At 42.6% G+C, this 72089-nt stretch overlaps 1 protein-coding gene and 2 pseudogenes across 11 annotated transcripts; 2 read left to right on the plus strand and 1 right to left on the minus strand.

Moving 5' to 3' along the window:
* Positions 1-8313: 8313 nt before the first annotated feature.
* LOC136127007 (cytochrome c oxidase subunit 7C, mitochondrial pseudogene) lies at positions 8314-8880 on the plus strand (annotated as a pseudogene).
* A 7824-nt stretch (positions 8881-16704) lies between these two features.
* On the minus strand, positions 16705-41607 carry CELF1 (CUGBP Elav-like family member 1). 11 transcript variants are annotated; one of them, XM_065881533.1, is made up of 14 exons: positions 41599-41607; positions 40191-40342; positions 31369-31556; positions 29588-29670; positions 29170-29218; positions 27198-27329; positions 26582-26661; positions 26097-26258; positions 23582-23657; positions 22019-22147; positions 21182-21292; positions 20262-20447; positions 17303-17446; positions 16705-16832 (listed from the first exon to the last, which is right to left on the minus strand). In XM_065881533.1, exons 2-14 carry the CDS (start codon positions 40259-40261, stop codon positions 16705-16707), a joined length of 1539 nt encoding a protein of 512 aa, XP_065737605.1. In that variant the 5' UTR covers positions 40262-40342; positions 41599-41607. The 11 variants fall into 11 exon arrangements, with proteins under 11 accessions (XP_065737605.1, XP_065737596.1, XP_065737598.1 ...); XM_065881524.1 differs by lacking the exon at positions 41599-41607 and having other exon boundaries at positions 21182-21295; positions 40191-40261; XM_065881526.1 differs by lacking the exon at positions 41599-41607 and having other exon boundaries at positions 23582-23645; positions 27198-27332; positions 40191-40261.
* On the plus strand, positions 19441-19553 carry LOC136127732 (U6 spliceosomal RNA; annotated as a pseudogene).
* Positions 41608-72089: the final 30482 nt, after the last annotated feature.

The raw sequence follows: 72089 nt of genomic DNA on the forward strand, positions 1-72089 counted from the left end.
GCCTCAGTTTCCTCATCTGTAAATTGAGGTTGCAATAGGCTAACGAGCCCTAACCCACAGGCTTGCTATGAGCCCCACGGTGGTGTGGGTAACAGCGTGGACCCTGGAGCCAGGCTGCCAGGATTTGAATTCTGACTCCGCCGTTTATTATCTGCATGGGCACCGTGACTTTGGGCAGGAGAATGATGGTTCCTACTTTACTGGATTTTTTTTTTTTTTTAAGATTTCTTTCTTCTTGACGTGGACCATTCTTTAAAGTCTTTATTGAATTTGTTACAATATTGCTTCTGTTTTATGTTTTGGCTTTTTGCCCATGAGCCATGTGGGACCTTAGCTCCCTGACCAGGGATCGAACCCATACCCCCTGCATTGGAAGGCGAAGTCTTAACCACTGGACTGCAGGGAAGTCCCTTTACTGGACTGCTGGAACTAAATGACTTAGTAATTGACAAGGACTTAGAACAGTGCCTGCCTGACACACAGGAAACAACACTATGTGACAATAAGCGAGAGGTTATCTAGAGCTGCGTCCGTATGCTCCATGGCAAACTGCCCATGAGGAACAGAAGTTGCCCTTTGAAGGTTTAAAAGATAACCAATTCCAATCCCAGTCCCAGTTTGAAAGGGTCCCTTACAATGAGTTTTAATGCCAGACACAGTGGAGAAGGGCAAAGTCTTGTACAGGGAGCAGACCAGTGAAGTACTGGGGCTCATGGGGTTGAGAGAGGCTCCTGCCATCTCCACCAGCTCGACTCACCCCATCTTTCTCTTCCCTCTCTGCAAACCAGACTCCTTCTTGCCCCAGGGCAAATTTGTCCTTTCAGAGTGGACACTGGCTTTTAGTATACAAGCGTATCTCGTTTTATTGCACTTTGCTGATATTCCGTTTTTCACAAATTGAGGATTTGTGGCAAACCAGCGTCGAGCAAGTCTATCGGCACCGTTTTTCCAACAACATATGCTCGCTTCTTGTCTCTGTGTCACATTTTGGCGATTCTCTTTTGGCAATTCTCATAATGTGTCAAGCTCTTTCATTATTATTATGTTTCTTATGGTGAGGTGCAATCAGTGATCTTTGATGTTACTACAATGACTCACTGAAGGCTCAGAGGATGGGTAGCATTTTTAGCAATAAAAGAGTTTTTAGTTTAGGTCTGAACATTGTGTTTTTAGACATCATGCTATTGCACACTTAATAGACTACAATATAGCACAGACATAACTTTTATATGCGCTGGGAAACCAAAAACTTCATGTGACTTGCTTTATTGTGATGTTCGCTTTACTGTGGTGGTCCCGGACCAAACCTGCAGTACTTTCGAGGTGTGCCTGTATTCACAAATTTGTGCATTGATCAGCACAAATTTCTAGTATCAGAACATTTTCATCACCCTGAAAAGAAGTCCTGTGCGCATTAGCAGTCACCCCCCCATTCCTTCGTGTTATGGGGTGCTGAATTGTGCCCCCGTTCATATGTTGGTGTTGATATGTAGACCGCACCCCCCAACCTCGTAATGGGCCTTATTGGAGACACCATCTTTTTTTTTGGCTGTGCCACCTGGCTTGTGGGATTTTAGTTCCCTGACCAGGGATCGAACCCGGGCCCTCTACAGTGAGAGCATGGAGTCCTAACCACTGGACGGCCAGGGAATCTCCTGGAGACACCATCTCTAAAAAGGTAAAATGAGGTCATTAGAGGGGGCCCTGATCCAATATGACTAGTGTCATAAGAAGAGATCAGGACATAGACACACAGAGGAGGAAAAAGAGTGTCATCAACAAGCCAAGGAGAGAGGCCTCAGAATGAAACCCACCCTTTTAACACCTTGATCTCTGACTTCCGGCCTCCAGAACTGTGAGAAAGTAAGTTTCTATTGTTTAAGCCCTCCAGTCTGCTGCAGCGTTACGGTAGCCTGAGCAAACGAATACAACCTCTGCAACCACAATCTACTTTCTATGGACTTGTCTATTCTGGACATTTCATGTAAATGGAATCACACAACATATGGCCTTTTGTGACTGGCTTCTTTCACTCAGCATAATGTTTTTAAGGTTCATCTATACTGTAGCATGAATCAGAACTTCATTCCTTTTTACGGCTGAATAGTATTCATTGCACTATTCATTGAAGAGTATCCGATACACCATTTTGTTTATCCATTCATTAGTCAATGGACATTTGGGTTGCTTCCCTTTTTGGTTATTATGAATAAGGATGCTATAAACATTCACGTACAAGTTTTCACGTGGACACGTTTTCATATGTCTTGGGTATATACCTAGGAGTGGAACTGCTGGGTCATAGGTAACTCTGTGTTCAACTTGTGAGGAACTGCCAACCTGTTTGCCCCAGGGCCTTTGCCCCTCGTGGTCCCTACCCTGACATGCTGCCCAGTTAAGTCCTAGTTGAGGTGGATCAGCTTATTATTACACTCATAGAGAATTACATTCCATTCTGATACAAGATTTACCATATTCATTAATGAGGTTATTGGCTTAGTGTCTGTTTCCCCCACTCAGATGTGTGGGCAGGGACTTCATCTCATTCATCACTGACTATGTCTCCAGAGCAAGACCTGGCACACAGTGGCCACTCAATAAATATGTTAAATTAATGGGGAAAAAAGGGGGAGAAGTGAAAGTTTAATTTTGAAATTTAAAGCAACCGCTCCAGGCTTACAGCCGATCTGCCATGTCTGCCTCGTCCTGGGGAAACTGAGTAGAGGCAGAGATGACTTCCTGTTTACTGTGAGCAAAATGGGTCCAGAGTGGGGCAATCTGGGAGTGGGGCGGGGGTGCATGCTCAGCATAGGTCGAGGGGATGGAGGAGGGGCCCTTGGGACTCGACAAGGATACCGGGACGCCCCAGGGGACGTGCTCTTGAACCGGGACCACAGGAAGCTGGGAAAGCGGGGGAGAGTCGGGGAGCCACTGACACAGGAGAGTTGGCTGGGATCTTCCTCTCAGCTGGGAAGGTGGGTCCTGGGTTGAAGTTAACCTCCAGAGGGGAAGGAAGCTGGGCACACGGGGCAAGTGCTGAAGAGCCAGCAGATTCTCTCCCATTTGTAGACCAGATATAGTCCAGCCACGAGTTCGAGTCGAGTCTTTGACAGGAGGGAAGGGAGGTGGGCAGTTTGCCTCAGCATCCCAAAGGAATCTGGAACCACAGCCTTACGGGTACCTGGGAACGTGAATGATTGCAAAACTCAAAAACTTGACAGTTTCCTCTGCCCCAGAGTCAGCAATTTGCTGACCACTGCACACAGTTAGGTCAAGGTCATGCTCCTTTAGGGCAAGGGTGTGGTCTTTGTACCACCAGCACCTGCACAGTCCCTGGCAAAGTGTGAGGAAACCAACAGAAGTGTAACAACTAACATTTCCTAAGCTGAGCATTTCTTCCAGTTTACAGATAACTGGGAGGCACGCAGAGGTAAAGCGACCTGCCCAAGAACACACTGCGACCTAGAGACAGAGCAGGGACTGAACCCAAGCAGTGTGACTCTAGTGGTCCTACTCTTAACCATGATACTGTCCCGGAAAAGAGGAGAGGGAGAAAACTGAAGGGGAACTGGACAGCCGTCTTCAGGAATCATAGATTTTCATCGGACACACCCAAGCCCACTGGGAATGCTGTCCAAGGCTCTGGCCTGGGTGAGCAGAAGAAATGTATACAAAGAAGGCTAAGGAAAAGGTGAACGGAATCAGGCCTTGCTCACCGAAGCCCAGCAATGAAGGCTGACAAAAGGCCCCCAGAACTGGGAGGGCGAGTCACAAAATGAGTCTCTTCTGGGCCACTTAACCTCACAGGGCGACGGGACAGCAGGAGCCTGGGGGCTTGTTCCAAGTGCCCGCTGTGTCAGGTACCAGCTACGCGGCCTGGTACACTTTAGATTCCCGTTTTATAATCGAAAGTAGAAAATGAAGTTTGGGCCTGAAGCAGGGCTCACAATCTGGCATTCAAGGGCTGATGATTTCCACGTTGGTTGGCTACACTTGTTATCTGGGAGATTTCATACAAGAATCAGCATTTCCTGCTTCTGTTGAAGACTGGAAGCTCAGGCAATCCCCAGGCCCATGAGTCTGCATGTCAACCAGTCAAGTGGTTGGTGTCTGGTCTCAAGAGACCAAGAATGTCTCTCGTTCGCCCAGTCCCCACCTCTTGCTATTCTTGCCTTGACACTGAGCCAACTGTCACTTGTCATCTTACATCGGCCTCCTTTCGCAGGCTTGCCTCACCTGCCTGGCCCCTGCAGGCCCCTGCATTTATAGCCCCTGCACAACAAATGTAACTGGAGGGGACAGTCCCAGGCCCCTTCTGCCAAGATTAGCGGGATCCTTGGGACATCTGTCCCTCTCGACAAATTCATTTTCCTAGTTGTAAATGGAGCTTTACCTTTGTCAAAATTTCTGTGAAAACCAAATGAGACGATAAAATAAGAACTTGCTTTGAAAACAAGATGTTGCACTAATGCCCCTCTAATGGACCTCCTGAACCTTCCTTGAATTGGCTCTTACAGTTTATAATAGTGAAAAATCTAGAAATAACCTGTGTCCAATAGGACAGTCATTGAGAAACCATGAAATGCTATGTAGTCTCTAAAAGTGAAAATGGTAGATTTCCAGTGTACATGTCCAGATGGAAGGGTGCCCGTGACAAAGTAACTGAAAAAAAATGCAAACATTCTGTACATTAAGGCATGATCTCATTTTTATTAGCAAGCATCATTATATGTGTACATATTTTTGTATATAGAGAGAAATTCTGGAAGCGTACTCCCCCTGTTTGACAGTTATCAATGGGCTATGGGATGGGGAAATGCTCACTGTTAACTCTGATGTACTTAGGGTCGTTAGCGACTTGAATGAGCATGTCTGCCAAGGGTGGCAGTGTGCTAAGCGTTGAAGGCACTCTCTCATCTTCCCAGCCCTGCTGGGTGGGTGTTTTCATTTCCATTTGGCAGGTGAGGAATCTGAGGCTGAATCAAGTCACCTGCCCAAGGTCACACAGCTGGTATTATAATCAGATTAAGACTCCTAAACACAAGCTTTTCCCACCACGTGCTAAGTCCTCGTCTATAACATTATGTTTTGGGAAAAAAAAAACCCTCAAACCTTAAAATAACTTAAAAAAATAAAAGCCATTGTGTCATGTAAGCCCCAGGCTCTGGGCACTCTCCACTTCAGGAATGACCAGGCTGGTGGCACTCTCAGGGCTGGAGGACCACACGTAGGTTCCCCTCCACCAATTTCCTCATGGGGCAGAAAGCTGTATTAGCAGAATTCTTGTAAAGTGGCTCTAACGGACTTGGCCATCATTTGTTTCACAGCCACTGAGGGCCTACAGAGAATCTGGGTACTGGCTGGTAGCTAGTAATCTATAAACAGGTGTGAAAATAAGTTATTGCCTTTCTTTCTGGAGTGGATGGAAATTTCTAAATAAAACTTGAATGTAATGTAGTTGGGGAAAAAAGCATGTCCAGAAGCTCTTGGACAAAAGCAACTGTCATCTTTTGATATTTAGTTGTTCATTTACTCACTCATTAAACGTCTCCTTGATGCTTATTATCTACCAGCCCCTAAGGCTCCTGTGAAGAACAATACTTACACGGTTCCCACCTTCACGAAGCTCCACTCTAAAGGTGGAATTTAAACCAGGGCCCCCAAGGTCCACCATTCACTCCCAGAGGAATATGCTCTGCAGGAGTCAGGGTGACCTGGGTTAAAATCCAACTCTCTGGGCTTCCTGGTGGCGCAGTGGTTGAGAGTCCGCCTGTCGATGCAAGGAACACGGGTTCGTGCCCCGGTCCGGGAGGATCCCACATGCCGTGGAGCGGCTGGGCCCGTAAGCCATGGCCGCTGAGCCTGCGCATCCGGAGCCTGTGCTCCGCAACAGGAGAGGCCACAGCAGTGAGAGGCCCGCGTACCGCAAAAACCCCCCACAAAAAACCAAAAAAACCCACACCAGACCTGGATGCTTTAAGTGGGCAAATTGTATAGTGTGTGAATTATACCTCAATCAGACAGTACAGAAACACCCAAAACTTCAGGAGGCCTCAGGTCACTGGGACCCTGCCTGGGGGGATGGGGGTGTGGGGAGGGAAGCAGGGCCAAGGTCCTATAGACTTGGCTGCAGGAGTGTCGGGACGGCCGTTCCCGGCTGAAATGTGTTCATTTCCCCATCCCAAGATTTGACTTTGATTGAAAAGAACAACAGTCCTCTCAACAGCTGGAGCCTTTACCAGTAAAGAGAAAGCCAATGTATGCAGAAGAAATTAAACACCAGATGGTGGCGGGGGCCGGGGGGGGTGGTTAGAAAGGACTCCCCAGAGAGAAGGAAAGAGCTTGAAAAAGGCAGAAGGTGCAAAAAAAGCCATCTATGATCCCTCCTGGAAGGACAATGTTATCAGACATTAGTTTGACATTCCCAGAGGTGAAGGAACAAACTTGCTCTTTCATTTCCTTCCTGATGGCTTTTCTTCATCAGGGACTGAGATGCTCAGGTGAGCACAGCATGTAAAGTACCTGGGAGAGTTAGGGAGGCCATGTACTGACGGAGAAAGCCAGTAAGCCGGGAACCAGGAGTGTGGCAATTAGGTGCCTAAGGAATCTATTCAAAGATAAAAGGTGACTGCATGTGGGTTTTTAGAAGAAATAGTTTAAGACACAGATATATGATTATAAAGATGCACAAGTCTAAATTCTGAGGTTAAAAATAGTACCTTTGGCATAGTCCCTTTTTTGGGTAAATTTTAAAGAGAAACAACAGCCTTTAAGTATGATGTTAAACTGGAAGATATTCAAATTGTACTTAACATCCTTTTTTTTTTTTTTTTCTGGCCGCACCACACAGCATGTGGGATCTTAGCTCCCTGACCAGGGATCGAGCCTGCGTCCCTGGCACTGGAAGCGCACAGTCTTAACCGCTGGACCCCCAGGGAAGTCCTCATTCTATTTTTATATCAAGTTCTATCTCAGGAATACAGGAGTCCTAAGACGAAGATCTACCACCTCAATCGTGAGTTACAGAACATCTGTGCTAAGTGGGAGACAATCTCTGGTTCAACCACCCTCTACTCACAGAGGAAACAGGTACGGGAAGGGAGTCCATGGGGAAGCCCCTGACTCTCCACCCTGACCCAATTCCCCAAAGTGTGAAACAGATCTCTTTGAGAAGCCACCCCATGGACATTTTATACATACTGGTTATGCAGCTTAATGTGTATTTTGTTTTATTTTGGCTGCACCGGTAGGCATGCGGGATCTTAGTTCCCCAACCAGGGATCGAACCCATGCCCCCTGCAGTGGAAGTGTGGAGTCTTAACCACTGGACTGTCAGGGAAGTCCCTTAATGTGTATTTTATTTTACATTTTTAAAATGTTTATTTATTTATCTTTGGCTGTTGGGTCTTCGTTGCTGTGCACGGGATTTCTCTAGCTGCAGTGAGCGGGGTCTACTCTTCGTTGTGGTACGTGGGCTTCTCATTGCAGTGGCTTCTCTTGTTGCAGAGCACGGGCTCTAGGCGTGTGGGCTTCACTAGTTGTGGCACGCGGGCTCAGCAGTTGTGGCACACGGGCCCAGTTGCTCCGCGGGCATGTGGGATCTTCCCAGACCAGGGCTCGAACCTGTGTCCCCTGCATTGGCAGGCGGATTCTTAACCACTGTGCCACCAGGGAAGCCCCAATGTGTATTTTTAAATAATGTGTATTTTACAATTAGGACACCAAACTTGTAACTTCACAAATACTAATGGTCAGAATGAGGTGAAATTATAAAAGGTGGATTTCAAGTTGATTTAAAACATTAGGTGGTGATGGTTGTATAACACTGAATGTACTAAATGTCACTGAATTGTTTACTTAAAAATGGTTAAAATAGAAAATTGCTATATGTATTTTTACCACAATGCAAAAAAAAAAATTCAAATAAACACGAGGTAAAGAACAGCTTCGGTGGCAACAGATCTAGGAAAGAACTGTGTGGCAGGAGTGACATTTAAGAAGCACTCCAGGGCTTCCCTGGTGGCACAGTGGTTGAGAGGCCGCTTGCCATTGCAGGGGACACGGGTTCGTGCCCCGGTCTGGGAGGATCCCACATGCCGCAGAGCGGCTGGGCCCGTGAGCCATGGCCGCTGAGCCTGCGCCTCTGGAGCCTGTGCTCCTTAACAGGAGAGGCCCGCGTACCAAAAAAAAAAAAAAAAAGAAGCACTCCAGTCCTCACGGGAAGTGGCACCTTGCAGGAGCACTATGACAACTTGGAGCACTGAGTTACCCCTTTAGCACCGAGACAGTCACTCTGAGGACAAAGCTGAAACGATGCACCACGGAGGGAGCCACAGAGTTGTAGGCTCCCTTCCCTAGAGCCTAGAGGACAGCATGCAAACCGTGTGTGATGAGACTGTGTAGGTTAACTAAAGCACACCGATTTGCTTTTACAGAGTTACTTCTCCTTGGGAGTAGTTAAGAGAAAGGGCTTGGAAGTCAGGCAGACCTGGTTTGACTCTCAGTGCACACCACTTTCCAGGAGCGACCCAATTTCTTCTTTTTAGTTTGATCCCAGTCTTATTTTTAAAATGTGTGTAGGAAAAAGACTTAATGAAATCTAATAGTAACTTTGGACACAGGGGAGCAAGGTCGTGAGGGAAGGAGGTCTTGGTGTGCTGCCGCCATTTCTTCTGCCTTCAGTCTCTGTGCCTGGGATAGAGCATCTGGAGGGTCACCACCTCTGTGGTCCGTAGGAGCCACTAAGAGGAGAGTCCAGGGAAGAATCTGCCATTTTCAGTGGAAGACAAGTGGCGGTTACTGGCTATGATGATTTTGTACTTTGGATCTCGATTTACTGCACCTTTCTTGATAGTAAGACACCAACTGCTTAAAAAATAATCCATGAGGGAATTCCCTGGCAGTCCAGTGGTTAGGACTCCGTGCTTTCACTGCCGAGGACCTGGGGTTCAATCCCTGGTGCGGGGACTAAGATCCCACAAGCCCTTGGGTGGGGGGGTGGGGATGGGGGGCGGGGAATCCATGAGACAGATATGAAGAGGAGCATTTTAAGAGGTGCACTCTCTGAAAAAAGGATCAAACTGTTGAACTCAACGTACTAGATACGTTTGTAAATAAACTTATGGCATAAAAAAATAGTAACTTTAGTTATTTTTTTGGGGGGGGGATTAATGTTTTTTAAACAACCCGATTTTTTTTTTCAAATAAAGTATTTTTATTATTTTTATTTATTTGGCCATGCCATGCAGCATGCAGGTTATTATCTGAGTTCCCCGACCAGAGGGATCAAACCGTGCCCCCTGCAGTGGAAGCACGGAGTCTTAACCACTGGACCACCACGGGATTCCACAACCCAGTTTCTTTTAACCTCAGTTTGCTCATCTGCTAAATGGGGATGAAAACCGGAGCTCCCTCCCAGGGGTGTTATAAAGACTAGAGCATATAATGTGTATCGAGTGTTTCCCACAGCACTAGGATGGTGGTGAACAGTCAATGAACATTAGCTAGGACAATTACTGCATAAACATTTCATGGGCTAGTACCCAGTACAACCCCCACTGGGAAATGCTACTCCAGACACACCCCACACAGAGCGACTCTGATGAGAAGGTTGAGGCCTGGCCCACCCACAGGCCATTGCTGGTTGCATGCCCCTAGACAGCCACCAGCTTCACAAAGACTGGCTTCCTGGAGGATGAGGATGGCAGTGGCAGGTAAGGAGCAGACAAACTTATAATTCAGCCAGAGGGCCTGGGACTCCTGGCCCAGGGGCTGACTAAATCTGCAGTTCACAGAGGTTTGAGGAGGCCCAAGTATGGGCCTCACTCAGAGAGTGACCTAGAATTACTGAGTTGTAAACCCAAGAAATCTTAGAAATGCCCTTCTGTGACCCTGTTCTGAGGTCCAAATGAGGGGAAAGGAGCTGCAGCACTTTGGTCTGGAGCGCTGAAGACCTAGAGAGGAAGAGCCCCACGCTCTGGGCCTCAGTGCTCGCTGGCTGCCTCCCCAGGTGCAGGAACTCCACAGCAGGAAGGGACGCGCACTCACAGGTCTGGGCTAGCTCTGCAAGGTGGCAGCCACTACTGGCAACAGAAGCACAAAAATGAAGGCTCCCAAAAAACTTTACAGCGCCTCCCTATTAGCGGGGATGCTGAGAAGAATGCAGGATGATAGAGAAGGCAGTTTTCTGGAAGAAATTCTCTTTCGGGAGCCTGGGGTGGCCCCACTGCACGTTAACAGGTAATTCCGGGGCGCCCACCCCTTCTTCAGGAGTGCCGCCAACCCCTCCAGCCCCCGGCTGCCACCTACCCCAACAATCAGTAACTCTGAAGACAACGTCAGTTCTTCTCAAACAGTTTAATAGCAAATAAACAAAGGAAGGTACCACACTTGGCAGATACAAAATGACTTTTTGTCCGTGTGTCTGTGCAATTAAAACAGATTTAGGTTCCCCATTGGGACAAAAGGAAAAACACACAGAAAAGGAAGGAGATTCCTTTTAGACACATACTCCCTTGCTCGAAACTGGTAACAATTTTTTTTCTTTTTTAATCCACTACACAAACTCTGTGATCAGGTCAGAAAAGCGACATGGGCTCTTCTTGCCTTTTTTTTTTTTTAAACCATTAAAGTAAAATTCATAATTTTCTACATAGTACAACACAAGTTCACACAAAAAAGACATTTTCTTTTGCAAATCAAAACAGGAAAGAAAGGAAAAGCTCAAACAAGGTAAAGAAAAAGCATTTCTACGGCTGAATCACGACTTTGAGTTGATTGAATCCCATTGTTGCTGCAGAACAGACTGTGCGTTTGGTCATAGTGGCAATTTTTTTCTCTTCACATTGTGAAATCACTTTACATTGTTTTCTAGTAGAAAAGGCAAAAAACTGTACAAAACCCCTAGTGTTAAATACAACGTTTGTACCAATAAAAAACTCACACAGGTTTGTCTCCAAAATGTAAAGTTTCTTTTTTTTTTTTCTTTTTAAATTATTCACAAAAAGCAGCTGGAAATCAGAAAGGCAGCTGCCGCTCCAGGGTCTCAAATCCATTAAAACCACCACAGAACAATTAAAACAATCAGAGAGAGAAAAGGAAAAGGAAACAACGTCCAACGTTTGGCATTTGGTTTTATCCACAGGTTTTCCCAGAGCTCCTCTTGGAATTAAAAGCAAAATATATTGGCAAACATGGGTTCTGAATACACAGGAAGGGGAGCCTCAGCGCCTTCTGCCAAGAGAGGCAGCTCTGTGCAGTCAGACTGTGGGGTGCACGGCAGTCTCGCTCAGGCTGGGGTTCCTGGCCTCTTTCCATCCAATCACCCCTTCGAAGAAATTAAGCAGCCTACCATACACTGGGTCTCCACCTGGCCGCCCTTTCCTTCTAGTAAGAGTGGCTTCAAGCATAATTAATACTAGGCAACCTGCCAGGTCCCAGAGCAGAAACTCTGCCGAGATCCCTTCCTTTATCAACTCCAGCATGGATGATGCTAACAGTGCTTCTACCTTCCCACCCCCCTCCCCCCAGTCCCTTGGCTACCCCTCTCGATCCTTCCCTGGAAATCCTACTTCGCAGCTCTCTCACCCACCAGCAGCTTAGGCCTGGGTGGGATCTATCCCAAACTCCTCCCTCTGCAACCTCTTACCTCCACAGATCCATCATGTGACCTCTCATCTCCTCCGACCTCTCCCTCTGCCCTTCACATTCTTACTCAAGTCCCTAAGACCCTGAGGCTGGATGGTGCCACAAGAGAGGAGGGCAAGTTCCCCTCGGGGAACCAAGGAACTGGCTTGCCTGGCACCCAGGGACAGTAGCTATTTGGCTCTTCACCCAATTAAAAAAAAACAAAACAAAACAAAAACAAAAACAAAACCAAACCCGCCCTAACCCCCACCCCACTAGCTGAGCAAGAGCCGAGCTGCAGTGAGGAGCCAGTGTGGGGTGGCTGGTGCCCAGGGCTGTAAACAGTGTGAAGACTGTAGTATTGTGCTTGTCACCTAGGAGGAGCGCTGCAGATGTACTGCCACTTCAGGCGCAGACGGCCTCCTGCGAGTGGCTAAGAGCGCACTCCTTCTTCGGCGCTGAGGGTGCTCACTAGCCTCTCGCCCACCCACAGCCGCCTTCTGAGTTCTACCTCTGCCCCTGTGCCTCTCTGGACCCCCTTCCCACCCGCCTCTGAGCAGAGCAACCGGCCTCCTGAAGGCCCCGCCGAGACCCGGAGGCCATATGAGGTGACAGTCTAAGTGCACAGGCAAACGCTCTAAGGGCAATAGAGGAGAAAGTTGCCACTTCAAAATAAAAATAATACAATCTTGGAAAAAAAAAATTAACCCCACATCAATTTAAAACAGCTTCTTTGAAACCCTTTTAAATCGGTCAGTTTCTGCACAAACTATAGAAAACAGAGAGGTGAAGGTGATATATACGAAGGTGTGAAGAAACAGCAGGAAACATGCAAAACTTGTTTTTTTCTGGGCATAATCTTAGTAGGAAAGGAAAAAATTCAACACAAAAACAATACAAAAACAAAAAAATCAAAGCATCACATTTTGCTGTGGAGACTGTGGGAAGAAGCATGGAGGTGGGCACAGCAGGGCTGAGGGGAAGGGGCCAGAGGGCTCTGCAGACTCCCGGCAGGGTTGCTCCAGGGAAGAACCACACAAGAAAAAGGGCTGGCTGCGACCCAAACTGCAGCCAGTGGTCAAAAACGAAAAAGGGTTCAGGTGTTTTCTGCAGTTGAGAACTCAGAAAAACAAAAATAGGAACACATGCAGTCTCCTCAAGCCCCACAAACTATATCAGCAAAATGTGCTCAGGAGCCTCAAAGGTTTTAGTGACATCTTTTATTTCATTGTTTACTTCAAAGTTGTCTTTAAAACTAAGCACACAGAGAAACAAAGCCTAGAAACAGACTGGCTGTGTGTTCACAGAAATACAAACACCACGCGGTATGTGCTAGTAGGGCTGCTCTGAAGACAATTACAAAGAATTGGAATCACAAAATCAAGTGGTTATCTTATGAAGTTCTAGAAAAATAGATTTTTTTATATTCAAATGCAAGTTTAAATATTTCCCCTTCAGCAGTCGTTCTAGCAAAACCAATTTGGCAGCACAAAAGAAAAAAAAAAAAAGGAAAGAAAAAAGAAAAAACAAAGAAAGAAACAAACATAATAAAAATACACGTCAGCATCAAAGGTCAACACAAGGTCAAAGGTGAGAGTTCAAGCATCAGAGAAGCTGAAGAGACAGGGATTTGGACGATGTACTTGACGCCACATCGACATGCTTTAGGCACAACGATGAACAAACGGCAGGAATCTAGAAAAAAAAACAAACCAGAAAGAGGGAGACCCACTGAGTTACACAGAGCAATACATCCAAACGAAGAGAGAGAGAACAGGAACATTCACTGTTGTACAGCCCTGAAATGAGGAGGCGGGCGGGGCAGGGGCTGGGCAATGACAGGGAACTTTTGCACATGCTAACAATGGACACAGGGAAAAGTCAAAAAAGGACATGGAGGACACCAAGAAAACATCCAACTGCCAGAGACAGAGGGAACCTAAGGCTTGGATTTCCCCAGAAGTGCCCAAACACATCCGAAAAGGTCTCTCTGGTGGAGCAGAGCCTCAGCCTCTCCCTCAACTCCTGGTCAAGACTCAGGGAGAAAGTCAAAGCCGCAGGCTGGGGTGGGGAGAATTCTTTAGGGAAGAGGGCCAGGATTTCTCCTCAATCCTATGTGGATGGCCCTTTGTTCCCGGAAATCCAAGCTCTTAGCTTCCACGCAGGCCCTGGCCACTCATGTTGGACCCAGGAGACAGTGTCTGGCTGCATTCAAGGCAAATCACTTTCATGATGAAACCCAAGTAAGAAACAGAACTACAGCAGAAAACACACTTATACACATGAGACCCCCACACAACAGAAAAGGGCTGCTTAAGACTTGACTGCGAGTCTCCACTCTCCAAGCTGACGCTTTCACACCATGAGACTTGTAGGGAAGCAGCTTCTTCACAAAACCATCTTTGGCCTAGGGAGAGAACTGTGCTCAAGGGCAGCACTGCTGTGGGAATTCGCTGGGCAGGGGACAAGAGAACAGAGGGAAGTGCCTGGGCTCACCAGCTGGCCACTGTGGCAGCCCAGGGCCCTGCTGAGGTGCACGCTTCTTTTAGAAACAAGAACCCACGAGCAGGTATGAAACCTCAGAGTGTGGTATCAAAGTGGGCTGCTTACACCTTTACCTTTCATGTCAATAGGGGAGGGGTTTCATAAGGTCCCGGAGCCCAGGGCAAATCCGTGTACAAATAATAGTGAACTGGGGGAGGAGGGAGAGAAAGGGAAGAAAGTGGGAAGAAGAGTGGGTTCTGGGCTTTGGAAAACCCCACAGTGGCCAAGGAGGAAGACAGAACAGGCTAGCGATCACAGCACCGGCAGCACCCTGGGGAGCACAGCTCTCTCCTCCGCCAATTCACAGCATTAACTCCTTCCCCCTCTGGCAGATTAGCTGGGCTGCAAACGGCCACAGAAAGTCAGTAGTTTCAATCATACACAGCACCCTGTGTGTACAACAATCACATTCTGGATTCTACAAAATCCTGGCCTTTTCCAGAGATATAATTTAGGTAATAAATATTCTCCACCCCGGAGCTGTATAAAACTTCTATAAAAATAGAAACGACATTCTTGGTTCCAGCTGGTTGGGATTCAGAACAGCGCCTCCCCAACCTAGCATTTTTTTCTTTTTTTGTTGTCTTTTTTCTTTTTTATTTTTATTTTTTGCATTTATTTAAAAAATCCCATCATGACCCTGGAAGCCTTTGGAACAGTTTTATCCTTGAAACACAGGACACATTTCTCCCAGTGCGTGGAATTCAAGTTTACGTGGTTCAGCTTAAGAAGTACGTTTCATGTTTCTTAGAGGACAACAGACCCAAGTTATCACTATGAGAAGGGAACAGCTGTCCCAGCTTCAATGGGATAATCCAACACCACCAACTACCTGCACAACAGCAAGACAGTCAATCCTTGTCTGTGGCCCAAATGGACAGCATGACAAGGAGAGAGCCCCCATCTGACTTAATAGCAAACCAACCCCTTTAATCTCACCTCTGCTGCTAGGGGTCAGGACTGATGTTTGTGAGGTTTAAGATCCCAGGGACCCAGCCCCTGGCCTTGGCTAAAGATCGTATATTAACCGGGCCACCTCTGCCCAGGTACACATTCCCAACAGCGTGTCCTTTCTGGTTCTCCACCCCTGCAGCATTTCTGGGAGCAGAGGCAGAGCCCAGAGGCTGTGTGGGTCACAGGCAAGGGCTGCAGTGAGACCTGTGGGAGGCAGCAGGGAGCTAACTGTAAGCACGAGGACAAAAACGAACACGGTGATGCTGAGGTAAATGAACACTAAATCCATATGGAGGTTGTAAACGTCCTGTTGTCTCCTCTGTCGCCAAGAGCAGAAGATGGGGCTGGAGCGGGCAGAAGAGGGGCCTGCCTCCGTTTTGACACTACATCTGGGACATCTCAACCAAGGAGGCAAACATGGATTTCTTAATCCTTTTAAGTACTGAGTGCTGGCCACTGGCAAACGCAGCACTGGCTTAAAGGGACCTTATGATTCAGGTACACCAAGAAGCAGGCTCCTCCTCCCCCAGCTTGATGGCTTTTGATCACTCTGCTCAGGAGAGGTGCTCCCTTCAACTAGATGCTGTAAGCCCTTCTTGGATCTACCCTCGTGAGAAACCTGTGGCTGGGGATGGAAGAGACATTCCTCGCTGTGGTCAACTATAAAGAAGAGACCAGACAGTGTCTTCCCCAGAGGCCTTCTTTAAATGGACCTGGTAGAAATGGCCACGGTCTAATAGTTTGGTGTTGAAATAAACTAAAAACGATCTCTTTGACCGGCTGCCGCTTGCTAACAGCCACCAGCCAGGAGGGCAGGGCCAATCCAACACCAATGGCTGGCTGGGAAAGCTGGTAATGGGTGATATATCCCTGCTTTTTGCATATGTCAGGCTAATTTAACAGGTGCTTTATTTCCAGAGAATTGTTAGCCCCTTCTGAGGAAAGAGGGGCAGAAATCCCAGACAAGAATCTAAAAAATAGGTGGCAAGAACTCAGTATTTCCACAGAAGGCAGCTATGGAGGAGTTTTAGCCTCCAGCTCCCGGGGCTGCTGGGTGTCAAGTCACTCTCACTCTCCAAAGCCAACCCCACCTCCTCCACCCCCCAAAAGCTCTTGGATGTCAGTTCTCATTTCACCCACTCTCGTGCTCAGGAAGATTCTGGGGGTCAATTTTTTGTTTCACTCAGTCCTCTCTCTTTGGGTAGTTTGGGGCAAATTCTGATCTTCTTTTTTAATGTTTCTCCATTCCCCCTCCTCCCCCAGGGCAGTTTGATGTTGGTCCTTCTCAACACACTGGTTACAAACACAGCAAACTTTTAAATAAAGAAAAAAAACTCAGGATATGGCACCTAAACTCCAAAGTAAAACACTGGAAACCAAAGCACAAACTTGTCCTCTGTACGAAGCGAAATTCCCACAGAAGGCAGTAGCCGAGTCTTCAGGGCAAGCTGTGCCTGCGAGAGTGGCAGGGATCAGGGTCCAGGGCTGTCAACACACAGCCTTAGGGCTTCGAATCATTAAGGGTGCTCCTCCCCCACTTACCAGAAGACCCTCTCACTCCAGTCTCAGAGGGGAGCACGCTCAGTAGGGCTTGCTGTCATTCTTCGAACGTTTGAGCTGCACTTTAAGCCGCTTCATGCCAATCTGAAAGCCGTTCATGGACTGGATGGCAGCTTGAGCCGAAACAGGATTGTCGTAACTTACAAAACCTGTGTGTCCAAGCAGAAACCTAGGTGAGGGGCATAACGAGGCAGGAAGATTCTCAATCTTCCTTATGCAAGAGATACCTTATGAGCTTAGTCTCAAATCCCAATTTTTCTCAGCAGGAACAAGAATTCTTGAAATTATATCACATGAAATAAATCAGGTTCCTAACAGCAGCAGTTGACATCTACACAGTACCTTAAAGTTTTTTTGGCCAAGCCATTTTCCATACATTATTTTTACCTCTGGAGTGACAGTGTGGGTACAAATCATCATTCCCACTACAGAAATGAAAACACTGAGGCTCAAAACGAGGCAATGTAACCTGCCAGAGGCTAAGTTAAACTACAAACTCAAACGCAGCTCTCCTGCTCTCAGCCCCTCCTCCCCCTTTCTCTGCTCTCAGCCCCTCCTCCCCCTTTCTAACTGGTGAACGTGCTTAGCTCTCCCGACACCAGAAGAAACACCAACGTACCAAAGCACTTGCTCAGGTTTGTCTGCTTGTCTATGAAAACCTTGGCAGACACGACATTCCCAAAGGGCATGAACATCTGCAGCAGGTCCTGGTCTCCAAACTCCTGGGGCAGGTGGTAGATGAACAGATTGGCTCCTTCTGGACCTTCAAAATCCCCATTGATTGAACAGGTCAGTGGCAAGCACACTCATCCCCTGCACCGACTCTCATTTCCACCTGTGTCAGAACTCACAGCATCCCAACCAACAGAAATTCACCCGGAGAACTAAACAGACTCTCTAAATGCAAGGCAGGGGGCTGAAGGGTGATCGCTGAAACAGGTTCCTGCCCTCTTTCCCGTTCACCATTCTCAATCTCTGTCTCATTGACAAAGGTCAGAATTCGACCTTGTGGGAGGATGGTGTGCTGGGACAGTAAGTAGGCAGATTTGCGTGTGGTGCAATAAAACCAGAGACTACAGGGTTGTAGAGGAACAACAGAAAAGGAGGTAGAGATTATAAATAAAACAGGTTTCAAAATTGTGCCTAGAAACAATAGGGACAGCAAAGAGATTGGTAACTGCCAGAGGCAGGTGGGGCAGGGACCTACTATAAAGAGACATGAGGGAATTTCTAGGGGTGACAGAAATGTTCTACATCTGTGGCAGCAGTTACGTGACTACGTGTGTTCGTCAGAGCTCACAGAGCTATATTCCCAAAAGGGTGAATTTTACCATATGTAACTTGTGCCTCAGTAAAAACATATTTTTAAAATGTGCCTATGATAAACAACTAAGCTCAAAACTAGAATATGCTTTCCTCTTCAACCATTTACACTCAGTGATTTCCTGGCCAAAGAAGAGGTGTTTTTTTAAAACAATTTTATTGGAGTATAGTTGATTTACAATGTTGTGTTAGTTTCTGCTGTACAGCAAAGTGAATCAGTTATATATATACACACACATATATCTGCTCTTTTTTAGATTCTTTTCCCATTAGGTCATTACAGAGTACTGAGTAGAGTTCCCTGTGCTGTACAGTAGGTCCTTATTAGTTATCCATTTTATATATAGTATGTATATGTCAATCACAATCTCCCAAATTATCCCTCCCCACCCCCTTTCCCCCTGGTAACCATAAAGTTTGTTTTCTACATCTATGACTCTGTTTTGTAAATAAGTTCATTTGTGCCATTTTTTTAGATTCCACATATAAGTGATATCATATGATACTTGTCTTTCTCTGCCTCACTTACTTCACTTAGCATGATAATCTCTAGGTCCATCCATGTTGCTACAAATGGCATTATTTCATTTTTTATGGCTGAGTAATATCCCATTGTATATATGTAGCACATCTTCAAAACAGAGTTTTATTACAATCGCAGTCCAGCCAGTCTCCAGCCAACCTGGCCTCCCTGCTGTTGTCAAACACATACAGAACACTGCTGCCTCAGGGTCTCTGCACTTGCTGTTCCTCTGCCCCATTACTCTTCTTCCTCTAGATATATGCATGGCTTCCTTCCTTCCTTCAGGTCTTTACTTAAACATCAACTTAGAGAGACCTCCTTCTCTCTATAAAATGCTATCTTTCTGGCACTCTCTATTCCTCCTTCCTGCTCATCATTCTTCAGAGCACCATGTGGAACACCTCATGCTTCTGCTTACTGTCTATCTCCAGAGTTCCATCAGTTCCCCCACTACCACATCCTAGGGCACATAAATGTCCAATTCAGAGCCGGTAAGGATGCACTGCACCAAGGCTCCTTGCTGCTAAAGCAAGAGAGGATACTTGTCTATTTCCTACATTAGTGCTTAAATCTTGCCAGCTCCTGGTTAAGAAAACCCAGTCATATATGAGCACAGAGATGTTGGCAGCACCTTCTATTCATACAAACCACTTTCAGGCCTCTTTCTGCTTAAAAAGCCTCTCCTGAATTAATACCATTTATGTCAAAGCACATACTTCCCACTCCATCAACCCCTGGACCATAACTCTTCCTGTCTCATCATCCTTCAGTTTGTCCTCATTAGGAAAAGCATAGATCAGAAAGTGAGGAAAATGCCAAACGACAGAGCTATAAGGGACACCTAGACAGAAGATAACCTCTGACAGATTTATAATCCACAGAGAAGACTTCCTAACAAAAACAGACTGCCCGTGCTGCTTCGGCAATACATATACTAAAACTGGAATGATAAAGAGAAGATTAGCATGCCCCCTGGGCAAGGATGGGATGCAAATTCCAAATTCGTGAAGTGTTCCATATTTTTGTGAAGTAAGCCGGAAAGAGAAAAACAAATATCGTGTATCAACACATATATGTGGAATCTAGAAAAATGGTACAGATGAACCGATTTGCAAAGCAGAAATAGAGACAAAATGTAGAGAACAAATGTGAGGACACGGTGGGGAGGGGCGGGGCGGGGGTGTGGCATGAAATGGGAGATTCGGATTGACATATGTACGCCGCTTGGTATGAAACAAGGTAACCAGTGAGGACCTGCTGTACAGCACAGGGAACTCTACTTGGTGCTCTGTGGTGACCTGGATGGGAGGGAAATCCACGAGGGAGGGGATATGTGTTTACATACGGCTGGTTCACTTTGCTGTGCAGCAGGAGCTAGCACAACATTGTAAAGCAACTATATCCCAGTAAAAAACAAAAAACAAACAAAAAAACAGACTGCAGACTGCCAAATGGTGTCAGACACAATAAAGCCAATATGTTTCTTCATCTAAAAACTGCAGCCCCATCTCAGGAGAGAATACAGAGGTTCTGACCTGAGCCACATCCAGAAAGCAGATCACAGTTTCTCAGTCTACCCTTGACACTGCCAAAGAGAAGTGTTTAAAAAAAAAAAGAGAGAAGTGTTGGCCTGACCACCTACATGGCTCTCCGGGGCTTTGCCTTGCTTTTCAGTGCTGGTCAGATGGAGCACCCACCCCTGTCCCTGACTCCAGTTTCCCTGGGCACTCACCTTCCTTCTGGCTTCCAGCAGCACCGATACTCTGCTGTGTCAACAAGTTCTGGTTGTACAGAGTGGGGAGCGCCGCTGCAGCATATTGCTGGATCCCCGAGTAGGCCTGCGTGAGGGCCTCCATGGTGCTCCCAGTGCCATTAGAAAGGCCACTGCTGCCCAGCCCACCATTTAAAGCAGCCATCCCTTGGTTGGGGGTGAGGGTGGGGGGAAGAGCAGGATTAACAGATTGGAAAGGCTCAAGCGATGCCAAAGACAAACTCCAAAGTACGTCCTTTCATCTCCTTAGCTTCTCCCTGAGGAGGAATATTCCTCTGACTGGTCAGATTTTAGGACACTCACCAGGCCTTGTGTCTAATGGGGACATTTAAAAATGCCACACCCAGGCGCGGCTCTCCCCATTATCTTCTTCCAACCTGTGCGAGAAGTGATACCACTTATACGACTTGCCCCATATTTTTCTTTGGCTTTGCTGCCATTTTCTCACAAAGAGCTGGAATGTGGCAAAATAAGAGTCCCAGGACTGGGGACTAAAAGGGATACATATAGTCTATGACAAGATGTGGGCAAATCCTATCATCAAAATAGCTGCTAACATTTATTGAGCATGTACTAGTTGCCACAGTACTAAGTAATGTGCTCAGCACTTTACCTATGTTCTCATTTAACTTAATAACCCTCAAAGTATTCTACTCCCACTTCATAGATGAGAAAATGATCTTAGAGAGGTGGTCTTAAGTTACAGGTAGTTAAGGGGCAGAGATGGGATTTAACTCAGGTCTGACTCAAACTCCCATGATCATTTCTAACTTCACTGGGCCACCCCAATCATTCATTCTAACAGCACCCCTACCAGAGTTGTTTAAAATGTGCTATCTGCACAAAGAATGGCTCGATGACATTCAGGGACTGGCCCTCACCTGCCAAAGAGCTGACGTTGAGGCCTGCTGTTGCTCCAGCTAGTGTCTGTAGGGCTCCAAGGGAGGCGATGGGATTGACAGAGCTGCTGCTGCTGGAGCTGGGTGAGGACCCTGCTGTCAGACATCCATGAGTTAAACTCAGACCAACACTTACCTTCTCAGGTCAACAGGAACCAAAGCACAAGTTATGTTACTCAAGTATTCTCTTTATAAAGAGGTTTTTCAGTTACTGATTTTCCCCCCCAGCTATTGATTTTGATAACTGTCCCTGCAGGACATAGAAGCAAGTGATGATTACAACCAACTAAAAACTATGAGATTTCTCTTAAGTCAGAAGATGACATTTGAGGGCTTCCCTAGTGGTGCAGCGGTTAAGAATCCACCTGTCAATTCAGGGCACATGGGTTTGAGCCCTGGTCTGGGAAGATCCCACATGCTGCGGAGCAACTAAGCCCGTGAGCCACAACTACTGAGCCTGTGCTCTAAAGCCCACGAGCCACAACTACTGAGCCCGTGTGCCACAACTACTGAAGCCTGCGCACCTGGAGCCCGTGCTCCACAACAAGAGAAGTCACCTTAATGAGAGGCCTGTGCACCGCAATGAAGAGTAGCCCCCGCTCACCGCAACTAGAGAAAGCTGGAGTGCAGCAACAAAGACCCAACACAGCCAAAAATAAATTAATTAATTTAAAAAAAGAATGACATTTGAAAATTTACTGTTCATGATCTGACCCCTTTGGAAATGGGTGTTAACTACTCTCCAGAATGACATACTCCTCTCTCGGGATTCTGCCCAAGGCACACAAGGGCACAGTGGCCCCTATTATACATGCTTACCTGAACTGGTGAGCACGCTGAGGGGACTGCTGGATGTAGTGAGAGCATTGGTACCACTTGGTGTGTTCTGAGCTGCACTAGCTGCAGCAGCCAGGGCAGCCAAATTCTGTAACTGCATTGCATTTAACCCTGCAACATCCAAAGCAAGAGATCAGCCAACAGGTACGGGTGCCTCATATCCACTCCAGCAATGACCGTGCACACTGGCAGAAGGCTGGTCCCAAAGAGGAACTGTTCCAGATACAGGCAATACTACAGAGCTCCAAAAAGATTCAGGTCTCGCTCAACTCATTCAGAAACTGAACATTTCCTCAGATAATAGATGTCTAATCCAATAGCATGCCAGCCCAAATGGATGGGCAATTAGGAAACCAGAAAAGAGGGGTGGATTCTGTGTTCTACCATGGAGCCCGGTATCTAAGAGAGCAATGCCAAACCCTGTGGAAGAGGACGAGTCTGCATCTGAACCCCTCACTCACACTTTACAGGGGATCTGTTCTCTGCAATGGAGGTGAAAACACAGAAAATGTAGTAGAGATCCAGAAGGCAATGGAGGAGATGACAGGGGGATACACGTGAAAACAGCAATAGTAGAGAGAACAAAGAAAAAACCACCACCTGAATAGTAGATTAATTATCAGAAAAAGAAGAGAGAAAAAACACTGAGGAAAAGACTTCCAGGTAGAACCTAGGCAACACAGGTATAAGCAGAGCAAGAAATGTGAACTGCACTGACAATGTGTGGCAAACTTTTTACTAGCTAATGGAAAGGCAGATGGGTGAGGGTGGAGAATTAATGAGAATAAAAAGGCTACAACACAGATTTACAATCTAGCAACTTTTTGAAAACACAGCAAACTTTAAGTCCCTGGGACAAAAATGAACCACTGCAGTTTTCCTAAGATCATCCCTTCCTCAGATGCACCTGCCTAGCCCTATCTCGCTGCAGCAGGGCAGAGGCAGGCAGCTCTGGAATGGTCCCCTCCCTGCTTCCTTAACTTTCCTGACAGCCCCTGCCTCAGGGTTTGTCTGTGGAGCCTCCTTTTGTTATAAACTCAGGTATTTGGTAATTAAGTTTTCTATGCATGTTAACACCAAAAAAGGTAATTCACTTAAGAAATAACATGTGTAAGACAGTAACTGCCTGGGTTCTAGCAGCTTCACGGAAAGCCACGCACATAGAAGCCATCTTAGACTTTTCCTCAGAGTCACTGAAAAAGTCACTTTATTGTGGAAATAAAGAATTCCTGCAATTTTCTCCTTATCAAAGTAGCTGCAGATAGTCTGCAGATGCTAACAGCTCTTTTCCATCTTCCTCCTTAACAGAGACTTAAGGGGGTAGGGAGCAGCAGACAACTGCAGAGCAGTATGGTATCAACAGCTAAAAGAGCCACCTTCTACAGACAAGGTAGCTGAATCCTAGGAGGTTCATCTTAGGTCAGGTTTATGTAATGAGTGGGAAAACAATCTTTTTCTGCACAAACGGTAGAAAACCCTCAGACTGTTGTCAGCGGGTCTGCTGGCTTGGCTGCTGCTGCTCCTCCGTAGCAGTGGAACACTTACCTCCCATTGGGTGGAGGCTGCTCAGGGTGTTGAGGTTCCCAGAGGAGGCAGTCTGCTGAAGGAGCTGCAAATAAAGCTAGACATTACACCAAAAACAGAACAAGAGTGAGAGTGAGGGCTGGTTCTGCATCTGGGGTAACTCTACAGCACAGCAAAGCGAGAGTGCAGAGGCCCCCAGAGAAGAAAGTTGAAGACAAGAACCCAAGCCAACACAACAAAAACATAAGGCTTATGACAGCACAGGACAACACAACACAGCTAAAGCCCTGGCCCAGAAGACAGTTGTGTTTGTTGAGTACAAAGCCAAGCTCGAGTCCCTGGCAACAGAACGCAGCACAGCAGAGGAGAGAGGTAGAGGAGAGAACTAAACTCAACTCAAGCAGCCATGTAGTCCACTTAGAGGAGTGTCTGCATATTAGTGACTGCCATTTCTAGTTCCTCTCCCAAATTCTCCTTTGTTAGGTCCACACATCTTATTTTGTAACTTGTTCCCACCTGGAGACCTAATTTCTGCTTCACGCAACTATTTAAAATACCAAACCTGACCATTTCAGAGTATTTCTTGGAGTCATCCTTTACCGGCCACAATGAACCTGTGACTAGATCAATCTTGTCATAACTAGAATGCTACACATTCTTCTAGCCCCATTCATCTCACTGTTGCAGATGACCAAGTGATTGCTGGATCAGTCCATATCCGTTCAGCGTACATTCTCTTTCAATGGTTGTTCCATAACAAATAAAACAAGAGGACCTGTCCACGAGCTTATGACCTCCATGACCTTACTGTGTACCTTAGCAAACTACAACCCTCATCTAACCAACCTGCTGAAACCTTTTGTTCCATTCAAACCCAATCACTGTTCCTTATCAACAGATGGTATTCTGGTTTCTGGACTCTTTATTCAATCTGTTATTCATTCCCATAAACATCTGACCTGGTTCCTCTGTCATCAGGAATCTCTCTATTCCACAAGTGTTTCAGCAAGTCCACAAACCTCCAGAGGCAGAATGAAAAAGTGTCCATACATAGAATATTTACCAGCTTCTGAAAGGGGTCTGCTACCTCAAAGATTAAGAACTACTTGCTCTAGTTCTAAGTCCACATATTCCAGTACCTCATAATTAATGATGATGTACTATCACTTTCACAGTCCATTAGCACTCACATGTCTTCATTTCTGTCTTCTTAAATACTCTGGGCAACGAGTTCAGTCCCAACTGGTGGACTGTGCATATTGTACTTGGCACTTCACTTCCTCCCTAAATGAGAAGAGCTCTTAGGGCGGGGATCACATCTAACTGAAATGAAGAGACCACAGCTCTCAACATACACCATCATGTGCTTGCTAGATGTGGCAATGACAACAAAATGGGGAGTCTTCCCTAAAAGATGGCTCCAAAACTCTCCAAAAGCAAATGCACATCATGGAGATAATTTTCAAGGCATTATCATTTTGGCAGAAGACCTAGAATCTCTCTGAATTTTCTCAACTTACAAGCAATGTTCTAGCGCCGAGAAACAATTTAATTTGTAGGAATATAACAACCATCTATACTTTTTGACTTCACAGAATTACTAGTGAGGGTAAACTGGGATTTCTTCTAACATTTTAAAAACATGGAAACCAGAGGGCATCAAATTAGCCAAAACCTAGTACTGGGGGACAGAAAACATTGCCTTTCTTCTGTTTCCATATAAAATAATATTTTAAAGGATGAGGAGTGAATGACTATATTTCTATGTATATATTTCTAACTATCCATACTAATCTAGTAGTTTCACCATTTATTTTCCTTCCTTGGTAACTTCACAGACGACTTGTTCTTTCTGATTCAAAGATGAGACAGTTTTAAGTGTCTTGTGCTATCTGCAATTCTTTTAAGGGTTAAAGCAGTGATAATCCCCCGTAATATACATTGCAGATCTAATAAATCTAACCAATTGGAGCCTGCCCGTCTTCTGGATTCGATGACTCAAACACAACAAGAGAGAAATCAAAGGAAACCTATTTACTATTTAGTGAACTCAAATATACACCTGTAATACTCATTTAATAATGTCCATGTTAATCTCTTGATCTCTCAGTCAGTGGAAACATTTACTATCATACTCTACAGGGAAGACTTAGTAAGGATTTTAAGGATGCCCTCTACAATCTACTAGAAAGAGATACGGAGAAAGAATATTTGGTAGCTAAGATTTCCTCAGGAATTTTTTTTCTTGGGGGCAGGGACATATGAGATGTTCCTAAATTTTTTTATTAGAAAATTAGGATTTCACTGTAATTTGAGCAGAAGTTCAAGATATAACCAAAGATGCGCGATGAGAGAGAGAGAGTGTGCGTGCACACAAGACTAATGTGACAAAGAACATTTCATTGCCTGAATTTTTATGTAAAATTTTGATATGCTAAAAGTTGTGACTGCCATTATGTATGTTAGCTAGGGACAGCAGCAGAAGAAACAGCTGGGAGCTTGCACAGCCTGCAGAAAGCAAACCACAAAGACTCACTGCTAAATACTGGGGTCCAAGAGTATTTAGACCAGCAAGGTTTCCCCACACAGATGCTGCGCTGATCTGCTGCATCTGCTGCTGGAGCTGCTGGGCCATTCTCTTCTGCTCTTTGTCCTTCTGTGTATCAGCAAATTTTACCACCATGGGGGAAGAGCAGCCCTATGAAAACACCAAAATCAAAGGGTCAAAATCCTCATTCTGGGTGAAGGGAAAAATCCTCCTTTCTAGTGATGCACAGGCTGCATTCTAATTTCATTCACTGTCAAATGATTCTCTTCCTGATAGACACAAGTGGCAAGACATAATTCAGTTTAGTTCCAATATGCTAATTTTAAAGAAAGCACCAGTTTTTAATTTAAAGATGTCTGGCCTTCTTAACTTTTAGGGCAATCAAATGCTATACATGCTACTGGGCTTCGACTGTCAATTGTCCTACCGCTCTCAGTCCAAGGAACTTCCCCCTTTCATTCATCTGCCCCTACCTCCATGGTCTGTGCTTGGTGCATTGCCTTGATAGCTGTCTGTGCCATGGCTCTTGTTGTGAAGGTCACAAATGCACAACCTGGTAAGAGAAGAATCAATAACTCATCCATTCATTTGTTTAATTATTTATCTGACTTACACTTACTGAGCACCTACTGTGTGCCCAAGTACCACGCTAGCAATACAGACGTGGTTCCTGCCTTCAGGGGTTCATAATCCAGTGGAGAATACAGATATGTTATGACAGAGTAATACGTGCTTTAATGAGAAACCAGGGATGCACACAGGGGAAAAAGTGCTTGAGGGATAAAGGAGGAATCATATTCTCTAGCTTCTCTTGTGAAAGAAGTGTTTCCGTTTTGGCATGGAGAACCTCTCCAAGGACTGAAGCAGAGAATTTTAATACATGACACTTAAGTGCAGAATGCAGACTCCTTGAGGGAATTGGGATCAACTGATAGTTGTTGTGGCGGGACCTAAATATACAACACCAAACCCAACCCTCTCCATCATGACAGTGCCATGTTGGCTAGAGATCACTGGTTTCCACTGATCCAATTAAAAAGAGACTCCAAATTTAAGATAAGTACTTTTAAAGGCTAAAAATGTACCCACCTCGGCTCAGGCCATCAGGTCCCCTCAATATCCGGCATTCTTCAATCTGTCCGAATGAAGAGAACATGACTCGGATGTCATTTTCAGTGCACTTCTTGGATATCATACCAATAAACAGCTTCCTGTCTTCCACTGCTAAGACAGTAAAAAACAAAAGGCTTGAACATTACTACTACAAGAGGCAGTGCAGCACAGAGCTCCGTGCCTTTATACCAGATTTCACCGATTTTAAGATACACATTTCTTCCCCCATAATTTAGCACCTACTCTTACAATCGATGGTATCTTAAAATTATAATTGGAACCATTTAGACGAAATATAGTAGCTTCATGATCTTGTGAAAGTTACTTAACCATTCTGTACCTGCTTCCTCATGTGATTAATAGAGATAACTGAGTTTACCTCAAAGGTAGCTGTAAGTATTAAATGCCAAGTACTCAGCATCTTGCCTAGCACTTAGCAAAGTTTGCTCTCATTAGCAATACTATTGTACCAAAGAAGGACGAAGTTTCATACTTAATTGATATGACAAGAGAAACAGAACACACATCTCAGTGAATGTAACTGTCCACTTTCATTTTCTGGTTATTCTCTTGAGGACTAAGTTTTCCTTCCTAATTTGTTCAGTTCCCCATTTCACTCCAGTTCAAAAGAAATTACGTTGATCAAAGGCATTCCAGTTCACTCTAAAATGTTCTTGTAATAGTTCCCTGTCAACTCTATCTGACTTATTTGCCATTTTAAAGAAAAGGACAGACAATTTAGATGACAGATTATTTACAGCACTGATTCACTACCTTGCACCATAAACAAAAATTAACTCAAAATGCATTAATTCTGAGTAAGTAATGGATTAACTGAATGCAAGACCTGAAACCATAAGGCTTGGTAAGCTCCTTCGCATGGGTCTTGGCGATGATTTTTTTGGATTTGACACCAAAAGCAAAGGCAACAAAAGCAAAAAATAAACAAGTAGGGCTATATCAAACTAAAAACCTTCTGTACAGCAAAAAAACCCCAAAAAATCGTCAACAACAAAAAAAAGGCAACCTACTCAATAGGAGAAAGTATTTGCAAATCATGTGTCTGATAAGGAGTTAATATCTAAAATGTATAAAGAACTTGAAGAACTCAACAGTGAAAGAAAAGCAACTTGATTAAAAAATGGGCAGTGGGGGCTTCCCTGGTGGCGCAGTGGTTGAGAGTCCGCCTGCTGATGCAGGGGACACGGGTTCGTGCCCCGGTCCGGGAAGATCCCACATGCCGCGGAGCCGCTGAGCCTGCGCGTCAGGAGCCTGCGCTCCGCAACGGGAGAGGCCACAGCGCTGAGAGGCCCGCGTACCGCAAAAAAAATAAAATAAACTTATTTATTTATTCATTTATTTTTGGTTGTGTTGGGTCTTCGTTGCTGTGTGTGGGCTTTCTCTAGTTGCGGCGAGCGGGGGCTACTCTTCATTGTGGTGCGCGGGCTTCTCATTGCAGTGGCTTCTCTTGTTGAGGAGCACGGGCTCCAGGTACGTGGGCTTTAGTAGTTGTGGCTCGAGGGCTCTAAGTACAGGCTCAGTAGTTGTGGCACACGGGCTTAACTGCGCTGTGGCATGTGGGATCTTCCCGGACCAGGGCTCGAACCGGTGTCCCCTGCATTAGCAGGCGGATTCTTAACCACTGCGCCCCACCAGGGAAGCCCTGTACTGCATGTTTAAAAGTTGCTAAGAAAGTAGATCTTAAAAGTTCTCATCACGAGAAAAAAAATTTTTTGTAACTATTTATGGTGACAGATGTTAACTAGACTTACTGTAGTGTCGTTTTGCAATATATACAAATATTGAACCATTATTTTGTACAACTGAAACTACCATGTCAATTATATCTCAAAAGATTAATTACAGCACAATAAAATCCAAATGCCATGAGAAGAGCAAATACACAAGAAGAAACCTTATACGGGGAGGGCTTTATATACTTGCTTACCATTGTTCTTCTCACTGTCGGCAGGTTTCATCTGTATAGGATGATGCATCTAAAAAGGAAAACACATGAATATTACTATTGAACACACCAAAGGAATTCAGAAACATAAATGAAGACTCTACAGGAAATACCAAAACTGACCTTAAGAGTTGTCTCTGAACTCTCGCCTGCCTCATTATTTCCCCTCCACAAAATATCAAAATAGAATGTGAGTCAACAAGTCAAAATTCTCTTGGTTGAAAGAGAATTACTTTCAGCCTATCTTCTTTGAAACATTCCCTTTATGTCCTCCTTTACATCAATTCCTGTGGCAGTCACCCTTTTCCCCAAATGGTTTTCAGTGTGTGCCTGAAATGTATAAGTATGTTCCATATGTCAAAACCACCACAGTTCCACTTACTAGTAGGAGCTTTCTTACCCCTGGGAGGACCTTCATGTTGTGAAGAGCATTCTGAGCTTCTAATGCAGCTTTTCGGGTGTAAAATGTAACAAAACAGCACCCTGCAATAAACAACACTTCAGGAAATCAAGCCAGTCCTTCGAAAGCAGATAATTCCTAGAGCACTCCCTCCTCCAGGTATATATTGAAAATTAAAAGAGAGGGCTGGGTTTATTAAAATTGGGGTGGGGTGGGGTGGAGGGAGGGAGATGGAGAAAACCTAGCGGGGGGCGGGGAAGATTTTCTATCATTTTCTTCATTACTATAGTCTCCTGGTTTTATTAAAATTCTTCTTTAACTGCTCTTATAACTTCGTTGGGAAAGATGACTTTTCTTACAAAGGTCACAGCACCATGCCATTCAACCTGCCCTTCTTGCAGCACCAGGTAGTGTGCTGGGCAAGAAGACTGAGCTACAAACCAGACAGACAGAGGACTTGCACTCCTGCAGCCTGTAGTCTACAAATCTTTCTTTCTCAGAACAAGCTTTACACTGTAGCCAATTTCTACCATATGCCTCAAACATAATTATCATTTATTAAATTATAAAATGACCTAAGAGCAAGGACCTCAATATCTTTTTTTGGACTCTTGGTTTTCATCAAATATAATCACATGTCTAACAGCACATGGCACTTGACTGAGGAGATCTGGAGATTTTGTGCTCTGTATCTTTACTGGGGATCGGAGGGGGCAAGTATGTCTTGTCCATAGTCCATAGTCCCATAAGATATGGTATAGATTTCTTTCAAAATCACCCTGCAATTAAGATTTTAAATTACTGCATATTATATTGACAGTCATTTTCAGAAACTATAATACTTTATTTTTGGTTAACTATGCCACAAAGAGAAAATAATTCTTCAGCTTCTAGGTCCTCTGCTATTAAGATGGTTTCAAACATAAAATCATGCTTGCGTACATCTGCACCATAGAACAGCTTTCACAGAAAATTACTCTGAAATAGGTCGTTTGGGAAAACAAGTGTATGTCTATGTGGTATGGGGCAAAGCTAACAGCTTATCTACTATCAGGCCTATAAAACTTCCACTCCGCTGGGTATTTCTGGAAGCAGCTTGCCTTTCTTCTCCTTTTCTTTCATTCATTCATTCATTCATTTATTTGTGGTACGCGCGCCCCTCACTGTTGTGGCCTCTCCTGTGGCAGAGCACAGGCTCTGGACACGCAGGCTCAGCAGCCATGGCTCACAGGCCCAGCCGCTCCGTGGCATGTGGGATCCTCCTGGACCAGGGCATCGGCAGGCGGACTCTCAACCACTGCACCACCAGGGAAGCCCTCCTGTACATTTTGTAGGCTATAACAGGTCACCTACAAACAAGTTGCTCCTAGTTGCTAAGCCATCCCAGAAGGCCTCTGTAACACTAACAGAAACCCACGGGTACCTGGACAGTCTTTCTCTTTCCACTTACTCTAGCCAAAATACTAAAGAAAACCTATGTGGTTGGTTTACTTCAACTTTATTTTTGTCATTCCACTCTCAAGATCAAATGAGACACTCACATGAGTCTGTCTCTTGAATTTACAGATCTCAAAAAGGACTGCCCAAGATCCAATTTACAAATTATCCTCGTGATGTCACCTTAAGCTTTTACTTTTAAGCCATTAAATGTGTTTGGACTCAGAGATATAGCTACAACAAAATGACAGGTTTTTCCCCCCCATATGACCACAAGAGCATTCTGGCAATGAGAGAGAGCATGCACATGACTGAAAATACATATAAAAGTCAAAGCCCTTTACCTTTGCTCTGAGGAGGGTTTTGGCTCCTATCCCTTAGGACGTTGATTTCGTAGACAGCACCATACTGTTCAAACAGTTCCCTCAAGTCCTTCTCTGACCAGGTCCTTGGAACCTGGCCCACAAACATCTTGATAGCATCAAGATCCGGTTGGTCTGGGTGGTCCAGGGTGCCGTTCATTTTCTTTGAGCTGCGTAAAATAAAATAAAACTTCTATTATGTATTCATGTTGCTTCCTAGAGAATCTTCTTTTCCTTAAAGGTCTCAACTACTTCCTGATAAAGTAGGGGGAAAAAATTCTACTTCCTTTCACTACTTCCATTCAATTTACCAGAGTTCCCTGGTCCTCCCTCACTACGCCACCCCTTCCATTAGATTCCCAAACTAAAGTCACCATTCTGATTAGGACACCCTGGGCTTTAACTAAGGAATTGAGTGTCAGTCATTCCTTGTCTATCTAGAGAAGTCTCCGAAGAACTTAAGAAGTAAAGTTCCTAAAGCAAATTTTAATCATTTTTAAGCACAGCTAATAAAACTTTTTAAAATGTCCATAAAATCACAAAGAACTACTGCTTATGGATAAGATTCAGGATTCTCAATCTACATGATGATGGGTGAAAAGTTTGCTTTCAGTAGATGTTAGAGCAGAAGCACATGATTTCCAAGGCCTAAGCTAAGAACTGACTAGAATGTTAGCCTTTGGATGTTGCTGTCTCATGCATAATCCTGATGCTCTTGAGTGAGCCCCCAAATCAAAACAAAGCTTTGCCTCTTAAACTTTCACAAATGACTGTTATATAAACAAAAACAATGATGTCATCACTCTAGGGTTTTTTGTTTCTAAGTTATCCAATTTACTGCTATTTCTCCAAGATTTTATCAGTTAATTCCCTTACCAACTGTAACCATTATAATGTCCACAAACTCCTCCAATCCCATCACATCAAACCTGTAACACTCCTACTTAAATACCTTCATTCCTACCCCTGCCACTGCCAAGAACCATGGGGAACTCCTGCACTGTAAATGTTTCCACTCAAAATGAATCAAAGTCCTTCTCCTACCACCTTTCATGATCTTATTCTTAGCATGTATCCAAACCAATAACAACTTAAATTCCAAATAGCATGTTTAACTTTTGTTAGTGTTTGCTAAATCCAGACATCATATCATCATGTTCCAATGCGCCATGTTCTAATATTCAATCCCAAATAAAATGCCACTTTTCTTTAAAGGAAAAACAATCGTTTTTTCACCACTGCTATCCTTTGAATAGTATTTGAAGATCCTTGAGAATGCTGAATCCAGTAGTTCAACCTCTGTTAAATTCCTAAATCTCTTGTAACTGAATACAGGGCTATTCTCATGTCACCTGTGCTGAATCTAGCACTAACTAAACATCAAAAGCTTTAAGACAAATGTCATACAGATCAACCCTTGCTGCTACGTCTGTGAAGGTTCCTCATACTCTTTCAGGTTAACTCGTCAATTTCATCAGGACTCAACTAGTACTAAATTTCCAACTTCACTGTAGTATTTAACACATTTTAGCATAATCCGGCTCTGTCTACCTCTCCCAAGACTGAGAGCTCCTTGAAGGCAGAAACTGTTTTATTTCCTATTCATTCTTATAGCCACACCTGGTATGGTGCCTGATTCAAAGTAATTACTCAGATGTGGGATGGGAAGAACTTCTTGTTCTCAACAATTCCCCCATTTAAGCAACTAACCTTGATAAAAATGAATGCTGTGCACAAAGAGGGCTCACAAATTGAAGAGCAGATATTATCTCCTATGATTGTTTGACTGTCACAAGATGAACCTACTCTTTTTTTAAGTATTTTGGAATACATTGTTTTTTTTTTTTTTTTTTTTTTTTTTGCGGTACGCGGGCCTATCACTGTTGTGGCCTCTCCCGTTGCGGAGCACAGGCTCGGGTCGCGCAGGCTCAGCGGCCATGACCCACGGGCCCAGCCGCTCCGTGGCACGTGGGATCTTCCCGGACCGGGGCACGAACCCGTGTCCCCTGCATCGGCAGGCGGACTCCCAACCACTGCGCCACCAGGGAAGCCCGAATACATTGTTTTATTGGTTTTCCTTTATTAATTTAAAACCATGTATGGTAAGTTGTTGCACAAATATGGCTGCTTCTAGAAGCTTAATCCCAACATTCTAACAGAAATCATTCTACCATGAATTTTTTTTAAAAAGTCTTATGACTAGTGAAAAATGGGAGTCATTCCCTACAACCCATTCCCAACAACTTTAATTACCAGTTTTAGTATTTTATTAAAATGTCGCTAAGTTTAATCACATTTCTATTCTAGGGAGGGTTAACATAGAACCCAAATAAATGGTGCTTAGAATGTTTTGACTATAAAGGAAGCAGACAGTTATTTCTGAAAAGAGGCAGGAGTTTATTAGTTTGTATTACACTGGAGGCAACCGCGCTCAATTTGTCCCTTCGTTCTGTACTCGTGTGCTGTTTCTAAACTAAATATATCCCTGTTTAGTGCAAAAGCATAAACACAGTCAATATATGTGAATTGTGATTTACCCAAAAGTTCAGTGGAGACTCAGCATTCCAGACAAGTGCCTTTCCTTTCTCTCTTTACTCTCCAAATCCCTCTCCATTTCTTCATGTCCACCTACTCCATGAATCACCCTTTCCTGCCGTGTATACCAATTCAAAAGCCAGAAGAATCCCCCAAGGACCAGGGGCAATCTTCAAACTTAACCATTAGAAACTTTTACAGCAATCACACTGCATAATTTTACATATGTTCAATCGAATCTTAAAAAGATACGCAAAATGCAAGCTTACACCTCATTATTTTTTCTATGAAATTATCATATTGTATTTAACAAGCTAGGTGGCGGGAGAGACAGGACATGGTCCTTCACCAGTTTAAGACGCACTTCTAGGGCACAGTAAATGATCAGGCCAGGCTCAAGGTGCAGTGGACATCATGCAACTGGAGTTATGCACTGAGCTCTTATTTATAGAGGCCAAGCACTGTGTTAGATGTGGTATATATCAGTGAATAAGGAAAACATGGGGTATTTCTTTGGAGCACATGAAGACACAGTTAGTGCCAATATCAGCGAGAGATAAAAAAGAGAAAAGCAACCACATGTGTACCTATGTATATGTAATAAGCAGTCACAAACTTTCTCATAAACTGTTATTGTGTCTGAAGAGATGAGCAACAATGCTCTTCCATTCTGAACCTTCCACACATACTTCCAGTAAGCATGTTGTCCTTACAAGTAACCACTGCATAAAAGAGTCACCTGGGGACAAGACTGCCAGTGTGATATGCCAAGGATCCCACAACATCCGGGTATGGCATTCAGTCTACGTATCACTGGACACATTCTCAAATTTGTGCCTTACCCCCCCATTGATGGAGAGCTCCTCAGAGTCAGTGATCATAAATTACATACATTTATTATGTTCACTCAAGAACCAATGAATTCAGCAGCCCCTGGAGAAGTACCTATACTGTCCCTGTCATTCCTAAGGGACAAGTCTGTGGAAATTCTTATCTTCTGTGGAAGTCCTGACAGTACTTCAGTGAAGTATTAACCTGGGAGTAGGATGGAAGAGAGGAAAAGCATGGCCTGCAGCAGTGAGGGAAGAAGGGAGATGAGAAGGCAGCAAGTATTTTAGGGGAGAGGCATGACACCAACCCACTTCTCTTTATGTTTCTGACCCAGCAACTGGCGAATCATTAAGAATGAGAGATCAGGACCAGAGGCTGCCTTGTCTACCTGATTCTCGATGGAACATGCCATAGGAAAATGAAACAACCAATTTGGAAGAGACAGGGGAGAGAAAACAAAGAGCTTTATTTTCAAAGCACACTTCCATTTAAAACTCTTAAATCCTCTCTTCTCTTCCTCCTTTCAAAACTTCCCAGCACCAGGCCCAGCTCAGAGGGCAGTTAATGTTCTATCCTACTTCTTTCCCATTCCTTGGCCCCAGATGACTAGACCAGGAGGTGGATCTTAACCCAACAAGCTGATTCACTGGCTTGCTGGAAACCTAAGACTGTGGCCTATGCTTAAAACAGAAAGATAGGCCTGGCTAATCAAGATCCTCTATAGCTGCACTGAGCAAGACAATAGACACTAGCCACAGGTGACTATTTAAATTTAATTTTAAAAATCCAGTTTCTCGATTGCACTAGCCACATATGACCAGTGTCTACTGCATAGGACAGCAGAGACACAAGGTTTTTTTTTCTTTTTCTTTTTTTTCTAGCCACATGGCTTGTGGGGATCTTAGTTCCCTGACCAGGGACTGAACCCAGGCCTTCAGCAGTGAAAGCCCAGAGTCCTAACCACTGGACCAGCAGGGAATTCCCAGAAGAATATTTTTAACATCACAGAAAGTTCTATTGCACAGGACTGCGCTACAGAATCTAGAATGGGTTAACAGAAACAGGCAGTCAGTGATGAAGTTGGAATAGGAAAAGCTGCAACTCGGGACAGCACGAGTTAAGCTGACAAGATGAAAGGGCAGTGGCAAGAGATAATAGGAGTCATGCTACAATATAGATGAAGCTTGAAAACATTATGCTAAGTGAAAGAAGCCAATCACAAAAGGCTACATATTGTGTGATTCTATTTATGTGAAATGAATAGGCAAATCTATAGACGCAGAAAGTAGGTTAGTGGTTGCCTAGGAATGGGGATTAGGGGTAGGGAGAAAGGGAGGGAATGATTACTCATGGGTACAGGGTTTCTTTTGTGGGATGAAAATGCTCGGGGCGGCGGGGGGGGGGGGGGGGGGGGGCGTGTCAAGACAGCCTGGAAGGGCAATGGCAAAGCCAAGCCGTGCTGCAACCAAAATTATCTGGTAGATGAAGAACAGAAGCAGCAGCACATGCAGACAGAGCAGAACGTGTGCCCTGGGTCAAAAAGATGGAGTTTCCGGGTCTTTCAGCTGTAGAGTTCCTGATTATATTATAGTCCAGTCCACTTGTGTCCTTACAAGAAAACCCTTTCATATATGCTAGCTTGAGTGGTATCTGTTCCTTGCAGTCAGACGGGTTGGCAAATACTACCTCCACATCTGGTTAAAAATCATTTCCAAAACCTTTAATAACTCAGTTTTTTCCCTCTCCCCTTCTCATTACTTGTTGACCTCCATTTGCTCATTATACAAACAGAAAAATTTCAAATACTTACCTACCCCTCCACCTCCCCAGCAGGCATAAATACTTGTTGCATCCCAATCTCCAGCCACCACCCACCCCTACCAGGTCCTCTGGCTCACAATGTGCTGTGGAAAAACTAGCACAGAAGAACATCAGAATGAAAAGGACCCAGAAACACTGGCCTAAGTTACTTACCAGATGTTCTCTAGGGGAACAAGACTAGATGCATCTATGCTGGAAGGAATTTTAATTTGAATAAAGGGAGATCTTCCTGTTAGTTGAGGTGTTAGGTACTAGAAAAAGCTATCAATATTTTTAAGTCACCATTCAACAACAGAACAGTAACAATCTGCCTGTGAAGGTTTTCAGCCTTCTTCCCTGAGGAAGAGAGAGAATGTCTGAAGATCTTACCTCAGTAATCATCTCCAATTATTAAGAAAAAAACCTCACAGGGTTTATCATTCATTCAACTGTACTTCCCAAGCTCCTGCTGTGTATCAGATACTACACACTATAGGGGCTATAAAAGCAGACTGAGCAATACCGGCCCTGTAGACAATGGCACTGAACAAGTGGAAGGATACAACTACAATATGCTACAAATGCTTTAACAGATTTATACAAGTTCTGTGAAAAAAGTGGCTAATATGGTTTAACTTATTTGGGGCAGGGGGTGTGTGTGCACAGGGATTTAAGCTGAATGGAGTAAGCAGCTGGAAAAAGTGCTATGTAGCATGGAGGTATGAAAGTCTAAGGGGTGATGAGGAAATGGTAAGGACTCAGAAGGGACAGAAGAGTGAGATAACATTAGAAAGGTAGGAAAAGGACTTGAGAAAGTTGGGGGGGGGCGTATAAAAACATTTTTTAAAAATTAGAAAGAGAAATTTGATGAGAATAAAGAGGTTGGAGAGACCCAGGAAATGGCTTTCCATGTTATACTGATAGGCCTGAACTTTATTCCAAGATTTTTAAACAAGGGGTGATTAGATTTGTCTTTTAAAAGACATCTGGCAATAATCTAGAGGATGAATAAAGTGGGGAAATATGCAGATCAGGAGGCTCTTGCACAAACCAGACCCTAAGATTAGGAACCATTCCCGCAATGTTGAGAAATTTGGGCGGCAGGACTCACTACAACTTGGAGATAATCGATAAAGGAGATGAGGAAAAGAAATTACTGATCACTCTTGGATTCTAGTACAGACAGTTTGGGGAACTGTTTTTACATGGGGAGACCTCCACATGGAGGTATCCAATGGGCAGTATTTAGAATAAAGTCATAGAACTCAAGGGACATCTGGGGGATAGATAAAGATCTGAGAATCAGAGAAGCACATCAGTGCCCCCTTAAGCAATGGGAAAGCTAAGAGGAAAAGGTCTGAGATACAATCCCTAGAGAACACCTATGACCTAGTGTGCAAGCAAAGTAAAAGGAACCAGTGGAAGCTGAAGAGTATTATTTATTACAAATAATAAGTATCTGTAATATCTATTATTATAAATAAGAAAGGGAACTAGGGATCAGGTCCTCCCAGCCCTTCCACAGCTCCTCCAGCAATTTTTCTCTGTTGTAAAGAAATTTTGGAATAGATACATTGCTAGATCATATTCCCAGGCAATATCACTTCAGAGAGAAAACTAATAATTATCAAGCCTACTGCTAAAGTAGTATGAGTGAAAAGAAGGGCTGAGAGTCCAAGAAAGAGGTGGCAAGCATACACCATTCTGCAGAACTTTCTTCTTCCCAACTCTGTGGGGTTCGGGTGTGTGGTGCCCATGGGAGTGGGCCAGAGGACTTAGAATAATGAGAAGCATTGATGGTTAACTGCTTAGTGACACCTGAGGCAGCCAGGTCTAGGGGGCAAAAATAAAGCGGCTATCATTAAACTTGCATTTTAGGCCCAAGGTTGATACCAACTGTCCTCAGTCAAGTCAGGTATAGCTTCTCTCAACTGGGTTTCTCATCTGTAAAACAGGGGCAATAGTTTATGCCCAATTAACCTCACAAAGCTTTTGTGAAGCTGGATGACTAAAACAAATGTAAAAGCTCTTGGGAAAAAATAATACAACAGTGTACTCCCTGAATACTTGTACTCAGAATGAGCATTGTATTCAGTCCATTAGTTCTCTAACTCAAGTGTACACAAAAACCACATGGGACATTGTTAAAATAGATTCTTGGGCCCATTCTAGCATGAGAATATCTGCGCATGGATCCAGAACCTGCATTTTTATACTCCAGGTGACTTTCACACAGTGGTCCATGATCCAGATTTCATGGGATACTGAATTAGGTCGACCTTGTAAAAGATGAGAAACAGGCTGAGGAAAAATGCTGTATCTAAGGACTGAACACTAGGCAGTTGCAACGCATAGAGAGAAAGTGTTACAGTGAAAGATAATTTGAGCCACAAAGTCCTATTTCTAGGGACCATATATCTGGTACATGGGAATACTTTTATTATGTATTAAGTCTTTATGATGGGATTCATTGTGATTTCACCTGTAATCTACTGCTAAAGTTTTATTTTAGCAGTAAAGAGAACTCTTATAAAAAGACACATCTAAATTACCATTATTTTGGAGACTACAGAGAAGGCATAGGATCCATCCCAAATCGGCAAGCCCCCTAACTTTGAGCCCCCCCGCCGCCCCAAAACTATTCCACAAAGAACTGTTGAGAATCTGCTATTACAACACCTGTTACACCTAATCCCAGCGCAGAGTGATTTGCACATGGAGGCCTAATCTCAAAGACTTGCACTACTGTTATCTAGGAAGTAGTCTACCATTTAATATTCTTGGCTTTGAATAACCTAAGGCTCTTTTACTTAGGTTCCAAGGTACTATGAAGCCTGGTTAAAGAAACTGAAATCAAGAGTTAGAAGTGTGTTCTTTTCTACAAAGCCCGTGATTCGGGCCCCCTATAGGTATAACTCAGAGCCAGGTTGGCGTTTTAGCTGCATACAATGGCAGTGTCACTTCTTGAACAGTAGTACTGCAAACTGATTAGGTTTCTCATTTCCACATTCAAAATTTATTAAGGCAAATTCCCAATCAAGATTAATCCAGTCTGTCCCCCTTTGGGGGGGTACATCTGATGTCCCCAGAATCATGTATTGTGTTGCATTTTCAATTAGATTGAGGGGTGTGGAAATCAAGGTTCAGGACTAATTTACATGTCAATACAGCGTTCTGTATATACTACTAAATACACCCTAGCTACCAGTCCTCTGTGATAGGAGTCTAAGAATTTGACCATTAAAAATAAACAAACATACAAATAAATAGCTTTCCAAAAGATTATCTGAAGTTGTATACCCAACCCAAAGTAATAAAACTATGGTTTAAAAAAATACCTTGGAATCTATCAGATGGGAAAACTACAGCTTAAAGGGACTGGAGCCAGCACACTTGAGCTGATGTTGCTGGTCATATATCAAATGCATCCTTATGTACAAAACTTTTACAGCTAGAGGAAATCAGCAGTAATGAGAGAGAATCAGACTACAACAGAAAATAACAATAATGTGGACTTTGGCTTCCTCACCCAATTTTTTCTTCCCTCTTTTAAGGAAAGGGACCAGTTTTATCAAATAACAAGGGAAACAGCCCAGTTCCTCTACTTATGATAAAAATGAGACAACAAAAATACTTACACGGGACTGGAATTCAAAGAGCAATGATCCACCATCATTTCTGGAAGGAAATCCAACTTAAACGCAGCCATCACCTCACTCTCCCCTTCAGAAGCCAATGTTATTAACTTGCTGCACTTGTCTGATCCACAAATACACACAGCTTTAGCTTCCTGGGCCCCACAAAAAACACAAAGTGGAAACAGGAGCTCAGGGAAACCAGCAATAAGTGCCACAGAAACAGGCAGGACTGGGGAAGGGGAAGGGAGTATTGGATTAAAAGGGGGATGTGACCATGTGAAGGGAGGCTCAGCCCAGCACACAATGAAAGTGCTGATGCGCCAGGCTTGTTTTGTGTGATTTTCCCTGGCGAAGCAGTACTAAGTGCACTGTCAGATAAATAGTGTCAGATCCATGAAGATAGCAGTGGCTAACAGAGCAGAAGAAACACAAGCTTGTTTCACATCTTCCAAACTCCTCCCTGAGAATCAGTTTTTGAGGACCCCCAAAGCCTGAAACTACCTGAAGCAAAAGAAAAGGGGAAAAAAAAAAAAGTTCACTTCATGTGGTCTGAAAATGTTTTTAGAAAGAACTGGGTTGTTAGCCTTGGTTTGAACTTATTTTCCACGTGCCAAAGACAGCAACGAACGCACTATTTGGGTTCCAAACTAACCTCAGAAGAGTCATTTAATGGTTCAGACCATCTATCAGAAGCAGGCCAGAGGTAAGCTGGCTGAAGAACCGGCCACCAGAAACAAACTGCTCTTATACTACTACCTGCACTGGACCAGCCTTGCTTTCTTGATGGTCTTGAGAGCAAAGTATGCTACCTAATGGTTCCTCATCACAGTGAAAATTTTAAAAATTGCTGTTTCACTGACATTCATTTAGGTAGCACAGGGCAAAACTTCTTTACTAATTCTGAATCTTAATTTGCCAGAAAATTTAAAAAGTGAAAAATAAAAATGGAATAGTATATTCTGCCTCTTGATAAAGTACTAAGGAACACTTTTTTCAGTAGTTTGACCTTTCTAGAGAAACAAAAAACAAAAGAAAACTAAACAAAAGCCACCACAGTGATAATAATGAAAAAGAACTGGGGCCTACCAGGGACAAATACTCAAACACTTAAAGGAAGGAAACAGGAATGTAGACTAAGTCTCTTCAGTGGCTGCCCTCTTTTAAACTGTTCCTAAAACCAAGATTAATGAATGTGCACATAAAAATTCTATTATGGGTGAGCAGCAGAGATGGATATATTTAGCAGTCAAGGCAGATGTGGTACTCCCATTCTCAATTTAGCTCCACATCCCTCCAAACAACAAATGGTGGCATTTCAATATTTAGGCAGTGACTCCAAAACTGTATCTCTGAAGGCTCCCAAATTTCACAGGCCTTCTTTCCATTTTTATCATTAGGGTTGCCTTACCTCAAAGACTTCACTCAAGCTCAGTTCACAATACAGGGAACTTTGAAAAAAAGAAGTTATGTTCAGCCTGTAAAGAGGTAAACAGATGAACTCCTAAACATACAGAATGACGTTAACAAAAAATAATGAAAGGCAGTAATGTCATGGCACAGGCCTAAATGTTCTAGTCTGTGTAACGATGGCTGACACCTGTCTGCATCTGACTGAGGAAGGTAGAAACTGTATCTTCTGTCCAATATCCAGACATAACCACGCAAAATTTAGAACTAGAATAGCAGATAGCTGCTTTTCTGTTTTTTTCAGAGACCCTGCCCATTTGATCTACTACTTTATAGAGACAAAAGTGACAGGAGCTCTCTTCCACCCTATTAAAAGAGGAAGCAAAAACAGGCAGCAAGTGAGAGGAGACTGCAACTGGCACACAGTACACACAGTTCACCAAGCCCTGATTGCCAGACAAAAAGAAGAAGTTAACCCAAGCTGGGGCTGGCTGAGTTACTGGTTAGGCTAGTCCTTGTTTCTAAGTACACTGGAGTTGATCAGAAGCCTCTTCCTATAGAAAACTACCTAGACTAAGGAGCAACTTTGTGAGGCCAGTTAACAACCAAATTAGATTTTTTAGTTCAAGGATTCCTTTAAAAAGGAATCAAGTTTTCAGGAAGGCCACTGGTTGTTATGCTTTTATTATTCACTAGAAATACATGACTACTAATTACATCTCTATTTTAATCAGAATCACATCTATAACAAAAGAGCACTGCTCAGTGTAGGAAAGATGTGCACTCCTTACAGTAATCTTTACCAAGCCAAAGTTGTAATGTTTTAAAATTCATTTTACGATTTATAAGGCTGCACTGTTTTTAAAACCTACAAGATGGAAATGTTATTACATGAGGGAGGGTGATTCTCTTTAGGCAGGTCACGAGAATGATTTCAGTATAATTAAATTCAACATGCTTGTGTGAAAAGAAAGAACAGAAATTAATCACAAGTCACTCAATTTTAGAAAAGGGTTACAAAGTTAAGTGATGATAAAAAAAAAATTATGGAAATACAAAAATGCAGCTGTTAGGCGGAAATTAAAAAGTTATTCACAGAAAACTGTCCATAAGTAGTTGTTTTTTAAAATTTCTTGCTCAGAAACCATTCCAGGCTTATAACCCAGGGTCCACTGCAAAAGAAGACCTTAACTTTCCCTCAGTCTCTTTTTACCACATGTCTGTGAATTTACAGTCATGGTTTTCTCTTCTGTCCCTGGTTGGCTGTCTCAGTTTTCTTTGCCTCGAATACTCTCTACTTTGTTCTAAGGGAAACAATTTAAAGTCTAATTGTGTGAGGATAGGAGCAGTCAGCCTGCTGTAACATTAATAACCCAAATCATTAAAAATGATCAGAGGACAAGGGAAACCCTCAAACGAATAGCACACCCTGCATTTAGAATATCAGAAGGGGTGGGATGAATTGGGAGATTGAGTATACATATATACATACATATACATAGTGTATACATATATACGCTAATATGTATAAAATAGATAACTAATAAGAACCTGCTGTATAAAAAATAAAATACAAAAATTCCAAAAAAAAAAAAAAGAATATCAGAAGGGAATAAACAGTTTAAAAACTGGATTAGAAGAGAGAAATGCTAGAAATCACAGCATTTGTTTTGTTAAGAGTGAAAGAGCAAAGTAAAGCATAGGTGAGCAAAAAAGCCCAGGTGGTACGTGCGAACGACAGGCTGTCTATCTTGATTGATGTAACCAGGGAATTCAGCGACAGGTGAAGGGATTTTATACTTCCATCTCAATAATCTAAATGTGTTTTAAAGGGCAAAAATGTGAAGTCTGGTTATATGAGCATAGAGGAAATTAGAGCCTACTACTAAATTATAAAAGAGAGCCTATGTCATTAAAAATCCCCACCATTAGTCTATTTAAGGAAAAGTACAAAAACCTAGGGAAAAGTCATAACCTAAGACAGTTAAGTCGACTGGCTTCCCCCCTCCACCCCCGAGCTTCTGGCAGTTAAATGGTACATAAGGGATGTAGAAAAGAAGCAACCAATTGATACCACTTGAAAATAACCAACCAGAATAACTTAAAATTTAGCCTAAAACCTTTATGGACTTGAATTTCATTTCCAAAATTTAGTACTTCTAATGTAATTACTGGGTCTCCTAAAACTCCCAAGCTAGTATCTTGCATATGCAAAAATATACTGACCTAAATTGTTAATTATCTCTGTGACATCTCACTTTGTGGGAGACTTTTTGCAAAAATGTGACAGTTAAATATAATTTAAAACAAAACAAAAAATCTTTGTTGAGTTTCCATGAGAATCTAGACAATGAAAAAATTCCTGAAAGGGGGGAGAGGGTTTTAAAGAAAAGAAGGAATAGAATTATTATTTAAAAAAAAAAAAGTTCCATTTCTATTTGAAATCCCCCCATGTTTAAAACCTGGCAATAAATTAAAAATTTTTCAACACTGGTGCCCACCAAGGATCTCTGCGAGTTGGATTTTGTTCCTGGGCCTCCTGCCTGCATTTTTTGCTTTTTGGTCTTGTGTGCCCTGCTGGCTAGGCTCAACCACTTCTAGTAATTAAGGCCTGCTGATAGGATGTGGGCAGAAAGCCCCCTTCCTCCTTCCCTAGGGCTTATGTTATTTCCAGATTGTGAGCAAATGCATCCAAATTCTGTGACAGGAGTTTCATTCTAGGTTGTTAAGATACCTCCAAGAATTGTAAAGCATATCTTCTCTGGATAAAGTTTCCAGTTTTAAACAAAAAAACTTCCATTCCAAATCTAAAACCACTGTAAGACAAAAAGCACGAAGTTTAGTAATTGTTGTGTGCAAGTTGGTTTGCCTGTAAAATTATCATATATGGTGTATGAGAAGATAGAACAAGGTTGAAGGGAAGAAAATTTACCTTTTTTGAATCTAAGTTTTCCATTTCCTCTCCCTACCCTTAATCACTACTATCTTCTCCCCAGGCAGTGTCAAAGGACTAGCAGAAAGACATTCTTCCATGCTTAGTGCTCTCAGCAAAAGTGTTAAGCTCAGAGCCTTCCCTGGAGTTTCTGGGACTAACTAACCTTGACCAAATAAACTGTCCTGTCAAATTGTGACCACCATTCAAATCAGGTCCCAAACTAGTTCTGGAACTTAAGTGTAATTGTTAGTTGATAACAATATAGTGTAAGCTTAAGCTTTATTTAGGCCCCAGTGCTGATTTAAAAATCAGTATGTTGGGCTTCCCTGGTGGCACAGTGGTTGAGAGTCTGCCTGCCGATGCAGGGGACACGGGTTCGTGCCCCGGTCCGGAAGGATCCCACGAGCCACAGACCGGCTGGGCCCGTGAGCCATGGCCACTGAGCCTGCGCGTCCGGAGCCTGTGCTCCGCAACGGGAGAGGCCACAGCAGTGAGAGGCCCGCGTACTGCAAAATAAATAAATAAATAAAAATCAGTATGTTGAACAACTTCTGGTTCCAGGAGGGTAATATTATCTGTGTGAAATCCACTACGTCTGTCCTCATCCTTGTTCTTGTTTACTTGGGATCTTCCAGCTATGAAGTGCAAAGGGGAAAGAAAGCTAGCTGGGCAGCTGCTGTGTGTAGATGTACATACATACACATACATACCCTCCCTCCCCTCTCCCCTCTCCTTCTCCACCCTCTGCCCAGCCCCAGCTGTTAGAACTAGGCAGCAGCTAGTTCAAATGGGAGATAAGCCTGCCTTGGGAAACAGCTAAGGAGAAAGAGTTCAAAAAGAGAGAAAAAAAAAAATCTAGCTTCCTAGGAACAGGAAATTTATCCCATAATGTAGGAAAAAAGCCATCACCTTTCTGAAGGCAATTTTTTCACTTCTGCAAAACAGGCCTCATGCAAGAAGGTTAAAAAGAAAACCACAGAGCACACCCATCCAGCAGTTAGCCCATACCTGTAGCTTTCCACCTCCCTCTCTGGACTACTGTCTTCACTCTAAAAAACCAAGGAAAGAAAAATAAGTGGGCCATGCCTATACTTCTCATAATTCCAGATATGTAGCTTCTTTCCAAGGAAAAGCCCCTTTATCACCAAGACTGAAGATAAAAAACAAACTCTCCCTCTCCCATTTTTAAAGTATACAATACCTTAACGATAAATTACATTTCACATCTCAAAGTTAATTTAAGAACACCATCAACTTAAAAATGGAGAACTAAAGTACTAAAAGGCTTAAGAAGCGGCTTACCACAAAATGTCACAACAAACAGCAAAACATTGACTAGGATTTATGAAGTTGAACTGTAGCACAGCTAGGTCACCAAAACAATCATTTTTTTAGCATCTGCTTTTGGGTGGGAAACTACAGTAAAGCTAAAGGTTGTATAATCCTTTCAGCAATTAACGATCATATTGTTAATGTAAAGAGGCCATGATATTTCCCCAAACCAACCTTCCTGAATAGGCTGGTGCCAGGCATAAAGCTCTTCAAAGGCAACCCCAAGTTCCTGCCTTGTAAATGCATATTGGTGGCCCCAGGACAGTGGTGAACCACTGAAACCAACAAAAAATCGGAAGATGGGGAAGTTAATTGAAGGTAAAAGCAAACAGAGGAACCACAAAACCAGTTTGTTTCATTTTTAAACATTATTGAACAATCTTGCAAGATTGATTCTATAAAAGCTGCCCAAATTCCTACAAACTTCCATCTACAACTCCTGCCAACTGTACTTTCTGCCTGGCCCTGGCTACAGAGAACTGCTGAAAGTCACCAAGTCTACTCTAGAAAGTGTAAGAATTCTCAAAGACAAAGCTAGAACCAGAACTCACTGTGAGACACTACACTCTACCTACCCTCACCCTCCGTGAACACAAAGACATTACTTGACTGACATAAAATGGGTGCTTGAGTACTTAATCTGACTTTTCATATGGACCTAACTGGTCTTCAATTTTGCTAATGAAGTAATGACGCTCCCAACCATTTTAATGCAAAGTCTACACTAACAAAAAAAAAATTCTAAAAGCACTTTCTTGGACCTGCCTACATCATCAAGTTATTAAGTGGAAAGGAACTTACATTTTCTAAGTTCACAACACCTCATTCAATCCTGTATCATTATAACCATTTAAGGTGGGGATTACTCTAAGAATTTAGATGCTAAAATAATCTACATGAGGGATTCTAACTCCAGAGCCCATGGTCTATCTCTCTTGAGAAATGTGACCATCCAGGCAGTATAAACTTTTATTGAGCCAGTGTGTCTTGAGAGGGCTCTGAAGTAGTTGTTACCTTGGAGGGTAGAGAACAAGTTAAATGTCTACTTGTTAGTTTTATTCTGGAAGATATAAAGGGTAAATAAAAGACCAAGGAGTCATGTTTCCCAATATGTTGCATGGAACAGTTGAGAAAACTGCTAGTGTGAGACCAGACTCATACTGCATGCTAGCTGGGGAATCTCCAGGATACAAAGAGCAAAAGGGAGGCCTGGGGTTGTTAAGAAGGGCCATTATATTAAAAGTATGAAGGACACACATCTAGGTCCCACAGAACATAGCAGCCCTATATATAGGGGGCTAAGGAACAACCTTAGTTGCACAGCCAAGAGAAAAAGGAAAGTGAATTATTTATTTAAAAAACAAACACATAAGTAGGATATTAATCATCCTACTAAGTCACCCGAAGACGTTTTAAAGAAAACTTAAGCACACAAAGAAAGCACACACCATCTTCCTCCACACAGGCCCTAGTCAACTTGCAGGAGGACAGTGGGAAGACTAGTACACAAGAAGGTATTTTCTTTTTTAAAAAATTTAATTTAGTTTTTTTAGCTGCATCGGGTCTTAGTTGCGGCATGCGGGATCTTTCATTGAGGCACGCGGGCTCAGTAGTTGGTGGGCATGCAGGCTTAGTTGCCCTGAAGCATGTGGGATCTTAGTTCCTCGACCAGAGATCGAACTCGCGTCCCCTGAATTGGAAGGAGGATTCTTTTTCTTTTTTTTAAGTGAATGGTGTTATTGTTTTTTAAAATTTATTTATTTTATTTTTGGCCGCACTGGGTCTTTCTGGCTGCGCACGGGCTTTTCTCTAGTTGCGGTGAGCAGGGGCTATTCTTCATTGCAGTGCACAGGCTTCTCATTGCAGTGGCTTCTCTTGCTGCGGAGCACAGGCTCCAGAACGCAGGCTCAGGAGTTCTGGCGCACAGGCTTAGTTGCTCCGCGGCATGTGGGATCTTCCCGGACCAGGGCTCAAACCCATGTCCCCTGCATTGGCAGGCAGACTCTCAACCACTGCGCCACCAGGGAAGTTCCATGTATTTTCTTTAAAAGCTTTGTCATTCCAGTTTTAATTTTCCTACAATTTTGTTGCCTTGTCTGTAAGAAAACAGAAATGCTTTGGGGAGAGAGGAAAGCTAAATGGAAACTAAAAGCTTCAGGTTTGAGTTTTTTACATCTTTCATTTCTGTGGGGAACCAAACTAAATGCATTAAGATCTGTGAGGAAGCCTGAACTACCTTTGTCCTGTACTTCCCTGGAGCTCCACAGAGTCTATTTCTATTAATCGTACCTTCATGTTCTTAATCACTATGTGTGGAGGCATAAGGGTGGTTCCAAAGAGGGGTGAAAAGAGTTAGGGGGCGGAAGGAGCACCAAAAAGTTAGGTGGGGTGGGGACCAATGCAACAGACAAGGATGGAGGGAAACAAGGAGGACTGTCTGCTCGTGATATGTTTAGATGTTCCAAACATGACCTGCCATGATGTATTAAAATTGTACTTGGCAAGTGAGTGGTACAGGGGACTCTGAAAGGCAAAGTACCTATCCCACAATAAATAATCTGGAAATAATTTATATTTGGTTTTGGAATATATCCTGGAACTTACATGTTTCAAGGATGCAAGAGTGAATGAACGGTATCATCTCTCAGGGCTGATAGGAAAGGTCTCAGATCTCCTACACACCTCCCTTAGTGTAGGCAAGGTAATGAACCTTTCTTATTTTTCAGAGTTTTCTGCTGGCCTGTATCTTGAGTAAATAACAAAACACAGTCCTTTACAGTAAGATAAATGGTCACTGACTCAGTCACCATCAACAGCTCTTACATAGTATGCACTGAACCAAACTCCAGATACGGAGGCTGGTAACAGGCACAGTAATTCTCAGTGACCTACATAAGGCCTGAACCCATGACCCTAGCCTCATGAACATGACTCACTAACTTACTAACAATTGTTAGTAAGTGCTCTCAACAATACCTGGATATAAATAGAGCAGGGAGCTAAAGAAGAACTGAACTATCCAGATGAGAGGTTTTTGAAATGTTTTTAAATGCAGTGTTTTTCCCATAAACATAAAGGTGAAGCTGTTCAGGTTGAAGATAGAGGGGGGCAAGGCAGATCCTACCTGTTTGCCTCTCCTGGCCCTCAGGGTAACCATAGGTCTCCTGGGAAATTTGAAAACAGGCCTGGATAATTTAAAACAATAGACAATTCACTGATTTTATATCCAGCTTTGAGATGAATAGTTTTTTGCACAGATTTTTCTCTTCGAATCTAACAGGTTATCACAAATCAAGGAATTTAAGATACCATCAATGGTAATAAATGCATGCATCCTCAAATTGATGGTATATGGTATTTAAAATCTGCACACCTTATCACCAGAAAGTAGGGAGAAATGTCCAGTCATTTACAAGTGGCTACAATTATAAAAGCTAACATGTTTTGAGTACTGTACGCCATGCAGTGTTTTCAGTCCTTTACATTTAATGCTCCTACCTATTCTATCTCCATTTACAGACGAGAAAAGACACAATGAAGTAACTCTCAAGATCACATGAATCCAGGCAATGAAGGAGTTGGATGGAATGAATATAATGCCAGGCAGTTGGAGCCTTGGTTGAAAGCCTGACAGATACACTGAAGCTCACAGTAAACTCCCTTCTCCTAGCCGCATCTTTCCCAGAGCATCTCCTTCCACTGTAATAAGTTGCTCTACAATGAACAGTCTGGGTCCTGTAGAACATCAGGTTAAAAACTATCTATAAGGAAGATCATGCACACAAACCACAGAAAAGACCGTTTGAAATGCTGAGCGCCATAAAGTTGAATCTGACCTTTTTTCTTAGGCAAATCTTGTTAAGTAGGTAAATGTCCAAAGTCTCAACTGTCCTGAGAGAGATCTGATTAAAGGTAGTGAAAACTTCCTGCTGTTACTCAGTAGATGTGTGACTCTGATCAAGTTCATTAACATCTCTTAAGTGTCAATTTCCTCACCTGTAAAAGAGGGACTTAACTATACACATTATCTCAAAAGGAACCAAATGGATGCCCAGAATACACTCAAGCCACTGTACAAATCTCTAACTGGAAGAGAAGACAAATAATAGGAATGACTTAGGAAAATCGTGCTTTTAAAAAATGTTTACCTTTTAGACTGTTTGCAACGCCCTCACTTCTTTCTCTTTCCTCCGGTTATACGGCTGGCTCAATAAGAAGGTTGGGCTTACTGCTTTGGAAAACTGCATGCCCTCCCACCCCCATACCCGAGAAAGCCAAATAACCAGATAAAAGGATCAACTTTGAAAGCTATCCTAGCTAGCCAAGCTCTTCATGATGCAGAACTCCACCAGGGATTAGTGCTAAATCCAGTTGAGTTTGTCTGGATTAGCCACTCTACCTGTTTTCCCTAGGAACCTGCAGCCAGTGAATGGCAGTTGCCACCAGATTCTAATTCAGGATCCTGGGCACACACATCACAACTAATAATGAGTAGAATCTGCTCAAAGACTAGAGCATCAAATGAAATGTGTAAAAGTATTCAGCAACAAATAGGTGGACTCAAGACTGAAAAACTAACCACTAACTGTTCTGCTCATCTGTAAAATGGGGGTGATTAGGTGGATTATACAGATACACTGAAACACACAGTAAATGCCCTTCTTCTATTCTTATCATTCCCAGAGCATCTCCTTCCACAGTAGTAAACTGTTCCATGTTAAACAGCCTGAGTCCTGTACATCAGGCTTAGCTCTGATTTGTCTTGGTCAGCAGGGATAAAACGTGACACTTCCTCTGTGGGGTATATAAAAACCGTTCCCCCCGCCCTTCCGACACTTGCTCTGTGGCTACTATTTCCATGATTCACACTTAAGTTTGGGGCTTCTGATTCTTTACTGACTGAGTCATCTACGTGTGTTCGCTCCCTGACCCTAGGAGAGAAGATTATAAACAGATCTCAACCTCATCTCCTTCGCCACTGGCCAGTATGCTCATCCTCTCTTTAGAGGCAACAATTTTTCCCCAGCTTTAAAAAAAAAACTGTGGTAAAAAATACACAGGAACTTCCCCGGCGGTCCAGTGGGTAAGACTCCACACTTCCAATGCAGGGGACACGGGTTCGATCCCTGATCAGGAAACTAAGATCCCACAAGCTGCACACAGTGCAGCCAAAAGAAGAGAAAAGTTTACTGTCTAACCATTTTTGAGTGCACAGTTCAGTGGTGTTAACACTGTTATGCAAAATGGCAACACTTTCTTCATGTGACAATTATAAACATTTTTCTTGTGAGCAGCCCACATTTAAGAATCAAGAGTCAGGGGGCTTCCCTGGTGGCGCAGTGGTTAAGAAGCCGCCTGCCAATGCAAGGGACACGGGTTCAAGCCCTGGTCTGGGAAGATCCCACACGCCATGGAGCAACTAAGCCCATGTGCTCTAGAGCCACAGTTGTGGCTAGTTGTGCAAGCCACAACTACTGAGCCCGCATGCCACAACTACTGAAGCCCACACGCCTAGAGCCCATGCTCCACAACAAGAGAAGCCACTGCAGTGAGAAGCCCTCACACTGCAAAGAGTAGTAGCCCCCCACTCGCGGCAACTAGACAAAGCCCGCATGCAGCAACAAAGACCCAAAGCAGTCAAAAATAAATAAATAAAACAAATAAATCTATTTAAAAAAAGAATCAAGAGTCAGAATTGGCATAAAGCCTGACTTTGCCAATATCTTCCTCATCTGTATATCACAAACAATAAATATAACACCTATCTGACAAAGCCACCATCTCTTTTTTTTCTTCATTTTTAAAAAAATTTATTTTATTTATTTTTATTTTTGGCTGAGTTGGGTCTTCGTGGCTGCGCGTGGGCTTTCTCTAGTTGCGACGAGCAGGGGCTACTCTTCATTGCAGTGCGCGGGCTTCTCACTGCGGTGGCTTCTCTTGTGGAGCACGGGCTCTAGGCACGCGCGCTTCAGAAGTTGTGGCTCGCAGGCTCTAGAGAGCAGGCTCAGTACTTGTGGCGCACGGGCTTAGTTACTCCGTAGCATGTGGGATCTTCCCGGACCAGGGATCTAACCTGTGTCCCCTGCATTGGCAGGCGGATTCTTAACCACTGCACCACCAGGGAAGCCCCAACATAATTATTAAATCCTCTGAAACTGCTACAAAAAGTGGTTCACAAAGTTGAACGGTGGTGAGTTGGACTTTGTTCTTCTTCCTTTCCCTGATCTGCCATCTTATCTCCTGTTTAGTTATATGATCTTTCCATACGACTATGTACACAGCTAAACAAGAGTTCATCTCACCTAAGAGGCATTCCATTTTGGAGGTGCTCAGGTGAGGCAGACAGGGAATGCAAAATACATTTAAAAAAATCTCTTTTCCTACTTCCTCCCAAAATGCCTATACTCTCCAAGTAATTCTCAAATCCCCATTAAGTATTCCCTCTCTCCTCCCCATACAGCTCTCTATTGCAGGGGGAGGGGAGTAGGAATCTCATTCTGTCTTTAGCTCCTCCTGTTTCCTTGGCAGCACTGTCAGCCCTGGGCAACAAAATTGCTGGATGTAGCAGCAGCAATTTACATATGGTAGCTAAGCTAATGTGCAGCTTTCTCTGGGAAGAACTGCTAACTGTCCTATGTATCTTTCTAGTTTGAACCCAATGTTCCAGGCATATCAGTGTTAAATATTTGCCTAGCAGCTTCTACCTCCCAAAGACACAGGGAACCATGCACAGAAGTCAGAGGCAGCAAAGGTTCCCCACTGTGTGAAAGAAGTGGGGGTTCTAAAGATACAGAGGAGGGCTACAAGGATTGAGACACTGACAAAGCACCTAATCCGCACCCAAAGGCTCAGTCATTCCAATTTCCCATAATATTCATGTATCATTTGCTGAAAGTTGGCATGTTCAAAGACCACCAGTTCCGCCTTAGTTTCACTGCCCGGCCATAAGGCCAAATCTGTCTCATCTAGTGAGTCACTACTGCTCCTCTCTCCAAATGCATTTTGATTTCAGCCCACTTGTGCAGCTCATCAGGGCTGCACCATATGTTAGTACCATGTAGGCAGAATGTGACTAATTTTTTTTTCTAAAACACTGTCAGAGTTACTTTTTAAATTACCTTATAATCTTGATGTCTCTGAAGAGTCATTTCTATAATACATAACCTTCTGGAAATGACTTTATTCTCCTGAGTGCTCAAAGGAGATTCTTCAGCATTTTCATTCCCATTTTCCAGATGAGGGAACTAAAGTGAAGATAGCGGACTAAGTGACCCAGGTTCCATAAGCAGCCAGTAAGATTTTTACTTTCTGGAGTCACAGCACTCTATTTGGTAAAATAAGCCAGTCTGTAAAATGCTTTTTTGGAGGGGAACTCAAAATATTAGTTTGCTTTTATTTTTCTGAGGTGATTATTAAACTTTAGGCATAACAAGTACTTGGAATTTATAGGCTGATTTTTTTTTTTTTTTTTGGCGGTACGGGGGCCTCTCACTGTTGTAGCCTCTCCCGTTGCGGAGCACAGGATCTGGACGCGCAGGCTCAGCGGCCATGGCTCACGGGCCCAGCCGCTCCGCGGCATGTGGGATCTTCCCAGACCGGGGCACGAACCCGTGTCCCCTGCATTGGCAGGTGGACTCTCAACCACTACACCACCAGGGAAGCCCTGGCGTAGCAGTTTGACACTGCATTAAGATCTTTTATTCTGATAAACAACAGGGTACTACTGTATAGTACAGGGAACTATAATCAATATCCTATGATAAACCATAATGGAAAAGAAGATGAAAAAGAATTTATATATGCATAAATGAATCACTTTGCTGTACAGCAGAAATTAACACAACGTTGTAAATCAACTATACTTTAATAAAATTTACAAAAAAGATCTTTCTAGTCTTCAATTGATAATAGCACTTGCAAAATATAAAAAATGATCTTAAATATCTTATCAATAGTGAAACCTGCACATGCCCTTTGAATCCAGCAATTCAGCAACTCCAGTTCTAGAAATACAGCCTTCAAATAAGCTTACACCTGATGTACACAAAGGGGCATACATAAGAACATTGTTTATAATAGCAAAAACTGGAAACATATATGCATATCAGTTGGGTGCTGGTTAAATAAACTATAGTACAGAGACACAATAGAACACTCTGTAGCTATTAAAGAGAAAAAGGCAGTTCCAATGTACCACTAAGGACTGATCAGGAGGATATATTTATATAAGAAAGGACTGGGAATTCCCTGGTGGTCCAGTGGTTAGGACTTAGCACTTTCACTGCCAGGGCCCGGGTTCGATGCCTGGTCGGGGAACTAAGATCCCTCAAGCATCGTGGCGCAGCCAAAAAAAAAAGAAAGGGTTTACACATGGCTTGTACATAAATAGAGTATCTCTGGAAGGATAAAGAAAAAATTGCTAACAAGGTTGCAGAAGTGGAATACTGACTGAATTGTCTACATATGGATATGTTATCTATTCTACAGAAATTTTTCTTTAAAGAAAACTCTTGAAATTATGAGGGACAAAGAAAAATCCCAACTCAAGCTCTGTTACAAAACAAGCACCTTGTTTTTGTATTTTTTTTCCTGCTTTGCCAGAAACTTGTGTGTGGAAACAGCCAATGTCCAGGTTAACCAGCAGTATACCTACCATGTGTGAGCTGAGTAATTATATTATACCATTTGAAATTGCCCCAGCAACTCAACTGACTGCAAACATTACAGCTGGACTATTTACAAAGTTTGGAGGTATTTTCAATCACTCAGCTGTATATCCATGTGTACATTTCTTCAATCAACCCTTCTTGCCAGGCAGAGTGCAACATTAGCTGAATTCCAGTAAGGAAGGCAAAGGACAGGGTGAGATAATGTGTCAAAACAAGTTCTATAAATACAGCTTTTGGCCTAGTACCTCAAAAAGGAATCAAAACAGCTTCAAGCTTAAACAGAAAAATCCTACAGTCCTGCAATATCTTGCTTGAAGGCTCTAGAGAACAAAAGAGGCCAGGGATCTGGAATCTTGTTTCTCACACCATATCTTGTGTCCCCCTCCCTAATCTCAGAAGGAGGTTAAGATCGAATTGCAGGTTATCATTCCAGGTCAGCATCTCCCCACCTTTTCCCTTATCTTACCCCCAACACTACCAAATACATCAACATCCTCTCACTGAGCTCACTCTCAACTCTTAGGCTAACATGCCCAATATACACAACATACAACAGTTCTTCCACAGTACCTAACACCTAACTTCTATCATCTCCAAAATCTCTGACCAAGCAGCCAGGAACCCTGCCTGTACCATCTGCCCCAACCTCACCCTAAACACATGGGCACTCAGCAGGATGCTTCCATATGGTCTTGTCTCAGGAGGTTTGTCCTATTCTGTTGAAAATCAGGAAACTCTACTCAATCTCTTTCTGTTCTTAAGGTCGTAATTCTACAAAACCAGAAACCACTTCTTTCTGTAGAGACGCTTCCTGAGATAGTTAGGTTTTATGCCAGAAAATACAAAAATTACACCTTTGCTTCAGCCAATCAGGGCGTATGTTCAGCATGACTTGATTCATCCCGAAGGATGTGCAGCCCTAGGGCAAATCTAAATATCTCTTTAATACTGTCACTTTAAAAAAAAGTGACTTCAGTTATCATGCTTTCATCACTCTCAAATTGTGCTCCTAAAAGTGCTTCTCACATTTAAATACCCATTTATATGATCTCTGTCACCTCCTTCAAATCACTCCTAAAAAAAATCCCACTGTTCCACAAAATTAAACTTGTCAGTGCTTTGATTTCCTTTTTACAAAAACAAGCTCTCTGTAAAATGGGAGATCTATCCATCAAAAAACACACATAGAGAACATCCAACTTGATACCTAGAAGCAGAGAGGGTACAAAAAAGGCCCAATTCCCATCCCTGTTCAGAAGACAAGATTTACACAAACAAAAAACATAGGACAGGGCTTCCCTGGTGGCGCAGTGGTTGAGAGTCCGCCTGCCGATGCAGGGGACACGGGTTCGTGCCCCGGTCCAGGAAGATCCGCGGAGCGGCTGGGCCCATGAGCCATGGCCGCTGAGCCTGCGCGTCGGGAGCCTGTGCTCCGCAACAGGAGAGGCCACAACAGTGAGAGGCCCGAGTACCGCAAAAAAAAACCAACAACATAGGACAGCATATACACAAGGGAAAGCATATACGGTTAGAGAAAATCTGTCATCAATTTGAGAGAGACAAACACCTTAGAAGAACTGATTCTTCCCTGTCTAAATCAAACTTTTGTGCTATTTAATCACATGTCTAAGATGGAATAACATTTTTGCTACCCTCCACTGAAATTACTCAGCCTACCAATAATTCTTCCATCATCATTTCTTTTAAACACATCTCCCTACTATCCTGTTACACTCACACAGATTACAGCTAGTGGATTAGGTAAAATCTGCCAGTCTTCCCTTCCCATGCCCCCCTATAAAGGCCCCTCCTGAAGATGTGTAGCGCAGGAACCAAGAGTTAAAGAAACTAAAATTAACTCTGCTTTCAATATCTTCAGTAAACAGTCTGGCACCAGCAGAGATAAATTAGTAATTCTGGGAATGCTTCACAGACTATTTGCCTTCCAGCTTTTTATCATCAAAAAATGAATTAGTTGACAGAGACCTGCAAAACCAAAGTCATATAGTATAGTCATTTTCAGAAGGAAATTCTAAAATGAAACTGGGTTAAACTGATTCATGATTCAAAAATCCCCAAATAAAACTCAGAACATGTTAATAAAATTAATAGTCAAATATTGACTATAAGCCTATAATATGCCCTACACTCAGACTCTGGAGTCACACCACTTTTTTTTTTTTTTTTTTTAATTTATTTTATTTTTGGCTGCATTGGGTCTTCGTTGCTGCACACAGGCTTTTCTCTAGTTGCGGCGAGCGGGGGCTACTCTTCATTGCGGTGCACGGGCTTCTCATTGTGGTGGCTTGTCTTGTTGCGGAGCACAGGTTCTAGGCACGCAGGTTTCAGCAGTTGTAGCACGCGGGCTTGGTAGTTGTGGCTCGTGGGCTCTAGAGTGCAGGCTCAGTAGTTGTGGTGCACGGGCTTAGTTGCTCCGTGGCATGTGGGATCTTCCCAGACCAGGATTCGAACCCGTGACCCCTGCATTGGCAGGTGGATTCTTAAAACACTGCGCCACCAGGGAAGCTCCCACACCACTGCTTTTGAATCCCAGTTTTGAGCTTACTAGCCAGGTTTAGCTTTGGGTAAATTGTTTAACTTCTTTATACCTGTTTTCTCATCTGCCGAATGGTTATGGCAACTGTATCTACTTTAGAAGATGTTTGTTAGAATTTTAAAACTCATGTATGTAAAAGTATTTAGAACAGTGCCTGGCACACAGAAACCACTCAATAAACTTTTGCTATCATTATTATTCCAGGCACTAAGGTTGGTGCCTACGGTGGGAGAGGATTGTTTCTCTTCAAAATGGAGTACGTAAGATTTTAATTTAATTTTTTTCTGTTCTTCTTCAAATTCTTTTCCCATTAAGGTTATTACAGAATATTGAGCAGAGTTTCCTGTGCTATACAGTAGGTCCTTGCTGGTTATCTGCTTTAAATACAGCAGTGTGTAGATGTCAATCCCAACAAAATGGAGTACCTAACATTATACAGAAATATTTCCTATTAGAAGGAGAGGGAGGGGTGTAGATAAGAAGGCAATGACTGGCTGACAAATCTTCAACTGGGCCTGTTCGCGTTCAGTGTAAGTATAACCTTCATTACGAAATACTGAACCACTTGTTCTAAGAGCACTTATTTATTTATAAACATTTATTTATTACCCTCCTGCGTCATATCAAAAACGGATTTATGGAAGCTTTCAAAAAGCATACAATGGAAAAAAATAACAACTAATGAGACCGGGAAAATTATAATTTTTTTTTAAAGATTAAGAACAAAGGGAAAGCTGAAATAGAGATGTGCTAAACCACAGTGTCCTTTATTGGGGTTGAGCAGTAAAATCAGAGAGCTGCCACTGATTTTAATCTCCAATGATAGACCCTAAAGAGAGTGTATAGTGATTCATGGTATAAATGAGAAAACATTAGTAGAATGGCAAAATGAGACAGGCACTAAGAGTTGCCAAGGGGAAGCTGAAGCCCACTTAATGCCACACTCAACAGTATTTTATAAAGTCATCAAGTATGTAGGACCCATGAGAGACTCAGCACCAGGTCCTAGGCCCTACACAAACACATACACCTGAAGCCAACAATGGACAAGTCACAGAACAACAGACTCCTAAGTGATTCAAAGGCAGAATACATCAGTAAATGGTCACATGGAACCCTGCAACCATACCACACAGCCACAGAAGAAGCTGCCTCAGTGACTGTATTTCTCCAGCATTTTAAGTCCTTTACTCTCCTCATGGGCCACAGTTACAAATATGTGCAGAGAACTGTCTCATCCCTATTCAGCTGACAAGTTCTATTCCCAACTCGGCATGCTTATGACTCATGGGGGGGGATGGGGGAGGGGAGTAAAAGGAAAGGGTAAAACAAAGAAACCAACTTGAATTTAGACTTAAGTTGATCAAGATCGAGCAATTCATTTCTGTCTAATCAGAATATCTCATAACAAAGCACGAGAGTACTCCTTAAATATATAACAAATCCAATACTCTTTGGAAATAAACTGAAATCTGTCTGCATGTCATGTCCCATACTATTCCTTAAATAGACATGACACCAAAAAACATTACAAGCCCTCTGGTAAGGCCAAACTTTACAAAGCACTCTGAATCCGTGCAAACAGCATAGGCCACTGCAAAGCCCAAAGCAATGGGGCATTTCCCACAGTTCCTTTCCCGGCAAAAGGCCAAGGGAAGAGGCTTAGCCCCTACTGTACCCTCTTCCAAAAAGATGTGTATGAGGTCATTTCTTAAGGGGGTAAACGTGTCTCAGCCTTTTCTACTCAAATCTTACATCAGGAAATTTGTGTGCCAGGAAAGGAATTCACTTCCACCCCTAAGAACTGGGCTTTGTGACAAGTGAAAAACAAAAGGGAAAAAACACTATTACTTTAACGAGAAAAGTTTCTAAGAGAACCCAGAGACCATTTCTGACACTATGTTTACCAGTTTGGCATCCTCTCCCTAAAATATATTTTGTTAAATAATACAAATCTTGTCTCCTCACCCCATCCCCAAGATTCTGAAACATTCTTTACCATTTATAATTGACAAAACAAAACAAAAAAGACAAACGGGTCACCTCTTCAACTTGAAAACCTCAGTCCTCCACAGAAATGTACACAGACAGACAGATGGACGCACGGAAGAACACAAATTGCAAGCCCTGGCTGAGCCCTGAGCAGGCCAGAGCCAGGATGGGCGCACAGGGCAGCCACGCGGCCGAGCTAGTGGGCTGCTCCTGCTGTTGCTGTACAAATATAGAAAGCTGAAAAGTGGAACAGCAGCTTCAGCAAAACAGGTCCTCCTCCCTGCTCAGAGAGGGAGGAGCAGGGACCTGAACAGCTTTATCCATACATGGTTGCTGAAAGGGGGCCATTAGTGAAAGCCCAATTATCTCACACACATGCACTGTGTTCACATACTCCAGACAAAAAACAGAAACACACAGGCCGGTACTTGAAGAAAGGTTTGAGATTCTATTTTGGCAAAGGAACTTCCCGATAATTTCAGTCACTTACACCAAGAATCCCTCTGCCACAGCAAACAGGAAAGACACTGTGAGAACTTCAGCAGGCTACACTCTTACCAGGCCAGCAGCAGCCATGAGGCTTAATTTATCATTTAAATCCTGGAACTTAACATGCAAAAAAGGTTATTCCGCATGTGTTTGAAGGGTCCTAGACTTCACGGGCCCTCTGCTGCTTTCAGAATGAAGGTCTCATTCCAACTCTCAGACAGTTTTAGGTCTCTCTTTTTCTTTTCTTCTGATTTACAAGTTAAAATAAATTTGATACAACTTTTAAAATATATTTCCCAGGATGCTGGCTTATATAATCAGAAGTCAAATGTTTATGTTCTAAAAATTACTTTGCTTGGAACAATTCATTCAGATTCATCTCAATGTGAAATATATGAAAAGCTTAATTTCTGGCCAGAGTGAACTCTCCAAAGATAAGAAATGCATGGTTTAAAAAAAAAAAAAAAGACAGGCAGGGAACCAAAGAAGGAAAGAAAATGCATGGTTGATGGGTTCAAATGATTCTGTACTTTAGTTCTCAATGAATCAACCAATACTTACTGTGCATTTGAGATCTTTGATTACAAAATACTCGCTAAGTCACCCAGTTGCGAAGGGGAGCTCCAGAGAGGAGAACATTGTCTAGTTCCTTTCCATCACTGACATGTCTGGTATAAGTGTGTGCACAATCCTCCAGTTTATGGGACATAAATAAACATACTAGGTTCCTGGGGGGACATAAATAAACATACTAGGTTGCACCCCAGCAAAACGCTTTCTCTAAAACTGGAAAAAAGAAAACCCTTCAAATTCTTAAAATTAATTGGTTCACCATAATTATTTACTTTAGTATATTTTATAGGCAAACTGACCATTTGAAATTTTCTCTTTACCTTTTGTAGGTAATGTAGTAATGATGAGCAAATTATGCCAAATTATAGCAAAACTGATCTCTGAATCCCACCACCTAGATCTCATAGTGCAAGGCACAGCCTTGTCCACACTCTGTTTGACGTGCTGAAAAAGAAGAGCACAGGGACTTCCCTTGTGGCTCAGTGGTTAAGAATCCGCCTGCCAATGCAGGAGACACAGGTTCGAGCCCTAGTCCGGGAAGATCCCACATGCCACGGAGCAACGAAGCCCATGTGCCACAACTACTGAACCTGCACTCTAGAGCCCATGAGCCAGAACTACTGAGCCCGAGTGCCACACCTACTGAAGTCGCACGCCTAGAGCCTGTGCTCCGCAACAAGAGAAGCCACCAAAATGAGAAGCCCACGCACCGCAATGAAGAAGGTAGCCCCCGCTCGCCGCAACTAGAGAAAGCCGGCGCTCAGCAACGAAGACCCAATGCAGCCAAAAATTAATTTTTTTTTTTTAAAAAAGAGAAAAGAGCACAGCAGAATTCCAGCAGTGGAGGCATTTTCATGTCCCACAAAACAAAGACATGCAAGTGTTCAACATTTTATTTAAAATCTCTTAACTGTGTTAGTGTCTTATACATTTTTTTAAATACATTTAATTTTTCTGAGCAGGTCTGTTATAGCAACTTTGATTTCCCAAAGTGTATTTTATTGTGGACTACTATGTTATTTTTTGGGTGAGATCACAGCTTTAATTACCCATTAAGATTACTTACGTAAAGATAAACAACACAATGCAAAACACCACAATTGTATACAGCAAGGGTGGTTAAAGTATAACCACAAAATCAAAATGGCTATACACACCTATAGTATGGCCATTGGCAAGTCATTTGTTTCCTGTTACCTGCTTCCTCAAGTGAAAAATGGTATTGGACCAGATCAGGAGTCCACATTTAGGGTCCACAGACCTGTAGAATTCATGGATATTTCATGGATGCCATAAACCCCACTAAATTATGTGCAAAATTTTATATATATGTAAAATATATTTATGTACTTAATTTATGTTTATAGGGAAATGGGTCCATAGCTTTTTACCAGATTTTCAAAGGGGGTCCAGCATCCAAAACAGGTTTAAGAACCAAAGACTAAACGATATATAGTCTGTTCCATCTCTAACATTCTGTCATCTCCTCTTGCACTTCCTAGTCCAATAAGAAGGGAATCTTCATGACTAAACCTAGTCAAGAATAAACAAGTCACCCTGGCCAAGAAATTATCCAAAACAATATATCCCAATTCAAAAGAATCTGAATTGTTTTAGATGCAGACTAACATAATGCCTTTTAAAAAAAATTCTCAGACTTCCCTGGTGGTCCAGTGGGTAAGACTCCAAGCTCCCAATGCAGGGGACCTGGGTTTGATCCCTGGTCAGGGAACTAAATCCCACATGCATCCCGCAACTAAGAGTTCCCATGCCTCAACTAAAGAGGCCACACGTGGCAATGAGGATCCCATGTGCCACAGCTAAGACCCAGCACAGCCTAAATAAACAAATAAGTATTTCTCAAAAAAATTCTCAAGCTATTGTAAATCAACCATAACTTCAATTAAAAAAAAAAAAAAAAAAGCCTCAGGAAAAAATTTTTTTTTTCCCAAGCAAATTTTACTACCACAGCTCATCTCAGGAGGCTTACAGGAGAGTGGAATTCTGTAGATCTGCTGAGGGACATCCCACTAGATACTTCCTCTCTTACCAGGTGTACTTTTTTTTTTAAGACGCTAAGGCCTCCAGTTTCCTACTTCTAATTCTATCCTGTAGCACAGAAAGTAACAGGAGACAGGTAGAGAGGGAAAAAACTAGAGCATGGAAGATTGGAATAAAGAAGACTGATAATAGGCAAACAAAGAAGGTACCCATCCTGTCAGCAAGACGTGATATCTGAGAATAGTCACTGCCTAATATCTCAATTTGTAAAAAGTATATTAGATAAAAGAAAAACCTAGCCTTCCTCTAAGACAATAAAGGGGAAAAAATGTGTCTGTTACTGAACCATTTAAGCCTAAAATTTTTAGGTTCTCATGGCAACCTAAGTCATCACACTGCACATACTGTATATAAAGTACATATTTAGAGGCTTAACTAGTAAACTCAAAATGTGACATATGTGCAATGTGGGCGACAACATTATTCTGGGAACTTTAAAATCTTCCAACTTTTATTTTGCAGCCTCAAAGATGATATAATACAGTCAACTATGCAGAAGGTGCAAGCTCAAGGAAGAGGTACAAAGAACATAAATAGAAGCAAAGAGATGAAAGACAAGAAAAATCAGGCTATCAGAAAGTTTCTGAACATGGCTCTCCCTCCCACTGTGAATCAACCTGTAAATGGAGACTTAAAAAACAAGATTGCTAGTGAGGACATATATCAAGATAGCATTTGGGACACACTTTAATGTGGGTCCAGTCAAAAGAGGACATGGTCACAGAGCAGACCAACTGGTAAAAATGGCACTGACTGCAAGGCAGCCAAGAGATTGGTGATTTCTTTCTCTCTCTTTTCTAGGAGCTCATGGAATATGGCTGTTTGGAATTAAGAAGCAATGTCAGAGCCAAAAGGATGGCTGTGGGGCATGGGAGTTGGAAGATGGGGACCAGACTTTAAGAAGAAGGGTAAAAAAAGGGAGATGGCAGTCTTTCATGTCACATCATTTCTCACTAAGGAACCAAATAAAGATGTAACATCCAGTTTTCTCACCTACTAAATGACCTGTGGGAGGGATACCCCCACCTATCTGCCCACAGGAACTCCATGCATTTCTTTTTAAAGACACGAAGATGCTATAAATGCTACCTACCTTAAAACCACATTTCCATGCCACTTTCATTAGGGTTAAATCACTCCTACTTTTCAACAAGAAAACAGGTAAACAGTTTAGGTAGGGTACGCAAACAGTATCTTACCAGGGCAGTTAAAAGATACGCCCATTTTTTCCTAACTCAATGGTAAGAACTTCTAAAATAAGACAATGAATTTACATTACTGATTAACAGTTAAAAATTATACTACTACATGAAAAGGAGTGGTTACAAAAATAAATTATTTCATTTTTAAAAAAAAATATTTACTTATTTATTTATTTTTGGCTGTGCTGGGTCTTCGTTGCTGCACACGGGCTTTCTCTAGTTGCGGCGAGCAGGGGCTACTCTTCATTGCGGTGCTCAGGCTTCTCATTGCAGTGGCTTCTCTTGTTGCGGAGCACGGGCTCTAGATGCGAGGCTTCAGTAGTTGCAGCACTCTGGGCTCAATAGTTGTGGCTTGCGGGCTCTGGAGCACAGGCTCAGTAGCTGTGGTGCACGGGGTTAGCAGCTCCGCGGCATGTGGGAATCTTCCTGGACCAGGGCTCGAACCCGAGTCTCCTGCATTGGCAGGCGGATTCCACTGTGCCACCAGGGAAGCCCAATTATTACATTATTTTCATGAGGCTTAGCCTCCAGAAGCAAGAAAAGGAAAGGAAAATAGCACAGAATTTGGAGTGTGGACTCAAAGCCCAGCCCCGACCTACAACTTGATAGCTGGATGCCCCCAATAAGTTACTATCCTCCCTGAGGTTCCTAACCTCAAGTTTCCTTGTCTACAAAATGGTACGGATGAAACCATCTCTCTCTTCCTCTCTCTCATTCCCTCCCTTCCTCTCTTTTTCGTTTCTCTCTCTCACTCCCCACACCTCCCACCCAAACCGTGAAGTCTAACAGCTAGTTTCTGTCATTACACTGTAATTCAGCATACTTTCTTATCAAGAAAAACTGTATGATGAACTTTTAAGCAAAAATTCACTGGTCAAATTAAGAACCAGAATAATGACAAAAATAATAAATATGTTTCGGACTAAATGAGGGAAAAGGGCACTGGGTTGAGGGTACAATTAGATATTTCTTTCAGAGCCAGGCCACACCCGCTAATGACTAAAGTATTTGATTACCTTAATTACCCTGGCTGCACAACAAGAAGTGCTGGTGGTCATGAAATTCCAGAATATTAAAAACTCAGCCACATTTTCATTATAGCATTCTCTACTGTGTTAAAGTCAAGACAGCAAAAGACTGCCAACAGCATTTTCACTTTAACTTTCTGGTAAGACAGAAAGAAAAATTAACATTGGAGCCAAATTCTCCATTTTTAAATATGGTAAATTCTTCGAGGAAAAAGTATCTGTGGTTATAAGAAACTGAAAACATTTCTGTATACCTTATTAGAAAATATGCATTTATGCTTTGCTTAAAAGGTATAAAAAAAACACCTCAAGCTAATAATCTTAAATGTTTACCTGTTACTACCTTTCAAGCAGTTAGGAAAGAAGAAAAGTGAAATAAAAGCTGAAGCACTTACTGAAGGGACATTAAATGACTGGCATATTGAGCAACAATGACATCCAAGAAATGGACCTTAAAAAAAATTCTTTTTTGGTATGTGTAATTAATAATTACCAAAATAATGTTGGTTTTGAATCCAAAACTCACTTCTGTGTAAATGAACCTACTCTAAACAATGACAAAAACAGTCACAAATGCACCATAAAAAATACAAAATAGCTTGCCTATCTGGCTTTTGATTTTATTTTTTAAATATTTTGAGGCCTCTTTGATACTCTTTAGCTCACCATCATCTCATCTTATTAAGCACGCTATAAAATACTTTAAGCTGAATATAGCATTTATCATCTCTTCCCTCTCAGCTGTTAAAGGACTAGCTTGTTCCAAATATGGCATTATCTTTTCAAAGTTCTAGAGTTTAGGCATGACATAATTCTTTTAACGAATTATCTGCCTTGTCATGACTGACAAGCATGACTTAAACGGAGATAAACAGGCTAATGAAAAACATTCCGGTCTGATTTTCAATTGCTAATTTATAAGGGGAGAAAAATAAAGCTTGTAGCTTTAAAATGGGAAAGCCATGTAAAACTATCTTCTCTTTGAAGTCAGGCAGTGGGGTTTTTGCTAACTAGATAGGTAACCCCCACCTGAGGGAAGAGGCAGAGGGCACCTGCCCAGGATGCTGTAGAAGGGATTCCTCCACTGGGTAGAAAATTCCCCTGCATGACCTCTAAGGTCTTTTCCTAACCTCAGAAACTGATACTTGGTTTTTGAAAAGTAGAGGCATGGCAAATGTGATGTGTGGGCAGAGACAGCAGGACTGTCCTGGAAAATGAGAAGATCTGGGATGGAATCCTGCTTCTGCTCCTATGTGAACTTAAGTAACACATTTCACTTCCCTCATTTGGAAAATGAAAGGTTTAGAGAAAAAAATGAAGGTCCTAACATTCGGAGCCTATGGCTTCTTCCTATGCCTGCCTTGGCCACCCACCACCTTCCCACCACTGCACCTTACCATAATTAGGCAGCTTTTTAAAGCATCTAATTAATGGAACACAGAAACTTTAACTTTCTATTTCTGGCTTGTTGCAAATGTGCAACAGCATTTTACCAAGGAGTAGTTAATGCCACACAGTTCTTGATATACTGGCTTTTCTTTGAACCCCAGTGACAGTTACACAGTGACAAGTTGTAAGCAAGGAGGTTGTTACCATGGGGACCCACGAGGATTCCTGGGGGTGGATCCAGCAGGCTTTTTTTTCTTTTGGTCAGAGCATTTTTTTAATTTTTGGCTGCGTTGGGTCTTTGTTGCTGTGCGCGGGCTTTCTCTAGTTGCAGCGAGTGGGGGCTACTCTTCGTTGCGGTGCACGGGCTTCTCATTGCGGTGGCTTCTCTTGTTGCACAGCATGGGCTCTAGGCGCCTGGGCTTCAGAAGTTGTGGCTCGTGGGCTCTAGGGCACAGGCTCAGTAGTTGTGGCGCATGGGTTTATTTGCTCCGCGGCATGTGGGATCTTCGCGGACCAGGGCTCGAACCCATGTCCCCTGCATTGGCAGGATTCTTAACCATTGCGCCACCAGGGAAGCCCGGTCAGAGCATTTTTTGATGGTCTGGATCTAGCAATCCAGAAAGCCTGATCTAATTTTTCTTCAGCAAGCTGCCTTCAAGAAATATAGCAGGTCCAAAAGGGTTATTTTTAAGTAGTTTCCCAATCCCAGCACCACAATCTATAACCCACATTAGTTCAGTAGTTTGCAAGCTTAAAAAAAAAAAAAAAAGGACTTGTAAATGCATCACACAGAAGCTATTAAACAAAAATGGCATATGATAAAAACAATAATGATATAATAAACCTGGTGTCTTTCCATGATTATTTCCCATATAGTATACAATTCTGAAGAAATATTAACTGTTTTAGTGACTCTCTTCCAAGAGTTAAATGTATTCAAGTTTTAATCTCCCTATTCATAAAAACAATTAAATAAATACAGCTCAATAAAGTTTCAGTGACCTACGTATGCTTCCATATCTTTCCAGATCATGATACAGCATAAATTATATTCAGTATTTTCCTATCAAGACTTCAAAGTTCTCCAAAGCAAGTTTCTACTCAAGAAATTTCAGCTTCCCTACATGATTATGTCAGAAATATATCACACAAAATAATTATAATAAATAAAACTGATTATAAAATAAATCACACTGATTAGACCAGAACAGAGTTTAAATTGCAAGTCTTGCCTCCAAAATTGCTGTGTATGTACAAAGGGTATGTAATTCAGGGAGACGAACTGTCACTCCCAGCTAAATGTGTGCTGGCGCTCAGCTCCCCTGAGACCCATTCTGTTAGAAGATACCTTAAGAAAACAGATCATTTACAAGTCTAATCTGTGGATCTGGTTTGTTAAGAGAAGTGGAGCAGTCAGAATTCAAAAGAAAACATTCCTCTATGTCTTACTTAGCCCAGAGCAAAGTTACACCAGACAAATTAACATTAATAAATAAAAATAGAACTTGATTTCACAGTAATAATCTAAAACTTCAGCTTTCCTAGGCCTGATCCACAATAACTTGAGAGCTAGAAAGCAGCTGGAACAAAGCTCAAGAAGTGTCTCTGTGCTCATAAAAATCTTTCCCTGATCTCAAACTAATAATTACTGAAAACCCTAAACATAAATGCCACTAAGATAAAACGTGTTGAAACCGAATTCATAACCGTACTATTAAAGTAAAACACAAATTCACAAGTCTAAAGAGAAAAAAAAAATTGACCTAAGGAGACAAGATATACTGTCAGCTAAAGGTAAACAACAGACATCAAGATATTCCACAGAGGGACTTCCCTGGTGGCGCAGTGGTTAAGAATCCACCTGCCAACGCAGGGGACACAGGTTCGAGCCCTGGTCCGGGAAGATCCCACATGCCGCGGAGCAACTAAACCCACGCGCCACAACTACTGAGCCTGCGCTCTAGAGCCCGCGAGCCACAACTACTGAAGCTCATGCACCTAGAACCTGTGCTCCACAACAAGAGAAGCCACTGCGATGAGAAGCCCTCGCACCTCAAAGAAGAGTAGCCCCCCTCGCGGCAACTAGAGAAAGCCCTCGTGAAGCATCGAAGACCCAATACAGCCAAAAATAAACAAACAGATAGATAAATAGATTTTAAAAAAAGAGAGAGAGAGAAACTTCTCCTTCTAAAGCAGGGGCTGCGTGTTCTATTCCTAACTCTGGTTGGGGAGCTAAGATCCCACATGCCTCAAGGCCAAAAAACCAATACAGAAGCAATATTGTAACAAATTCAATAAAAACTTTAAAATTGGTCCACATCAAAAAAAGATTCCACAGAAATATTGTATCTGGTTTTCATATATTTACTCACCTAAGCTTTCCTGTAGCAGGTCCCAAAGAGTTATTTTTAAGTAGTTTCCCAATCCCATCACCACAATCTATAACCCAAATTAGTTCAGTAAAGAAGTTTGCAAGCTTAAAAAAAAAAAAAAAATTGGACTTGTAAATGCATAGACGCTATTAAACAAAAACGGCATATGATAAAAATCATAATGATATAATAAATATGGTGTCTTTTCATGATTATTTCCCATAAACTTTAAATACGAAGTGCAGAGGACAAGCCCCGAGCATAGTTTTGTCACTTTAGTTTAATATTAGACAATCTAAGAGACTCAGGGCACAGGACATGAGAAGAGGCAAACTCTTGGGTGCTTTATTTGTTTTTACTACTGGTTTACAATTTCCTTGATTTTATTTTTAAATGCATGTCTTGGCCCAGAAAAGCAAGAGAGCATAGACTGCCAGTAGTATCAGATTCTCCTTTTCTTATTTTCTGGAGCTACAGAAAACAGAGCCAGAATCAGGGTTGTCTAGGAGCCTTCTGATTTTGTCCAGGCAATATACAATATGAGGTTTTAAGATACATGAAGGCTTCTACAGTACAAATCTTAGCCAACTTACTGTCTTTGAATGGAAAGCTGCTTACATTTTATTCCCCAGAAAACTCCTTGGAGCTTTAAAGTACTGATTATTTTCAAAAGACAATGATTTGAAGAAATGGATTCACAGAATTTCAATTTGAAAAGTTTTCTTCCTATTCCTAGTCCTGAGTACTGAACTGTCTCAAAACAAAAAATTAAGTGCCACTCAACATATAGTACTCAACAAATATTTATCAATTACTTACTTTGTGCAAGGGACCCATACCAGTAAACACTGTGGACTGTAAAAACGTATAACTTCTTCCATGAACAGCCCTTGGGTCAATACTATACACACACTACAGTACAGTACGAAGGCATAACACTGTTTAGGTTTATTTTCTCAACAATTTGACCTCCCATGTAAAATAACGACTTCTAGCTTTTTCTACCCTGCAAATCTATTCCTTCCTAGTAGTATACAAATCCACATTTCTTTTTAATTCCTGTTTTAATATTACAGAGAAATTTTACGTTTCTCTGGAATACAGTCTTTCAACTTAACAGAAACCAAATGATCACAAGAAGAAAAAAAAAATCAAATTAGAAGCATTAAACTGTCCTTCTCAGAGCTTCCCTCTCTCCCTCATTAACATTTCTCAAAGAGAAAAACACCACTGTGATGCTCCTATTACAGATCATTCATGAAGTTACTAACTGAGCTGAGACCAGACAGACTCCATCAACTGGGCACACAGCCATTCACCATTACCCTTTGTTTAAAGTCTCAACTGCCGTTCAACCCACATTATTGTGTTCCACTCAAGTCCATCAACTTTTTTTTAAGAGGAAACAATCAGGAAACAAGCAAATGTGCTACTTTAGAAATGAAGAAAGGACCTAATTCACATGCCTCACAAAATTCTTTATAAATGATGGCTCACTTTAAATTTCCTACCTGAAATAGTATTATTACTTTATTATCAGTCTTACATGCCTAAAAATAACTAGTTGTACACAGATAATCATTAGAAACTTGTTTTAAAAAAAACCCAACCCTCATTCTTGAGCTGGCAAAGCACCAGAGAGAAGCACTCGGTGCACCAAAAGGGAGAACACAGATGAATGTCTACACTACAGATGGAGAAGCCAAAACCCCAAGCAGCCTAAGCCTGAGGGTGAGGAGGCCGCTGGGGGAAAAGGGCAATCTTCCAAGGAGCCATGATCCCAGGCTTGACTGTTCTAAAATTCAAATCAATTTAAGAAATGTTGGGCAGAGTTCTGCACTAAGCATTTTATTAAAAGCTCTTTTGGTTGTAATTAAGAGAACTTCCTCCAAACTAGCTTAAGCAAAACAACAAAAAAAAAAATGGCATTAACTGAAAAGATACTGGAGTATCTCATGGAACCCAAAAGCAGAAAGTACAACAGGGCCACACCTGCAAAGCCTTTCTGCACCCAGGCTTCTATTCTGCATATGCTTCTAGTCTGCCTCTCTCTCCAGAGCTACATTTCTCATCAATGCTTCTTTCTGGATAAATGTACTTAATTCTCCCTCCCTGCAGACTGGCCTTCACTGCTTCCACATGTATTAAGCCTGAACTTGGCTGCACCCCAGCATCTGAGTCTATATGTTTCAAGTTCTCTGAATAGAGGTGATCTGTTTGTTCCCTAAAGACACGATTCTCAGTTCCAATCTCAAATACCTAGAAGAAACTGATGTGCCCAGCTTGGGCCATGGCCCACTGAACTGTTACAAGAAGGGCTAGATCACAGAGTATAATTAGGGTAGGGACTGCATGCCTGACTCCTTAAAAGATATATAATACACTAAATAAGCAATAAGGCAATCTCCATCCTCAAGAAAACCTTAAAATCTCACTGAAATGAAAAAAAAATCTTAACACTAAATAACATCCTATGATACAGTATTACAATGAATGGACATGAAAAGCTTCATGACAAAGATTAGCTAGGCACTAAATGACAAACAGAAATTGAACCATGAGCAGGGAAGGGCTGAAGAACACAAAATGCAATGCCTGCTCCTCTTGCTCTGGCCATAAATCTAAGAATTATGGACCTAAGGAATACATAGTCTTTTTACCACATAAACAGCTTCCAGTGAAATATCCTAGTTGGAAGCCTGCTATAAGGTTTAAAATGACTATATAACCACAAAGCAGTACTGTTTCAATGTGCAGGAATAACCAGCTCACTGATGAATGTCAGTCATACATTTTCAAGGTGCTTGTCACCACCACCCTGACTTCCTTTCACTCCCTGGACCCCCTAAGACTCTTGATCAGACAGCAGCGTTCAGAATCAGGCAGGCAGCCGGCAGGGACAGCAAAGGTGTTTCTCCCTGGTAATATCCTACCCAACCTAGCATGGTTAAGTTAGCAACATCATGCAGACAACTCATGCAAGAGAGAAACACCAGCTAAGCTATGTAATAGTAGGTGGGGGGGGGGGGGGGGGGTGGCGGGCGGACTGGAGCAGAAAAGAACGTTTCCCACACACAAAAGCTACAAGCACAAAAAACCTGGGAAAAGCCTACAGTAAATTATCTGTACAAAACAGAAACTAGCAAAAACTGAACAGATGTCCAAATAATACTGGGTTAAAAAAGACAGTCTACTCACAGTAGACAATTAGTTACCCCACATTATCACCAAAATATCACACATTCCCACAGACTCTGCAAGAGCTTGCTTCAATCTCACAGGAAACAAAAAGGTAAAAAGAACAATGAGAAAGTGGTGACAGTTTCTAATTTAGTGATTCCTTTGCTAAAAAGTAGCAATGTTATGTAAATGAAAACTACTGACCTATCAAAATTAAAAGTATAACACTATAAAATTAAACGGCTTTAGAACCGAAAATCTTCATTTTGTATAATCCCCAAACTAAAGACATTTCCCAATTTGGGAACATAATTTCAATGGAGTTTCAACATGGCAGGGGAGGGGGGGCGGGGGGTGGGTGGGAGTGATTTTAACTCCATTTTGTCAAAGCTGAACATAGCTATGGAGGTCATAAAGCTAGTGAACAGTTCTTTCTAAAGCTACACTCCTAACCTATGAACACATCCCCAAAGTAGCATATTAAAATCAATTAAGTGAGATCTCACTGCAGTCTCTAAACCAGAACTCGCCATTCCTCTTCATATTTGCTGACAAATGTTTTAAGTGGAGGAACAGAAAAATCAAAACGTTACAATCCATAAGCTGTTCTGAAAGTGAGTCCATTTCTTGTAAAGCGAGGAAAAGGTTGGCTGACTGAGGGTCACATCAGAACTTCACAAAGCTCTAAGAGTTAAAATGCTTTAAATCATTTA

This window comes from Phocoena phocoena, chromosome 8 (genome assembly GCF_963924675.1).
Source record: "Phocoena phocoena chromosome 8, mPhoPho1.1, whole genome shotgun sequence".
Lineage (NCBI taxonomy): Eukaryota > Metazoa > Chordata > Mammalia > Artiodactyla > Phocoenidae > Phocoena > Phocoena phocoena.

Coding starts and splice junctions, on each gene's coding strand:
- CELF1 (XM_065881523.1), bottom strand. CDS start 40,261: ATGGCTGCGTTTAAGTTGGATTTCCTTCCAGAAATGATGGTGGATCAT. Junction 31,557..40,190: donor TCTTTGAATTCCAGTCCCGT/GTAAGTATTTTT, acceptor TATTTTACGCAG/CTCAAAGAAAATGAACGGCA. Junction 23,658..26,096: donor TTGGACCCCAGTATTTAGCA/GTGAGTCTTTGT, acceptor TGTAATGTCTAG/CTTTATTTGCAGCTCCTTCA.